The 60,948-nt window shown below is 39.5% G+C and overlaps 1 protein-coding gene across 1 annotated transcript; it reads right to left on the bottom strand.

The window, feature by feature from the left end:
* Nucleotides 1–1,584: 1,584 nt before the first annotated feature.
* msraa (methionine sulfoxide reductase Aa) lies at nucleotides 1,585–51,588 on the bottom strand. The gene is made up of 6 exons (XM_086143020.1): nucleotides 51,356–51,588; nucleotides 23,945–24,013; nucleotides 23,032–23,151; nucleotides 13,562–13,666; nucleotides 11,064–11,170; nucleotides 1,585–2,568 (listed from the first exon to the last, which is right to left on the bottom strand). The coding sequence occupies exons 1-6, from the start codon at nucleotides 51,492–51,494 to the stop codon at nucleotides 2,398–2,400; spliced, it is 711 nt and encodes a 236-aa protein (XP_085999146.1). The 5' UTR covers nucleotides 51,495–51,588; the 3' UTR covers nucleotides 1,585–2,397.
* Between the last annotated feature and the right edge of the window lie 9,360 nt (nucleotides 51,589–60,948).

The following is a 60,948-nucleotide window of genomic DNA, read 5'->3' as shown; positions in this document are numbered from 1 at the left end:
GCGACGAATGCAAGTTTGCTTCAGTGAAGAGAGCCTATCCCACCATCAGGACTGCAGGCTACCTTTTTAATTTTCAGAGAAAAAAATAAATATATATATATATATATATATATAAATGGTATCACTGACAGCTGTCACCACTAAGAATAGTCAAGGTACATTCTGTGAGTTGCTATACTAGGGGATCAATGGGTCTGAGGGGTGTACTTTGACTGAAAAGAAAAAAAGAATTCTCTTTGGTGGCTAATGTGAGCTAAGTTTGGAGAAACTGAAGCAGCACATACTTGCTAATTCTCCAGAATCCCTACTTGTCAAACTCAAAGATGGCATCATCATCATCCCAAACAGGTCATGACATCATCTGGGCGTTGTCCTTTGGCTAACAGAGCTAGGAAATAATCATATGATTGATGTATTGTTGATATACTTTCAAAATAAATATACACATCTTACAACTTTGGGAATAATATCTTTAGAGTTAGAAATTTGTGTTTCTTTTACTTACCATGGCTCAGCAGGTAGTGAACGGTGTATCATGATCAAAATCTTTAGTGATGAAATAAAAGACAGCCCTAAAATTATAATTCAAGAGCTTTTTGATTTGCTGAAATCATCTTCAGCCACTTTTAAGGCAGCCAGTGACATAATCTGTTAAATAACTAGAGTTTGAAACAAAATGCAAATTCAATCCGCAAGTGAAAAACCTACAGGCAAATCTGAATAATACTAACCTATTCTTAGGAGTTACCCCTTTTTTCCTGACCTTCGCTCCTCATAGCACCACAAACATTATGTTGGCATGTTTTTAATATTAAGAAAATAGGCTTTGTTGCATATGGACATGCTGTTCTGGGACCACTATTGAAAAAACTGTGTTAAAGCTAAAAAAATAATGACATAACCATCCTAAAATGCCTCTTTTCTCCTGATGACAAATACAAAATATGTAAATTCTGTTTAATTAAGGTTAATGGACCCTAATCACTGTAAATAGAAACATTTCAAAAGTAAAATACTTCACACTGTCCCTGGATAAAATCAAATCTTACTAAGTGCTGTGCCCATGAAGACAACGAACAAGCTATCTGCCACCTTTAGGCTTCTTTTAAAGACTTTGATACATCAGAGATTAAAGATTTGGAGTGTTTTATGGTTTAATCTTGATTAATTAAAAAATAATTGCAAATTGAGATTTATCTTCAATCAGAGGAGAGCATTCATGCAAAATTTAGCAAGCATGTTACTTCCAGGCATTAGCAATCAGACTGCTAGTTTGTCATTTGTATCTGTGCCTAGGGATATACATATGATAAAGAAGTTTCGTGTATATTTTGAATTTTCTCATTGAATGATTTGGCTGGTTTAGGAAGTAGTTCAAGTGTTGCTGTGGTTTATGAACATATGTAATAGATCCCTGCTAAATTTGTGTGCTAGTGTTGCTGTTGTTGGAGTTCCAGCAGGTTACCAGTGACAAAGAAGAGCTTGTTTTCATGCAGACGGTTAAGGGGAGAGGGCTTTTCCCTATATGGTAACTCAGAGCTGATCTCTCCCAATAAGGTGACTCATAATGTGCCTGAAAATTATGAAAAATGTGACAACTATTTTATTCAAAAATTTTTTTCATTCTAATGTGAAGTGTTTGTTGTCTATGCAGAGGCATTATAGTGCATGTCATGAAAATAATGAGGGTAATAATGTTGGATCCAGCCAAAGGGGGTTTGTTTTTCCATTTCTGGTCTTCAACCACAATAATAATGAGATAATGAGTAGATAATACTGACTCTATAATTCAAATCACAGAGTAAAAACCAACACATGTATTCATTTTTGACCAGGAATAACTTCATTTAAATAAGAGATATTTTTGGACATAGTGAGAGATTATATGAAGGTGGTTGGTGTGAGAGAGGAGAATACAGAGAATAGGGTTAGATGGAGAATATTGATTCGCTGTGGCGACCCCCTGAAGAGTAAAGCAGAGAGGAGGAGAAGATATACCAGTTTCTTAAAAAAATTGATCACAGGCAGCAAAAATAAATCATATTAAGGAAATATGTTTTGTTTGACAAAACATACACATATCAGATTGATTCAATAACAATCAAAGCATAGTTGATTGTGGTCATCACACAGATGTGTGTCTTGTTAGGATTGACAAAGACTGGCAGCCTCTAATGTACTACAATACTGACTTTGTCACTTTGTCGTATATATTATATTAATTTGCTCCCATGATGCAAACGAAAAAAGCTGCTGGGAAATTTTTAAGTCGGAATTATATCAACTTAACTGAAAGCTTTCCAGAGAAATGTAAAAAGAGTTCAGTGCAGCAGAAAATATATCAAAATCTGATATGAACTTTCCAAATGTAGATGATTTCTGACTGTTATTGGTTATCTAAGACGACTTCTTGATTCCTATCGGACAGGAGACTCCAGTCCCAGAGAGGCCGCAGTATCCGTTTGGGTTTTTGTGGAGATACTGCTGGTGGTAATCTTCAGCGTAGTAGAACTCCATGCCTTCAGCTATTTCTGTCGTGATGGAACCGAAACCTTCCTCTGTCAGAACCTGAGGAAAATCAGGATAAACATTAGATACAGACATGTTAGTCGGTTAGTAGGTTGAGTAGTGAAGTGGTGAGACTGAATTGTCTGTAAATGTGAGATGGAGAGATAAGATAAGAACAACTTTATTAATCCCGAAGGAAATTGTTGTGCCAGAGTTACAGATAATATAACAGTAATAAATAATAAAAAGAATAAGGCAGAATTAGAAATAAAAATAAACTATAAACTATAAAGTGTCTCAGTGAAACTATAAAGTATCTTAGTAAACAAGTGATAAAAACTATAAGTGTCTTAGTAACAAGTGAGGTAAGGAGTGCACAATAGTATGATAAAAGGAAAAATTGTAGTGCAGCTGTTATGAAATGAAATATTGCACAGTTCTGAATATAGCACAGTTGGTGTTAACAGTCCAGTCCAGTTTACTGTCCAAGAGTGAAGTTGTTGCACGTGTTTTTGGATGCCATGTGATTGACAGGAGATCAGTTTAGACTAAACCCTGTCCCTGCCAAGTGACAGCTGGGTTTGGCTCTAGTTACCCCACACACAAATCTGCAGAATAAATAACATAAATAATGTATAAATCAAAACTTTTGATATCCTTATGAAATCTAGCAAAACTAAACTTGAAGCTATTTAGTTTCGGATCAAAACAAATAAATTGTGCTTAAAAAAAAAAAAAAATCAAGAAAATGACATGAAAAAGGGTTCTGGACAAATCAAGAGAACATTAAATAAAAAAAAAATAACAGTGTTGAAGCCTGAGTCTGACTTCCTTCCCAAGTCTCTTCACTTCATGCACGGATTTCCTGCTGCATCAGAGAATGTGAGCACTTGAAAAGGAATCACTGAGTCTTTCACTTCCAGGACTTGAGCTTTTTCTTTCTGGTCGTAATTATAATGTAGGACTTGGGGCCGAGATCTGCTGACCAACTGCCGTGGTGACCTCAGTGTATCAGCTCATCAGTCTGTTACACATCTGGACAATCAAAGCTCTGAGATCTTTAATAGTGTCTATGATTCAGGAAAGTTAGACAGGTGTTCCGATGACAGGAAGCAAAAAAGATATGAATAATAATGTATTTTTTGGCGACTTAATAAAGGTAGAATTGAAAAGGCCAGACAGCCTCCTGCCACAGCCATTGGCAACGTCCAGGGGTAAAGAATGTGCATTCTGATACCAACATGATGGAATCGGCCGATAAAAAACAGGTCACTTCACACCGTGAGATAAAAACAAGCTGGGCCTGGAGGGAAAAGCACAAAAGAAACAGAAGTGGTGCAGAATGTTGGGCCGAGCTGTATAGGAACTCCAGCTGATGTTTAATTCAATGTTTTGAACCATCTAACAATAAAAGAAGCATCTTGCAAGGTTGAGAGAGAGCAGGCCCTCCTATGTTTGTGTTGCTGGGATCAGGATTGGAGCAGACGCATTAAATTGTTTAATATTTAATAAGGCAAGCCTTTAATTAACTGATTAAGTGAGCATGTTAAAAGGCGGCGTTGACATCATGTAGTGTGGCTCATCTTAACACAGTAATAAAAGTTAATAAAATAATCAGTTATTTTAATATATTTAAAAGATACTTCCAAGGGGGAAATTTTTTTAAATTCAATGTCAGTGATTATTGTGATTTGATTCGATCATCCATCCATCCATCCATTTTCTTCCGCTTATCCTGCACTCAGTCATTCATTCGGGGAAATTTTCCCAATTAATTTGCATGTTTTTAGAAACTGAAGAACCCGGAGGAATGCAAACAAGGGGAGAACATGCACACAAAGATCCCCTGGTTTTACATATTTACATTACCGTATTTTCACGGCTATAAGGCGCACATGAAAGGATTAGATTTTCTTCAAAATGTGCGGCGCGCCCTATAGTTCAGTGTGCCCTGTGTGCGGAGTAGAGAACACCATGAGAATGTTATATGGGAAAGTGTGGGCGTTGATTGTATATAAAAGAGGTATAAAGAGGTAAAAGGGGTATGTGCGTTATGCAGAACATCGTTGTTTTAACAACCCTGAAAACATGGCCGACAAACACATCCAGCCCAGCCACATCACCAACATGAACGAGGTGCCGCTCACTTTCGACATCCCGGTGAGTCACTGTGGCGAAGAAGGGGACCGGCACGGTAGCGATACGCACAACGGGGTACGAGAAGTCTTCTTGGAAACCACAGTTTCACTAAGAGTTGAAGGCAGCGCCGGGCGAGTTACGCCACAATTTGCGAATGGATTGCAGCTGCTCGGGCTAACGTGTCCGCTGGCACTGTTGTTCCAGCTTTTGCAAAAGCCGGCATCATTTCCGAGGAGCTGCAAGGCACGGAAAGCGACTCTGACAGCGAAGAAAGTGAACGTGGCATGTTTGATGGAGATTTAGCGCAGCTGTTCAAATCAGAAACAGAGGATGAGGACTTTGATGGGTTTGATTGATGATCATTACCGGTAAAAAAAAAAAAAAAAAAAAAAAAAAAAAAAAAAAAAATCGCTCTACCTGCTCTATTTCTAAATACGCGAACTTGTATACTTGAGTGTGTGTTGTTGTTGTAAGGCGGGCGTAGTAGAGGACACCATGAGAACGTTAAAGCGGGAAGTGTGGGCGTGGATTGTATATGAAGCCCGCGCCTTATAATCAGGTGCGCCTTATAATCAGGTGTGCCTTATGTGTGTGTTACAGTAATGGCACACATGACTGAGACTGCGCCTTTTAGCACGGTGCGCCTTATGGTCGTGAAAATACGGTAAATGTCGGAAAATTGTTTCTTGCATCTTAATGTTCTTCTTTATTATATACATTCAAGGACAGGAGTGTGTTTTGGTCCTCTAGAGCAGATCCACAAAACTTCAGGACCACTCTGTGATTTCTTGGTACTCATTTCAAATTTTCTTGCTGAAATTCACGTGTATTTTGGTGTTTTTTTTAATGATTATTAGTGAATTTTACAGATTTTCTGCCACTTTCCTGCTGACTTTCTATTGAATGACAATGAAAGTCTGATTAAATGTACATTTCATCTTTGAGCTTGTGCTTCTTATGCCCACAGCTCCCTCTAGTGGCATTTTGTTACATCTATTTGTAATGGCTGGGATGATAAAAAATTAAATGGCGCAGTTTGAAAAGCGAAGCCCTTTAAATAAAGGTCTGTGGCTCTCACCCAGCTTCCAACAGGCCCAAGAAGAACCCAGAGGAAACCCTGTCACATTTTCCCAATGTATGGAAAATTGAATGACATTAAATGCTCATTACAGACTAAAATATATAGTACACAGTCGGAATTATTCCTTGGTACTGTCAAAACATGGAAGATAATTTTGAATAGGTTTTGTTTTTCAGGCTGTTCTAGTGTAAGGCAGGGACTCTTGAGAAACACTAGAAAAGTTTTTTAGTCTGAAAAAAGAAAAACAAACAAAACCAATCAGACTTAAATGTAATTTCACACATTGTTGCCTCTGATCGTTAGTGAGAGGCAATTGTGAGAAAACCATTTGGACTTTTTTGACATCACAGCAGCCCGAAACTTTGAGAAACCTTTCTGCTTTTATGGCACAAAATAAAGACAAAAAAAAAGTGATGTTGGCAAGCTGAGAATTTTAATTTACAGGCTGCTTCCTGTCCCCTGATTAATTAACAATTCAATTTGGATAAGTGGGCTGGGGGAGCGACACATTGTCATAATACAGGTTGAAAAGACGGAGTTTTAAATACAGTGGTTCACATAAATCTGTGTGTATGTGTGTGTCTGTGTGTGTGTGTGTGTGTGTGGATATGTGGCCTCAGATTCACCCCCTGAGGAGAAATGTACTACTACTTCATGTGCACTGTGAAAACAAAAAAAAGACAGCAAAAATTAGACGCCAGAGCAAGTAAATAAATGGAGTTGAGAGAAAGAAGCAAAGCCACTTAATCCAGAAAAAAACATGTGTTTCATTAACTATTTCATCTTGCTAATTGTAAATTAAAGAATTTATTTCAAGATAAAAAAATACAATATTAAGTCTTTCAGTATTATTCTTTTCAGTATTGGCCAGTCAAACCAATTTTGAAAATACCTTTTTTTTTAGGTAATTTGTTGACACATTTTACGGTCATTTGTAGATTATTTTTTTGGGCTGAGCTGATTTTCAAGATAAGATTATTTTTGTGTCATTTAAAGACACATGGGATATATTTGTTCTATCTCATCTCCTCTTTTCCCCCAATTTCTCATGTTTACTTTCATTTGCAGGTCTTCCTTGAATCCCTTTTAAACCAACCTGTACGTACTTTGTTAGCTATTTTTTTGGTTAAATTTCAAATCACAAAACATGCGAAGCCCTATGTGGCTCCAGAGAAATTTTGAGCAACTTCTGCGTGGTAGTTGTTGCTAAATTTACTGGTAAAAGGAGTGGTTTGGAAAATCAAAATTGAGGCCCATCAAAGGTAGATAATCACAAATAAATGCAATTCCCATTTGCCGTTTACATTTACAAAGGTGAGAGAAAAAGATCCAGCCTTTCAATTTCTACTGTGACATTTAATAAGTAAAGAATCCTCAAAAAACTGCTCATGAATTGAAAATTAAAGCAAAGAATGTAAAAAAAAAAATCAGTCAAAGGAAGTGTGACTTTTCTGCTCAGGGCTTCTGTTAATATTCAAAAAAATATATATATATGTGACAGAAAAAGGGGTAAAACATTTCTTTTTCACAGCCTTTATCATGTGAACTATTCTTTACTGAGTTTGTGATTTGTAGTCAGTTCCAGCTCGCAAGAGGGGGACAGGCGGAATTTAAAAGGTATGAACAGAGGATATAAATTTGCTCCAGTAATATTTGTCAGCAGCCTCCTGGCGGCGATTTGGAGCTGAAAACACCGAGCAAAAACACCGACTGGCAACGAGGCTAAGTGCCTATTGAAATATTCTTAAATGTATTCATTTTTTCCTCGCTTCTTGTTTTACTCTTTTAACAATTTAGTTTCTTCCACTTTACATGCAGCGGTATTGGATCTTTAGGATTTTTTTTTTTCCAAAAATGTGTTTTTATTAATATCCTGATAAAAATTAAGTGGCTGTTACACCTTTGGAGTTATGATTCTCCTCCTGACTGTTTGAATTTGTTTGACTTAAGGTCTATCATACTAAAAATGTTTTAATAGCAGTTGACAACAACTGATAGCATAAAATATACTGCTCAAAAAAATAAAGGGAACACTTGAACAACACAATGTAACTCCAAGTCAATCACACTTGTGTGAAATCATAGTGTCCACTCAGGAAGCAACACAGATTCATTTTGACTTGTTTTAAGGACATTACATCAAAGTTGGATCAGCCTGGAGTTTGTTTTTACACTTTAATTTTGAGCGTGATTCCTAATCCAGACCTCCATGGGTTGATACAATTGATTTCCATTGATCATTTTTGTGTGATTTTGTTGTCAGCACATTCAACTGTGTAAAGAGCAAAGTATTTCATAAGAATATTTCATTCATTTCGATCTAGGATGTGTTTTTTAAGTGTTCCCTTTATTTTTTTGAACAGTGTATATACACACTTCTTCTTCTTCTTCTTTCGACTTTTCCCTTCAGGGGTCGTCACAGCGAATCAACCTTCTCCATCTAACCCTATTCTCTGTATCCCCCTCTCTCACACAGACGACCCATATACGCAAACACACACACACACACATATATATATATATATGTGTGTGTGTTTATTCCAGAGAGACTTGTAATGCCTGTGAGAAAATTTCACAAAATTGGCAGGGAATCGTCTTTCCCCCTAAACCTACTGGCTCCTTGCCTGAAGAACTCCGCCTGCTGGTGTGCGTCAAACGGCTTGGTCTCATCCTCTACATCCTCCCTGCCTCTCGCACCTTTTCACTGTGTGTTTGTTTGGGCTTCTCAGTGCCGCCTTCGCCAGCTGCTGTAAATGCATAATTCACAGCCATTAATTTGCATGTCAGAGAAGTTAGATTGCTCATTCGGAATGCAAATACCTTGATTGCTCTAGTAAAGCAGGGAAACGTGAACAACGCTGATAAGCGCCCGAGAGACGGGAGGGTGGAAGGAGGAGAGGTAAAGAAAGCTGGCGTGTTGGAATCACCCGAGAGGGGATTTCACAGACAAAGATGGGAAAGAGAGAAACTGAAAAGGATGAAAAAGCAGATGTTCTGATGTCTGAGAGTGTCCAAAAAGAAAAAAAAAAAAAAATGTGCCCACAAAGGTGCTTCAGGACAGAGAGACACCAGAACAATGACTACATGCTGCTTTAGCGCTCGTGTTCACACCCACTGAGGGAGCACACATTATTACATAAAGCCAGTTCACAAGTACACACACAGACAAGCACGCACACACACACAGTCACCACTTCCACCTGCCAATTTAGACGCAGTACACACCCTAATGATGGGTAGGAGGCAAGAGAAGAAAAGGGAGGCTCCTTTCATGCTGCAGACTACAGCAAGCCGCCTGCAAGGTAATTTTCTGCAGTATTGTTGTACCTTCTGCACACACACACACACACACACACGGACAATTCCCCAATCACTCACTGTGAGAACAATACAATCAAGCCAGGCAGCGAAGTGAACACAGTCAATAGCCTGACACCAAATTAACCACACAGCTCTCCCTCTTTATCCCCTCCTCACCCTCTGAACTTTTTTTTTTTTTTTTTCAATTATAAACACGCTGTCATTATTTTTAAGTTTTGTGCATTTGAGAGTGTCATTTTGGATGACCATGAAGAAAAAGGATGAAACCCTGAGCATTAGGCTGGATGTGAATAAGAATTCAGGAGGAGTCTGGTAGGCGTATCCTGGGGGGGAAAATAAAAAAAAAAGGTCTCTGCGAGCTGTAATGCATTTTTTATTTTCAGTTTGAATGAAAAGAACAAGAGGATAGAAGTGGAATAGAGAAGCATATCCCATGGCTACATAGACAAAGAGATGTGATCCATCTACAAAGACTTCATCAACTGGAAAGACTCCACCCAAGATTCTTCTTTTTTTAGGAAGCAAAATTGATTGATTAATATTTTATAGGCGGCACTGCACTAATGCAATGCAACATGCATGATAGGGAGAAGAGGAAGAAATGCACACAGGAGGAATATTGAATTATTGACATTGGTCTCATCTAAAATGCTGCAAAAAAAGGCTCAAATTTAACAAAAAAAAAAAAAAAGTGAAATCTTTGCTTAAAACATCAAGAAGAGATATATGCCGAAATTCGGGGAATCGATTCGGTTGGTTTTACTTTGCACGCACGTGTTAGTTTTGCAACTAAAGCGATTTTCGTGGAGGACAGATTTAAGACCCAGATGGTTTGGCATGGAGTCTGCTTGCTATACGCCAACTGCCCGTGCGCACACACACACACACACACACACACACACACACACACACATACAGATGGGAGAGGTAGGGGGAGACAATCTGGTGAGAAAAAAAAAAAAGAGAGACCTAACAGGATTTTGATAGAGAGATGTGTTTGCGGGATGAAGAGCATCAATCTATCTCTTCATCTGTCGACAGAAGGAAGGCATGAATGGACAAAAATTCTGCCCGTCATTGACTTGGAGGGAAGATACAGACGACGGTTGCGACGACAGTACAGATAGATATCGTACAGAGAAAGACAATACTGGATACTTCCTTCAATGACACAGCTAATGGAAGAAAACGGATTGTGGCGAGAATGGAATTATTTTCAGGCTCCATAAATTAACCTCGGCAACAAATTGACACAACATATAATTTTAGATATTCAATGAAGAATATATACCTTGATGGTTTTCTTCATTTTTTTTTTTTTTTAATTTTAATTTTTTTATGGAGACGTGAACAGTCCTGTCAAACATTCCTGATCATTCTGCTTACTCCACGTCGATCTAGTCAAGCAGGTTTTCGCATTTGTCTCACATTTGACAAAAAGTCTTAACCAGCCAGTCAATTTAAGTCTTTTACCACTAATGTGGATTCAATCGGTCAAGTTTTAATGAAACCTACACCATAATTTATGCTTTTGCCTTCTGAGGTCTGCTTGAAATAGAGCGATGAAAAGGCTTTCCTTGTGCGTGTTTTCATGTACATCATATATACTTAAAACTGTGAAAACCACCATTTGGAAAGTGATGCTTTGGAGAACTTTAAATTAGTCTTTGGACTCTTGGAAACAAAATCTCGCCAGAAAAAAAAAGAGGCTTCAAGAGTCAACAGACTTGAATAGTACAAAGTAGAACCCCCATCAGTTTCCATAGCAACAGAGCCTGTTGGCAGGATGATAGTGCAGAAGTCTCAGCCAGAGTGAGTTCGGGGAACTGTTGTTTATGGCGGCATTTACATGCACACAAATATTTTACAACAGTATTCATCTGCCGTGGCTAAAAAAAAACCCTGAGTGCTTGGGTGAGAAAGAGTTGGATGCTGGGATATGGAGTTAGCAAAGCTATTAGATAACAGCAAGCTTGAGATAGGATGTAAAAGGTATTAGTTGGGATGTGTGTACCTTCTGGTACTGATCTTTGGAAGTAGTTGCCTCTTCAAGCTGCTGCTTTGAGTAGGTGTAGATGGCAGAGCGGTACGTCGTCCCAATGTCATTCCCTTGACGCATCCCTGAACACACACACACACACACTCACATTAAGATAGGAACAGCTCTGAGTAAAATGTGATGAGCCTTCAGCTGTTGCTTCTTGAACATGGCGTCATCTGAAAACAACAGCTGATAGCATTTCCAAAAAGACACGGCATGTTTGTCTTGGCTGAGCTGGACTTGCTGACATCTATTCCTTGTGAAGCCTGCCAGCAGCCATGTTTGTTGAGCTTCAGAAATGGTTGTTGTTATGTGGCTGTTTGGTTTTTTTTTTTGTTTGTTTTTTTGAGATAGTTGAGAACAAAATGAAAATTAAAAATATAATATCGGATATATATGGCAGGACACGTATGGACACTTCAGTGGATACACTGGGTGTGAAAGCTGGCAAAAATGTTTAAGCAGCCCAACCTGGAGGGAGTTCAGCTGGAAGTTAAGAATAAGATATTTTTAAAACTCCCCTGATAATAGCTTCTTATGATAGTAAGTGTTCCCCCCTGTGTTGGAGGGGCTGTGGCATAACGGGGGACTCTTCCCACATTTTCTGGGACTGCCCTAAACTGATGACATTCTGGGAAGAGGTAAAAAAAAAAACAAACAAGTGAGATTTTAAAATTAAACAGACCAATTGATCCACAGTAATTTATTATGGGTACAGCATCAACAAGTGATGTAAGGAAAAACCAGGTGTTTTTGCTCAGAGTTCTTCTACTAATTGCACATAAAATGATCACAGTAAACTGGCTCAAACCTGCCCTGGACCAGCGGCGTCAAAGGCTTAAGGATGGAAACCGCATGGAACACATAACAGCAAACCTACGACTTCAGACAGACCTATATCTTGACAATCCATCAAAAAATATTTGGAGAGTTGAGGATATTAGCTCTTTTTGGCTGAGCTAGATGTTTTTTTTTCACTCTTTGTTGTATTTTAATTTTTTTTCCTTTTTTTTTTCTTTTCTTTTCTTTCGCTTAAATAAGTGAATTACTAAATGAATGGTAGAAATAATTATACCTATAAAGAATATTGTATAATATGTATCTTGTCATGAGGTTTTATAAGAATGTTTGTGACTCTGTCAAATAACCTGTTCTCATGAATGTTCAAAAACAGAAGAGTGTTTGTTTTTTTTTTGTTTTGGTTTTTTTGAGGGAAGATACTGGAGGTTCCAGGAAGTGAAAACATTTAAAGACATTTTTAAATTTGCATTCTTAGGGTACGCCTGGTTGTTTTACCTTTAGGAGCTAAAAACTTCCTTCAAAGTACTATATGAAGATTTTTTTGACTGTATATGATAGTATCCTAAGTGATAATCAATACGTCACATGTTGCCACAATAGGATTTTTCAGGATAGGCTTTTTCAGTTCAGGTGAAGAGCCCAGCAGTACAGTAATTTCTGAGTTCCAAATGATCACTGTTTTCTTATCCTTTTCTTTTTCCTGATTCATCCGCTTGAATTACTGCCTTGCTCCAGCATAATGCTCATCAACATTATCAGTTTCATTAATGTTTTTCTAAAAAAAAAAAAAGAGGGAGAAGCCGTTTTCAAGCAAAATATCAACCCTTCACACATTGACCATCAGACGTAATTTAATAATATGGATTGTGACACCAGCAGTACAACAGAGGCATCATAAATGTCAGAAAATGTCTTTAATTGCAGAAAGTATTTAATGGTGGAGGAAGAACCTTTAATGCAGCTTCAGTGGAAATAGAGTCTGAAAAAGTCTGAAAATATCACCAATAATAATTCATCCCTGTCTCAAGTCGAATTTTGGTGCTCGAATTGGTAAATTCATCTTTTTAGCCTTTATTTTTTCACCTTTGTCAATTATGGATGAAAGTAATAAAAAAAAAAAACATATCTGAAAATCTGAAATTAGTTCTGAAATCTGTAAAATGCTTACCCAAAATAAAAATGATGAAAAAAAAAATCTGAATATAAAAAAACGAAACAATTTCCTAAAAATCCAAAGAAGAATTGACAATACAAATAACTAGAAATCAGCAAGAATTTAAGTCACAGGTTGAGGAATTAAAACCTTCTCTGTTACATTTCACTCTCCCTTCAATTTTTTGCATTATATTCATACAGTTTATAGTATGAAGTAAATATCTGAGGTACATAAATTTGACAGAGGAGTTCCTGGACCGTTCAGCATAAGTGATATCTTCCTTATAGAAAATGACACACAGAAAACATAAACTTTCAGGCTGACATTTTAAGACTCTTTCATTTTTTCCTATTGAAAATAAGAGATGGGTTAGTTTTGAAACCTGGCAAGTGAACACAACAAACCATATTTTTCAGCTGCATCAGTTAACAGAATTAAATATCGATAAAATAATCTCCTAATATTTAAGAAGCTGGTAATTAGGTGTCTAGTTAATACTGAGGCAGGGTCATACCTTGAGTCGGGTCGTGGCTCTCCCAAAAAACCTTGAGCAGGTCGACGAAGCTGATCTGCTGAGGGTAGAAGACGAGTCTCACTACCTCAGTGTGACCCGTCATCCCTGGAGAATCAAAACAGCTGTCAGTCATACATGGACAGTATATGTGGTATACTGTCTCATGGATAAAGTAAATGTGATTCTCATTGTGATCAAAAAACAGAATTTCTTTTTTTTTTGCTGAGTGTCTTTCAGAAATGTAGAAAAATTCCCTGCAGTCTTTCAGGAAATTCCTTTCATAATCTTCAGGTGATCTCTTGAAACTAAGGGCAGCATGATTTGTGGGCAGTTTCTTTCTAATACAGTCATGTAATTTTCCTGTGATTGGGAAAAAAAAATCCTGTAGAGGGAAAAAAAAAAAAAAATGATGAAAAACAATTTTTTGAAACAAAACAAAATTATTTTTACCAGGTGATTTCAACTCAGTTTGTGTTGGGCTCAACAAAAAAGCTTGTGTTGTACTTGGGGACTGAAATGTGTTTTTATACAGCCCAAAACGGGGAAGACCATTACAAAAATTTTTTTTTTAATGAAGTTTAAAGCACATCTACCAATGAACAACTCCATCATAGGGAGGATCGCTTCTGGAAAAGCCCCAAAAAACGTCTAGAGCCTTATTTGAATGTTTAAACAGCAGCGTAGTAATGAGCGTGACCCATTATGCTGCACCTAATCTTCTTTCCGTTTCCCATTTCTGCGGCCACTGTTTATCTCCCTCTCTAGTCTTATTACTTTTTTAATATCAAGAGTTATGGATTCCTCCGGTAGATATTGGTGAACAGAGACAAAGCGGCAATATTAAATTAATGCTTCAGCGAGTCAATCTTGCAGGAATAAATTCATCTTGGACGAGAGGGAAGGGAGGAGGAGGCAGGGAGAATATAAAGCAGTGGTCGGCGTCATCCATGTGGGCCAATGTCCGTCTAACTGTACTATTACCTACTTTTCGCCCAAATCTGTCCCTATTTTTCATGACCAAACAACCAAGTATGTTATTTTGCACAGCCCACAAAGCAGCACCTGGCAGATAATGTCAACTGTAAATAATACCGGGACAACATGTGGCGTGTGTAATAATATTATGCAGCAATAAATCATCCGAGCGGCTTGCTGGATAAGGTTGGACAGAAATTTGAGCATGCAATTCTTCAGTGCTGCTGCTCACTGATGAAGGTTGGGTACTAGTTTCCAAAAGATACACATCTTTGAACAGAATAGTTTCACTGAGATTAGCAGTTATTTGTTGTTTGAATATAAAGACTAGATGATAAAAATACACAACATGAAATTGATAAATATTAAGATCAAAATGTCTATTAAATGTTTGAAAACCACACGTAGGACAGATTCAAAAAAAATGAATTCCCCAACATAGGAAAAGGTAGTTTAATTCCAGTGTCTTCTGGGAATTCAATTCCTTTAAACTGTTAAGGGTCTAGTTGATGAAAAGAGACTGTACATAAAATTATTAGAGACTCACAGGATTTTAAGATCAATGCCCATAGAGAGAATCTACATCAAAAATTATTTCATTTAAATGAGATAAGCTAAATGAGCAAAGATGGTCAAAGATGCCATTTTTTTTTTGACATATATTTTACACCGCTGGTCCATGACAGACTTCTTGGTTGTGTTTTGGGACTTGGAACCACATGCCCTCAACGTTTAGGTGAAGAGAGGGGCGGAGCTGTCAACAGATCCCCACCTGGTGGTGAGTTCGCTTGGATGGGAGGGTAGGATGCCAGTCAGGCCTGGAAGACCTGAGCGTGTTATGAAGGCCTCTTGGGAGTGTGAAAGAGTTTCAACTCCCAACTCCTGCAACTATGTTGCAAGGGAGGCGATGATACCCTATACCTGTTGCTAGACAACAAAGGTTGCTAGACACAAAAGGCAAGGGATACCATCAAGCTGCAAAAGAAGTCTCCAGACGCAACTGACAGGTATAGGAAGGCTAAGCAATATTGCGGCTTTGGTGGTAGCCAAGACAAAAACTTGTGAATGGGAGGAGTTTGGTGAGGCCATGGAGAATCTAGCAGAGGGGTGGGCAAACTTTTTGGCTCAGGGGCCGCATTGACTTTTAAAATTTGACAGACTGACTGAGTCACCACAAGATACAATACATATATAAAAAAAAAAAAAGAAAAAAAAAAGATGAATTTGTTAACATTACATATCAGACTCGTCTGACATTTGCTTTGAAAATAAAACCAGCTTGGTTTTGCTGACGTTTGCTTGCATTTCACAAACAAACCGCTTTTTTCCCCTCTTAGCTTCACGTCCAGCTCATTCATGTATGTCAGCATGTCCGCAGTAAAGGCTAAATCACTGGAATATTCTGTTCACAGGAAAAAACATTTGAGCTCACACATTCATTTATCCAATCATCCAATCATTCACATCACGTACGAATTCTGTGCCAATCTTTGGCGGGCCGGATTAAAAAGACCAACGGGCCAGATGTGGCCCGCGGGCCGTAGGCTGCCCAGCCCTGATCTAGCGGATACAAAATCTTTAAAACTAAGGGACAACCCTCATCCAGCAAGGTCGAGCGAGAGTGAGACTGGAACTTGTTTCATTTGGTATGCTGAACCGTGAAAAAGCATGTGCACGAATCAAAACACATTGAGCTGATTGTCTTAACAGTGTCTGTCTGGTACAACATTTCCTCCCCAATCCTTCCTGACTGAGCCTGATTGACAGCAGGTCCCTTATTTTTTTTTTATTTTCACCTGTGCAAACGGTGAAAGAAGTGAACAGCTTCATCACATTTCAGGCTGAAGTGACTAAATATTTATCTACATATGAATATTCATCTCAGCTTGTTGCTGTCTGCTCTTAGGGAGGTAGAATGATGTCAGCAGCACTTCTTTTATCCAGGTGCCATTGCTTCAAACTCCGCCATACACACACACACACACACACACATCTGTCACTTCTGAACAAATAATTGCGACAGAAACACACAGACGCACACACGGGGGTGTGTTGCCACCTGCAGGCTAAAAAAAAATTCACGAGGGCCATGCGATTATTACAGGTCTAGCACTTGTGATAAAAATCTTTTAAATCTGGTATTGTACCACATTTGTTTGACATTTTAATTATATAATATTACCATCTCAATACGATGTTTTGGAACAAGCCACTTAATAAAAAACATAGTTTTGGTAATTCATAAATGGCTTTTTCTGTCTTTAATTGATTGACCTGATTAGTTTTGATAAATGAGAATATTCTATTTGAGCCTGGGAGGAGGGGGAAGCAGTGTCTCCCTGAGCCGGTCCCAAGCCCAGATAAATGCAGAGGTGACAGGAGAAGGTAGAGAATTGGTCGACATGATGCAGGGAAGGAAAGTGGATATACTGTGTTTCCGACCAGGTAGAAAGGTAGCAAGGCTAGAAGCTTAGGAGCAGGCTTAGAGTTGTACTATTATGGTACTGACAAGAAGGGAAATGGGGTAAGAGTCATCTTGAAAGAGGAGTTTGTTAGGAATGTTCTGGAGGTGAAAAGAATGTCAGATAGACTTATGAGTCTGAAATTGGAAACTGAAGGTGTCATGCTCAATGTTGTTTTGGCTATGCCTTGCAGGTGGGGTGTGAGTTTGAGGAGAAGAAGTAGTTCTGGAATGAGTGAGATGAAGTGATGCAGAATATCCTCACAGATGAGAGAGTGGTCATTGGAGCAGACTTCAATGGGCATGTTGGTGCAGGCAATAGAGGGGATGAAGAAGTGATGGGTAGATTTGGTATACAGGATAGGAACGCAGAGGGACAGATGGTGGTAGATTTTGCAAAACGAATGGAAATGGCTGTAGTGAACACTTCTTTCCAGAAAAGATAAGAACATAGGGAAACTTACAAGAGCAGAGGTAGGAGCACCTGGGTAGACTACATCTTATATAGACAAGGTAACCTGAAAGAGATCAGTGACTGCAAAGTAGTTGTAGGTGAGAGTGCAGCCAGACAGCATAGGATGGTGGTTTGTAGGATGACTGGTGACAAGGAAGATCAAGAGGACAAAGGCGGAGCAGAGGACAAAGTGATGGAAGCTGAAAAGGGAGGAGTGTTGCATGGTTTTCAGGGATGAGTTGAGAAAGGGTCAGCTAATGATATCAGGGAGACAGGTAGAAGAGTACTTGGTGTGTCATCTGGAAGGAAAGTAGATAAGGAGACTTGGTGGTGGAATGAGGAAGTGCAGGAGTATTTACTGAGAAAGTGGTTATCAAAGAAGAAGTGGGATACTGAGAGGACTGAAGAGAACAGACAGGAGTACAGGGAGATACGACATAAGGTAAAGATAGAGGTAGCAAAGGCAAAACAAAGGGCATGCGATGACTTGTATGCTCGGTTGGATAGTAAGGAGGGTGAGAATGATCTATACAGGCTGGCGTAACAGAGATAATTATGGAAAGGATGTACAACAGGTCCGGGTGATCAAGGATAGAGAGGGAGATGTGTTGACAGATGCTAGAAGAGTGATGGGAAGAGTATGTTAAAAGAGCTGATGAATGTGGACAATGAAAGAGAGTCAAGGGTAGAAGAGGTGACTATTGTAGACCACAAAGTAGCAGAGATTAGTAAAAGTGAATTGGATGAGGAATGGAAAAGCAGTTGGTCCTGACGATATACCATGGAGGTGTGGAAGTGTCTAGGTGCCACAGGGTGGACTCGGGCAGGGAACCACACCTCAGAGGAGGAATCTGGATCGAAAGCGCTTTATTGCGTTGAAATGGCAGGTAGGGTGTCGCTGGTAAGCCCCTGGCCCCGAGACGGAGTTGCACAGGGCTGGGTCTCACCAGGACGGGTTGCAGGCGGGACGGGCCCCAGGCAGGGTGGCAGGCAAGGACGGGTTGCAGGCAGGACAGGTTGCAGGCAGGACAGGTTGGAGGCAGGGTCAGATGTTACACCGGCTGACTGGGTCCAGTCATAACGAGGTAGGGGTCAGAGGTTACACCGGCCAACTGGGTCCGGTCTTAACGGGGATGGGGTCCGGTCGTGGCAGGGCCCCCGCAGTGGTCTGAGAGCCACAATCCCCCGGCACCAGGCAGAGCGTGCCGCTGCCCTTTATAGGGATCTTGATTAGCGGCATCTGCTGCAGCTGGCGCCGATTACAAATTGGGATCAGGTGTGATACCCTGACACTAGGAGAGGCAGCAGTAGAGTTTCCACTCTATTATTCAACAGGATCTTTGAGAGTGAGAAGATGCCTGAAGAATGGAGATGAACTGTGATGGCGCTTATTTTTAAGAATAAAGGGGATGTGCAGAATTGCGGCAACTTTTAAGGGATAAAGTTGATGAGCCATACAATGAAGTTATGGGAAAGAGTCGTTGAAACTAGACTGGGAGCAGAAGTCAGCATTTGTGAACAGCGGTATGGCTTCATGCCTAGGAAGAGTACTACAGATGCAGTATTTGCTTTAAGAATGGTAACAGAGAAGTACAGTGAAGGCCAGAAAGAGCTGCATTGTATTTTTGTAGACCTAGAAAAAGCATATGACAGGGTGCCAAGAGAGGAGCTCTGGTATGTTGGCTAGCTGTGAGACAGTGGTGTGGTGTGCCGTCGGTATAACCGAGAAGTTCAAGGTGGAGGTGAGACTCCCTCAGGGATCAGCTCTGAGCCCCTTCTTGTTTACAGTAGTGATGGACAGGCTGACAAATGAGGTTAGACAGGAATCTCCAGGGACCATGATCTTTGCAGATGACATTGTGATCTGTAGTGAGAGTAGAAAACAGGTAGAGGAAGATCTAGAAAGGTGGAGGTATGCTCTGGAAAGGAGAGGAATGAAAGTTAGTCGTAGCAAGACAGAATATATGTGTGTGAATGAGAGGAACTCAGGAAGAACGGTGAGGCTACAGTGGGTGGAGATCAAGAAGTTGGAGGATTTCAGGTACTTGGGGTCAACAGTCCAGAGCAATAGAGAGTGTGGAAAAGAGGTTCAAGCAGGTTGGGATGGGTTGAGAAAAGTGTCAGGGGTACCATGTGATAGAAGACTTTCAGGTAGAATGAAAGGAAAGGTGTACAAGACAGTGGTGAGACCAGCAATGCTGTATGGACTAGAAACAGTTCCAATGACAAAAAGACTGGAGGCAGAACTAGACGTTGCAGAGATGAAAATGCTAAGGTTCTCTTTGGGAATGACCAGGATGGATAGGATCGGGAATGAGTCTATCATAGCGATGGCTCATGCTAGATGTTTTGGAGAGAAGGTCAGAGAAGCCAGACTGAGATGGTTCGATCATGTACAAAGGAGGGATAGAGAATATATTGGTAGACGGATGCTGGAATTGGAGCTGCCAGGCAGGAGGTCTTGATGAAGACCAAAGAGAAGCTTTATGGAGGTAGTGAGACACGATATGAAGGTAGTTGGTGTGAGAGAGGAGGATACAGAGAATAGAGTTAGATGGAGAAGGTTGATTTGCTGTGGCGACGCCTGAAGTAAAAATCTGAAAAGGAGAAGAAGAAGACGAAGTTCTGTTCCATTGATTTTCTTTTAATATTATTATGTGAAAAAAGTGTTTCACCTTGGTCAAATCTGAGTATCTTCCAATTTTTTCCCCTTTCTCCCAAGAGAGCCACAGACCTGTTCTTTTTTATTAAGTCCTCTAAATCCAAATAATTTTTGTTTAAATAAAAAATTTCTCTTCAAGAAATTAATGTATGCTTTCGGAACGCACAAAAAAGTAGACATTACCTGAGAATAAGTGACAAAAAAAAACACACCTTTAAATTAATGTCCACATTCATAATTTGAATGATTAATTTGATTTATTATTTCTGCGCAATTAACAATGCACAATGGCAGGAAGTCCAACAATCTCTTTCCTACTCACATCATGGATTAGTGCTCCATCGCTGTCTGGTGGTGGATGACAACATTCCTCTACAAGTACTTTACAGGCCTTTATGTCCTGTTTGTGCCAAAACCTCACTGAATATAAGGGCCTCAGCTAATACAAACCAGTTTGTCTGTCTCTGCAGTCGGCTTAGAAAAAAAACATGTGGATGGCCATTATGGTGTGTTTCCTGAGTATTTTGCAATGGATATTAATTGTGATTAATGTAAAATAATCCACAGTGACACTGCGATTAATTGGATTACAAGTTTTAATTGTTTGGCTGCTCTTCTTTAAATAAATCTAGAATTCTGCTGCTCTTCTCTACTCCTTTAAGACAGTTCAGTTATTCAGTTTTGTTTTCTAATGTACTGTTAGGATATTGCATCATGATTATAATGCACTATGTTTACATGCATTCATTGTATTTACAGTTTATTTCGATTGTAGTCCTTGTGTGACGTGAGGATACTCACGTCAAGAGAGGGACTTGCAAAATCCCCTACCTCAAATTGTAGAATCCCCTACCTCACACCAATATTTCAGCATAAATTGCAAAGACTGTTAAAATGTAACTGCGAGACCTCATCACGTGATGAGGACCCACAGCCCCGTACCCCAGGTGCTCAAATTTCAAGAGTGTGAAGCCAGGGGAAGAAGTCCTTAGAAGGACTTCCTCTGACCTTTTGATCAAGAAGTATGAAATGAGCCTGACCCTTTGGCTCAGGGCAAGAACTTCTTCATCGACACATTCGACCGGACGCGTCTCAGCGGGTGTCTAGAAGAGCCGAACGATCCTCGTGGGGTGACATTCATTCTGGCCCGGGATATCTCGTGAGTGAATTTTCCTGACTTTGAATAAACCATTTTTGCTTAATTTGTTCCTGGCCGTCGTGTTATTTTTCCCTGAATGATAATCTGAACACACCGGGACAACAAAGTCCGGTCCCATGGCGGGAGCCCCAAAAACGGACAATAAATAAATCCCCATCCTTTATTAGATTAAATTAGTGAACTGTTCAAGCCATCTCCAATTCAACTGCACCCTCGATGATTACAAGAGCCTGTCCATGTCCTCAATCTGCCTGGATTGTCCAGACACAAAAGTCGTGCAGCATTGTTTGCGAAACAAACTGCGGTGCTACTCCGGACAAAGATGACAAATTGACCCATGGCATTGTGCGAGCTGTGACAGCGTCTGCTGACAAACACTTCATAACACATCAATCACACCCTCACTTGTGTTCTCGAGCATTTCAAATGTATTCAGCTGTTATTCTGCCCGGATTCGACCAAGATGACGGGAAAGAGTGAGGTAAGGAAAACAGCCCCTTGGATACAAAGTGCTGGATTTAACGGCCGCTGTCTTCTATTTCAAACTCCAGAATAAAAAAAATGTTATTTGTAATGGATTATCTGATAGTCCAGTACATTTAAGTCACTCAATAATTGTTCCATTAACACTGTAAAAGTAATCTAAACTATTATATTTACCGATCCATGCCTAAAACCTGGATGTTTTTTATTTTGAAGTGGTTTAGTTGACTAATATTTGCAGTCTTTGTTTGGGTTGGCTTCTGTGTCAACTCAGATTCTCCAATTCCAACAGGCTTCTTCCCTAAAAAGAAGAAAGGTGCTAGCTTTTTGAGCAAAGATTATATGACACACTCTTAAAAATAACTTTAAAAGAATGATGACATTTTAACATTATCTGGGATATAATCTGACAAAAGATATTTGACATATGGGATACTTGCTATAAATCCACACAGTGTAAACCATGTGGATTCACACAAGGGTTGCTGTCACTGTGCCACAGATCTGATTAAAAACTGATGCGGCGGCCCTTCAATATGTGACATTTAGAGTATCCTCTGTGTGAGGGTGATGAGCCAGCACCTCTGTATCACACACAATCACTGCAACACACACATTTAGGTCTGCAATGACACACACTGATATTGTTACATGTGTCTAAATTCCAAGGTCTCTGCTCTCTGTTCATCTTGGATTAAGTTGATCCGACCCTCCTCGATTCAACTAAATGTCTAAATGATAATAAAACATGATCCTCCATATCTATAACTTTCTGCAGTCAAAACAGGGAGCAGAAAATATCTTGTCAGTGAATAGACCGGTGTTTAACTCATGAAACCACCCTGACGACCATTAGTTTACCACTCTTGTAAAAAAAAAGTCTCCATCAGTGAAGCTGAGGGAAGAAGCAGGCGGCAGCACAGAGCTAATGATGGCTTCACTCAGTAGATGCTGGCTGGAAGAATGGCTGGGCGGTCCTGTCAAAGTAGCGTGTGGGCACAAACACACACACACACACACACACACAATCACACGAGCGCAAGCATAAGCACACACAAACAGTTGCCGCTGAGAGCAGTCAGGCATCAATAGCAGTCCCAGTCTAATGGGGCCCAAGGGAAAGAATTCAGTCTTCTGTTAATGTGTGTCTAGTTTTTTCCACATTCTATTGATTGTCAGTGGATGCACACACTGTCCAGTACCCTAACTGTGTGTGTGTGTGTGTGTGTGTGTGTGTGTGTGTGTGTGTGTTGGTGTATCATTATGTAGAGGTTACCTGTGCAGACTTCCTTATAGGTGGGGTTGGGTGTGTATCCTCCAGAATAGCCCACTTGAGTGGAATAAACCCCCCTCTGTCTCCACATCTTCCTCTCAGCCCCCCAGAAACAGCCCATTCCTTTTAGATGATAGAAAAGCATGTTGGTCTTCTGAGGTGACGTCAGGAGATTGACATACAGTAAGTAGGTATAAAAATGAATTACATCATTGGACATGTGGTGGTTTGGGAAACAAAAACATCCAAAAATTGAAAGAGTGAATTTGTTATTGTATACAAAGTTCACACCTTGCTATTGGAAGTGTTTTTACTGTTACATCAACCCCTCCATTAGACTTCCAGAGCATCATGTACTATTCCACTGGGGGGCACTGGGGGACATGTGATTATTCTCGAAAGGAATTATTTCACTTTTTCCGCACATTTGCTTTTAAAAATGATTCATTTTGTGTTTGAAATTTGCATGCATGTCAAGTAGAAATTCTTAATAAAGATTCAAAAGGGGGCAGGGAGTTGGGATCTGCTGCACATACATGAGGATGACCAGTCTAAGTAGTATCATGTGTACAGAATTGTAATGTCCTCATATGAGGACTCTTTGAGCGAATAACAAATTCTCTAAGGAAAACGTGACAGCACACAAGGTCACAGAGTTAGAAAACCCACAATTATTGGCATGTACAGTATAACAGTTTTGCTAATATTAGCTTGCAGGCTAGTGAATTTTGATTCACTCAATAGACTTTCAGCCATAGGGCTACCCTTTCGTCTGGTTTTAGAGATTGACAACAAACGTCAGGCATCAATAGCAGATACTGACTGGAGTGCCATGTGATATTCAAATACCCAAATACCCAGAGCACATTCCAAACACCCTTTTAGAATCAAACTGCGAGAAGAACAGACCACTTACCAAACATGACCATTTCTGTCCCTTCTGGAAATGGTGGGATGGTTCTGTTGCCGTTTGCGTCATGTTTGGCTGAGAGACACAGAGAGAGGTTAAAGAGTATGATATTATAAAACCACAGAATTAATTAAATCTGACTTTACAAATAATTTCAGCAAAATGAATGTTATTTTAGTCATCTGACAAACTTCAGGCCTCTATTTCTACAACACCCAGTCCTCTGACGCTAACCAGACAATGCTATGATTCAAGCTTGAATTGTTTTCTGCTCCACTGATTGTCATTCTTTATACAAAACTCAATTAATCTGATATTCCTTTTGTACTCTGTCTTGCTGTCAGTTTTTTCAGTCATTTCACCTGAATAGCTGAATAGCCTACCTAAATGTCAGCAATTGGCCTCCTTAATTCACTAAGATTTAATCATCAGCCCCGTGAAAAAAAAAAAAACTATAATAAAACTTATATAGTCAAGAGGCAGCTTTTGAAGATATTGGCCCTGCCACATAGTGGGGTGAGGAGCAATACAGTAAACTCAAGAGTTAATCAAGTGTTATATCTAATAACACGTAATTGAAAGGTGAGTAAAAAGAGAAAACTTTAAAGACAACAGAAAATAAAAGTAGCAAACAGCCAAATGGAGCATCAAAACAAGACAACCACAATGATATGAAGCTATGTTGATATCTTAAAGAATTCAATATGTGTTGGTTATTTTGCTTGAATTATACTGGAACATTATATGTGCTTTTTTTCAAATCTTCCACAGCAAATCTAAAACTTTTATGATCACATAAGGCCATTGATTCATCGCCAGAGTCAACAGACCTGTTCCAGTGTTGGTCTTACATAACATTGCACCATGGAGAACAGCCCATAGTTGTAATATTTCCCCCCTTAGGCGCTGATGCGGTATCCCAATATTTAATTCAATGTAACCCTCCTCTTCCTGTCACTTTAAATTACATTCGCATCATGGCCACTGTCCTGTGAGTCCGCCACAACGAGAATCTCTTCATATTAACAGTGTGATAGGAATAAACAGTGTTTTTACTTCAGTTTCAGCACCAAGGAGCCAACAAAAAAAAAAAAAGTACCACAGTGACACTCAATGCTTAGTGCACACACATACATACACTCACATATACTTGCACGAACACACTCGGTGACCCACTTAAAACTGTGTGCTGAGCGGTTCTGCATAATTTCATAGCAGCTGCATTCACTCCAATCAGCACAGAGCCAAAGGTGCAGGAGGACCCATTTGAGGCCACCAAGCCACCTGGCTGAGCTAACAGGCATGTTAGCATGCCGTGGGCCGTGTGTGTGTGTGTGTGTGTGTGTGTGTGTGTCTACAGGTGGCTTGTTGCAAAATGCCATGTGGGAGGGAGTTGGATTAGGATAAATGGGATGAGGTAGATGAGAAGGAGAATGAACCCCACATCTGGAGATCCACCCCCTCTTCCGAGCGCGCACACAAACACACAGAGACATAGAGTCATGCGTGAAAGCATAATTTTTCGTCAGGGGCAGATGCCTGAAGACAAAAGCAGCCAGATGGATCGTGCGGACCAATCAGCAGCTCTTAGCACATACACAAACATATAGAGACACGCACACACTGACACACACACACACGCACACACACCAATGAATTGAACAGGCAGACTTCATCAGAATTAATTGCAATCATACAGAGCTGCATTTAACAATTACTTTCATTACTAATTTTAATCTACTGATTATTGTTGCAGTTAATGGATTCATCCTGGAAGCGGCAGTGGAAGGTGATGTCATCAGGTGTCTTCTTGATCCTGAACTAACACATCAAAACCTAAAGGGATTCAATTTACAATGTGATTAATTGTGGAAATAGTGTCCAATGCCCACCAGAAGTACCAGACAGCATATATTCAGTGATCCATGTTGGTGTATCTGCAGTTTCCTTATGACCTTACCATGTGAGCTTTAATATTTTTGTTGTTTCCATTTCAAAGTTGGACTGAAAGGGGGAGAAAAGATCATCAATTTTTCCCCACTCCCAGCTATATTTTCTTTTTTGGGACATTTTGTGTACAACAGATACTATTACCTTTAATATGTTCCTTCTTGGACTACAAAGATATCTACATGAATTATCCGGTCAAATTTTCCATCCATTTTTCAAGACTTCTTACAAGGTTGGATGTTATTTTATTGTAATTTTCATCACAGTTTTGAAAATATTTCTGTCTGATTACTTGATACTTTCTGTAATGTCTTGCTCATTTATCTGGAATTTTCACATTTGAAATTTTATTTTTCATTTTTGTTATATTTTATAGAATTTTCTTGTTTTGAATATTTTTTCCAATCTCTCTTATTTTTATTTATTCTATATTTTTCACACCAGACAGTTGTTCGGATTTTTACCAGGTATTATTCTTAAGAAAAAAATAGAAATGCAGCCTCAGGGCAGCACGGGCCAGTGTTTCCCTGTGCCAACCTCGAGGGGGCACAGGCCAGTGTCTCGATGAACTGGTCCCAAGCCTGGACAAATGCAGAGGGTTGCGTCAGGAAGGGCAAACATGCAAACCTGAAAAAGATCAGTGACTGCAAAGTAGTTGTAGGTGAGAGTGTAGCCAGACAGCACAGGATGGTGGTTTGTAGGATGACTCTGGTGACAAGGAAGATGAAGAGGACAAAGGCAGAGCAGAGGACAAAGTGGTGGAAGCTGAGAGGGGAGGAATGTTGTATGGTTTTCAGGGAGGAGTTGAGAAAAGGTCATGGTGGTTAGGGATACCTTCCAGATGATTGGACAACTACAGCTAGTGTTATCAGAGAGACAAGTAGGATGGTATTTGTTGTGTCATCTGGGAGGAAAGTAGATAAGGAGACTTAATGGTGGAACGATTAAGTGCAGGAGTATATAAAGAGAAAGCGGTAAGCAAAGAAGAAGTGGGATACTGAGAGGACTGAAGAGAACAGACTGGAGTACAGGGAGATGTGACATAAGGTAAAGATAGAGGTAGCAAAGGCAAAACGAAGGGCGTGTGATGACTTGTATGCTTGGTTGGATAGTACGGAGGGTGAGAATGATCTATACAGGGTGGCGAAACAGAAAAATAACAATGGAAAGGATGTACAACAGGTCCGGTTGATTAAGGATAGAAAGGGAAATGTGTTGACAGATGCTAGAAGAGTGATGGGAAGATGGAAAGAGTATGTTAAAGAGCTGATGACTGCGGACAATGAAAGAGAGGCAAGGGTAGAAGAGGTGACTTATAGACTACAAAGTAGCAGAAATTAGTAAAAGTGAAGTGAGGAAGGCATTGAAGAGGATGAAGAGTGGAAAAGCAGTTGGTCCTGATGATATACCTGTGGAGGTGTGGAAGTGTCTAGGAGAGGCAGCGGTAGTATTTCTGATCTTGAAGAGTGAGAAGATGCCTGAAGAATGGAGACGAAGTATGATGGAGCCTTTTTTTAAGAATAGGGGGTTGTGTAGAATTGAATGAAGCAGTATGGCTTCATGCCTGGAAGAGGTACAACAAATGCAGTATTTGCGTTGAGAATGCCAATAGAGAAGTACAGAGAAGGCCAGAAGGAGCTGCATCTGGTTTTTGTAGACCTAAAAAAAGCATATGACAGGGTGCCAAGAAAGGAGCTCTTGTATTGTATGAGGAAATCTGGAGTGGCAGAGAAGTATGCTAGGTGCAGGACATGTATGCTAGCTGTGAGACATTGGTACAGTGTGCTGTAGGGGTAACAGAGAAGTTCAAGGTGGAGGTGGGACTCCATCAGTGATCAGCTCTGAGCGCCTTCTTGTTTACAGCGGTGATGGAAAGGCTGACAGAGGAGGTTAGACAGGAATCACCAGGAACCATGATGTTTACCAATAACATTGTGATCTGCGGTGAGAGCCGTAAAGAGGTTGAGGAAAATCTAGAGAGGTGGAGGTATGCTCTGGAAAGGAGAGGAATGAAGGTTAGTTGCAGCAAGACAGATTATATGTGTGTGAATAAGAGGAACTTGGGTGGAACAGTGAGGCTACAGGGAGTGGAGATCAAGAAGTTGGAGGATTTTCAGGTAATTTGGCTCAACAGTCCAGAGCAACAGAGAGTGTGGAAAAAAGGTGAAGAGACGGGTTCAAGCAGGTTGGGATAGGTGGAGAAAGGTGTCAGGGGTACTATGTGATAGAAGACTATTGTCCAGAATGAAAGGAAAGGTGTACAAGATAGCGGTGAGACCAGCGATGATGTATGGACTAGAAACAACCACATTGACGAAAAGACAAGAGGCAGAGCTAGAGGTTGCAGAGATGAAGATGCTAAGGTTCTCTTTGGGAGTGACCAGGATGGATAGGATCAGGAATGAATCTATCAGAGGAACAGCACATGTTAGATGGTTTGGAGAGAAGGTCAGAGAAGCCAGACTGGGATGTTTGGTTCATGCACAGAGGAGGGATAGAGAATATATTGGTAGACGGATGCTGGAATTGGAGCTGCCAGGCAAGAGGTCTCAAGGAAGACCAAAGAGAAGATTTATGGACATAGTGAGAGAGGATATGAAGGTAGTTGGCGTGAGAGAGGAGGATACAGACAATAGGGTTAGATGGAGAAGGTTGATTCGCTGTGGCGACCCCTGGGGTTAAAGCCAAAAGGAGAAGAAGAAGATTCATTAAAAAAATAGAGAGAAGTGACAGATTAGAGAAAAGGTTGATGAAAGGGAGAAAAACATATGCATGATTCAGTTCCAGTTCTCTTATCACATGAATATTGTTTCATGTTTCACACATTTAACCGGTTAAACAGCTTCAGACCGCAAAAAAATACAATTCATTCCTGTGATTTTTTTCCTTTTTTTTTAACCTGCAAAGTTAAAAGCTGCCCTTCAGCACCACCAAGTACAAGCTGTCAGCAGCATCTTGATAGCAGTTCAGATAAGCTGCATCCACCTCCTCCTCCTTCGGCATTATCTTCAAAGTTTGTTAGTAATGGCTACCTTCAAGGACCAGCAAAGGCATGTTCATTACACACATGCCCACACGCACGCACACATGCACATACACGCAGACACACACACACACATACACGCGCGCAAACATATAGAAACACACAGCGGGAGATAAACAATTTAAATGTAAATGTCAGTGGGTAAAGACAATAAATCCAGTCAGAATACTGATGAGTCTAAACAGCTAAGAGGAGCGCAGGTATGTGGGAAGCAGTGGGAAGCAGAATCAAGAAAAACACAGCAGAGCTGCAGAATGTTGAAGGAGATGAGGTTCTCTGTCACAGCTTTCATAAAACACAGACTATACATATTCTGTGACGCTGATGCAGGTTTCTCAGATGACCAGGTTTAATGGTCTCCTTTTGCCTCCATGTTTGTGACACTGCTGCATGAAGAGATTACCGTGCTTAAAAGAGATGAAAAAAGGAACCAGACAGTACAGTATACCTTTGTTTTTCGCGGGGGTTACGTTCAAAAAAGCACCCGTGATAGGCAAAATCCGTGAAGTAGAAACCTTTATTTTTTTTTACAATTATAATACAATTAAATACCCTATTATACACTGCTGCTGTCGTCCTTATGTTTTTCTCTTTCTTCTTTAAGGAACGAAAGGAAGATTCATTGATTCCGTAATGCCGACCTACAGCCTCATAGCTTTTACCTTCCCTTAGCATGTCCAGAAGTTTAACTTTTTCTGCGATAGATAGCATCTTCCGCTGGCTTTTGGGCCCTGCCGCAGGGGCTTTTGTCGGTCCAGAGCGTTTTGTCAACATTATGGGTTTTAGAGAAACTGGAAATTGCAAGAGAATTTGCACGTATGTAATGTAAATTTGGCAAGCTGTTTTACGTACGTGTACATATTAAACTGCAACGTTATTGACGCAAAGGTAGAGAAGAAGCGGAGTGACTTTTTAGCCAATCAGAATGCAGAACACAATGCATGATGCAAATCCGTGAAGTAGTGAAACCGTGAAAAGTAAACCGCGTTATAGCGAGGGATCACTGTATCACTACTATTGCCTGGAGTACCCTGCAGACCTTACGACATCACACTGATGGTGATCTTTTGGATATGAAATTATCACTTCATGACTTATCACTACTCAACTTTTCTCTGGAACTAAGTGGTTGCTAAAATCCTGTTTTCCTTGGCCACCACAGCGACCTTTCATTTACCAAAATGTTTTTATCTCAGACAGTGTTGGAGTTGACATTATGTTTCCAAGGACAATAACTTGTTCACAGACTAAATGCTGCTCTAATAACCAAATTTAAAAAAACTGCTTTCTAGAACTGGAACAATGCACAAACACACAAACAAATTAAAGTGTATCACAGGCGCAGCTCAATCCTCAGTGGTTGTGTGTATTTGAGATTTGGAAGTTTTTCCAGAGGAACATTTTTTGTTGTCATCAATGCATAGCTTCCCATCCAGGTGTGATCAGATAGCATTTGTTCCAGGCTCATCCAAATCAAACACATACAATTGCCTAGTTATAGGTCCAATCCAGAGATGTTGTGATGTGTGTATGGGAGGATCAGGTGACCTGGGCAGCAGTCAAAGGACGTCCTGGATCTTTGCGACACACTGGACAGTCTATTGGGGTGGATTTATTCTGCGGTGCAGAGAGATGCCGTTAAACCTCCTCGCCTTCACCTGAGATGCCAGGCCGCCTCCGAACAGAGCAGCCTCTCTGCACCACACAGGGGGCACTACCACCTTTTGATCACCCAGACATTTATACACAGTGATCCCTCGCTATAACGCGGTTTACTTTTCACGGTTTCGCTATTTCACGGATTTGCATCGAGCATTGTGTTCTGCATTCTGATTGGCTAAAAAGTCACTCCGCTTCTTCTCTACCTTTGCGTCAATAACATTGCAGTTTAATATGTACACGTACGTAAAACAGCTTGCTAAATTTACATTACGTACGTGCAAAGTCTCTTGCAATTTCGAGTTTCTCTAAAACCCGTAATGTTGACAAAACGCTCTGGACCGACAAAAGCACCTGCGGCAGGGCCCAAAAGCCAGCGGAAGATGCTATCTATCGCAGAAAAAGTTAAACTTCTGGACATGCTAAGGGAAGGTAAAAGCTATGCGGCTGTAGGTCGGCATTACGGAATTAATCAATCTTCCGTTCGTTCCTTAAAGAAGGAGGAAAAAAACATAAGGACGACAGCAGCAATGTATAATAGAGTATTTAATTGTATAATAATTGTAAAAAAAACATAAAGGTTTCTACTTGATTGATTTCTATAGTGACAACCGCTGAAAGTTGATATAGTTTTGTTTTTAAGTTGTGTTGTCAGCTCGTCTGAGCAAATGTTAACTAGCACACAATATGATGTGTTTGTCTTTTAACCTTGAAATTTTTTTTTGTTTTCTTAACAGTCACACTTGATCTCAAAGGCAATGTCTCTTTGTCTTTGTGACAAAGCCTCGCTGTGTTCCTCATCAGACTCCCACAGTCTGACTTTAAGAATAAGAATAAGAAAAACTTTAAAGATTAATATTTCCGTCTTATTTAAAGTCCAGGATGGCCTGTAGTTTGGGGCCCTCTGCTCTGAAAGTAAAATCTATCCTCTTTTTAATTCTGAACCTCCACCTCAGGTAAAAAAGAGTGACCAGATGGCAGATCTGAGGACTCAGTGGCAGCAGACCAGGTGACATTTCATAATAATTTCATAATAAACTGTTTGTTCTCTTATCCCAATGCCATAAATGACATAAAAAATTATGTCAAACTGTTTCTAAATACAGCCTGTTTTGTCGAGGATGATGCGGCAGTAGCAGTAACTCAAAGATGAACAGCTACATTTAGGAGATGTTTAAAAAAACACAGATGTCTGTGTTAACATAGCCCAATGTGATGGTTTTTGACGGGGAAAACAACAAAAATATGATGACACCAAAAAATGAATAAATTAAGTAATTAATTAACAGACAAACAAACAAACAAAGTCCTTCACTGATCTCCTCCTGCTTTAACATGGCCAGAAGAGCTGGCTATATACTACTACTACTACTACTACTACTACTACTACTAGGCCTTGGAGGTAAAGATCTTTGCATCTTAATATCTGATTAAGGTGTATTAAAACTCAAACTCAAAGCCCTTTTTCATTTCAAAGCCTCCATCTACAGTTTTGTCTTTAGTATGTCCAGAGCAACATAAGAGTATGTCCGGAGCTGGTAAATAAAGAATAAAAAAAAAAGTGAAATAACATGACCAAGAGGCCAAGACTGGGGAATAAATAAGTTCCCAAACAAAGAAGACAGAAAATGGGTTCTCCTTCAAAAACATTCATTAATATGCCACATTTATCTATTTTGTTGAATCACATATTCAGAGACGTTTTTCTGGAGAGTAAATTATGCTCTGCAGCACTCCTTTGAAATGCCTGTTCTCTTGGTCGCCTTTATCTTTCTGGGAATGATAACAACGCTTCTTGTTGATTAATTGAATTCATATTCATGTGTGAGGTCGACTGTAAGCCTTTGTGTGTGTGTGTGTGTGTGTGTGTGTGTGTGCGTGTGTGAGAGAGAGAGAGAGAGAAGAGAAATACAGGTATCCTTTTATTGCAATACTTCTCAACCTTAGCATGTGAAACTTGAAAAATCCACAAAACCCTTTTCACACAGACATAAGCACAGATAAACGTGCACACACACACACAAACACACACACACACACACTCAAACACACATATTAAGCCCTAAGATAAAACCCTGTGTGATTAGTATCGCCATTAAATCAAGGTAGAACTGTTATTGTTGCTTGTTTTCTATGTCTTTTGTTTTTATTTGGTTTTGAAGTCCAATATCAGATTTCTGTGTTTGAACAGCAGGAGGGTGAGACGCTATTTTGGTGGGCAAATGTTCTTTTATTTGATGGTAAAGAGGTCAGAATCCACTTCAGGACACTTCACATCAAATAGTGAACCACTTCATCGTCATGCGTGCGCATGTGTCTGTGCACAGTGTGTGACTATCATTCTGTATGTGAGTGTGTGTGAGAGAGAGAGAGAGAGAGAGAGGCTTTATGAGGGCTCAGATGTTCGGTAAATGACTGTCAATTTAGAGTGGAGTGTTTAGGTTTGTTTTACTACACTGTTGTTGTTAGTTTGTCTCCGGTGAAACCAAGACACATTCAGAAACTTGCGACGCTCTCTCTTGCGTTCTAGGGTTTTCAGAGTTTAAATGAATCTCCAACTAATGGCCCTAATCACTCGGCACTGATGTTTAGATGAATGCAGGTTGTGACGTAAATGTCAGGATACCGAACACCAACAGCTGGTTATGGAAGTCATACCAGCGTTACTATCAAATTGCTTTTAAGTTTGACAATCCAAAATCGAATATCAGGCCAATCTTTGATGTCCATTGAGACTTCTATCAATAATTAATCATTTATGCTTTATTAATACCCACGGGGAAATTCGTTCTCTGCAATTAACCAATCATGGATGAACCATGAGCGGTAGGCTGCCGTCGACCAGTGCCAGGGGAGCAGTTTGGGGTTCAGTGACTTGCTCAACAACACTGCGACACTTGAGGAGAAACCGGGTATTGGATGTATTTCCAAGTATATTACTGGAAATTAACATTAGCCCGATTTATTAACAAAACAGGTTTCATTTCAAATATTCAAATCTTTGTACTTAAGACCATAAAACACTTTATAGCCTTGACTTTGACACTTTATAGTTCTATTTGTATTTCTTATTCTCCCTCCTTTTTTTTTTTTTTTTTTTTTTTTTCCTGTTTATACAATTTCCTACAATTATTTATTATTGTTATGTTTAGCTTGAAACTCTGGCACAACAATTTCCTTCGGGATAAATAAAGTTGTTCTTATTCTTACTCTTATTTCTGATAAAGAGGGCAGCTTTTTTTCCATCGCAGCTGGCTGTTGAGATGTTTCATAAAACATTTAACACCACATATTCCACTATAACAAAGTGGCTGCTAAACACCACTACATTATTATATGCTGACATGTTTACATGCCATACAAGAAATATCTAAGGAATACATTTATTTTCTAATAACTTCATAATAGCTATGAATACATCATGTCACAAATGAAAATCATCACTGACCATTGTTATAAAGTTAGCCCTTCTGTGGCAATTATGAAGTATATCTATTAAACATACCAGTAAATAAAACTATCTGGTTTATCTGGCTCCACCAAGAAACTGATGCATATCTTTTATTCACTTCCAAATATCAACATCCATTCTGAAGAGTATGTTAAAAAATGTTTCTTGAATTTGCATGGTTGAACTTGAATGGTTGAAGCTGTACTTCTCAGTGTGAAGACAAATTCTCATAACCAACAAGGCAAATTATGCTAACAGAATAAAACATGCTGAAATTACCACTGTCTATTAGAAGAATTGCTTTTGTACACCTCATATCTGTTAAAGACGGATCATCTGTGGATTGGGGTGGCAGAAAACTGGATTGACGCTACAAATAGTTTCAACAGTGGCGGGCCGTGCATTTTACACCCAGGCCTTCAGTGGTGCTCCGAATCAATCCACCCCCCAAAAATTAGTTTATGGCTATAAGAAAAAATTATTATGCAGAAATGCAGTATAAAGAGGGGTGCATCGCAGATAGGTAACTCGTGTAATGTTAAAATTCCCCCGCAGGAGCGCATCATGTGATGACAAAGGGATGCCCGACTCCGCACTCGTCCACTCCGGGACGCGGCCTGGCACCCCAAGTGCCCAAATTCCGAGAATGCGTAAAACAAGTCCTTATTAGGAAATAAACCCGACCGTTGAGGCGATGGTATAAAATGACCATTTTAGTGTATTTCCTGACTTTGAATAAACCATTCTTGCTTGATAAGATCCTCACCATTATGACGTTTTTCCCTGAATGAAATCTGACCACACCGAGACAAAGTCCGGTCCCGTGGCAGGAGCCACAAAAATGGACAGAAGCCACAATAAATGCCTTTCTAGCAAACAGCTGCGACACATAAGAAACACCAATAACAACCTTATAAACTTTAAGTATTATTTAGGAAAATAGCAGAAATTCACTCACAAAAATTCTGATCATCTGTAGACAAAATCCATCCTCCTTCCTTTCCTCAAATAGAGTTCTATTATTCTGTTATACAGATTATCCGTGCGCTTCGTCTCCAAGCACTACCAGAAATACAATTTATAGTGTACCTTGGAGCCTGTGAGCCAGGGGTACCGGTTGTAGTTCGTGAATTGAAAATGTCAGACAAATCCTTTTCCTGGTTGTGACAGGTTCGCTAGCTTAGGAGTTGCCCGACATTTCTTTACTATGTCCAGCTTTTCTTCAAAACTCCATCTAGAAAACGGCTTTAACAATATATTAGCAACTAAATCTGTTTCTTCTCCTCCTGCAGCCATTGTGGCTTGACAATACCGATATTAAACAAACACAACTATATTTCTGTTCGCAGCTCGCTAGTAATCTAGTACGCTTCTCCTAGCTCATACACTTGTCCACTCTGACTACATGTAATCAGAGGGTGTGAATACGCTGATATTGCTGTAGCCTGCTAGAAGGCTTTCAAGTCACCAATTCAAAATCTGATTGGTTGAAGCAACAGCGTCATCGACACTTATTATTTGCGAAAAGGGCTAGCAGAACTGATTGTGCAGCCCACCCCCCACACACACACAGGCAGATTCCTTTGACTTTGACCCTGCCTGGCAACAGATTATGGCTGAAATGTGATTGGTTAACATGAAAATGTATGTCTGGAAGCAGCACAACCAGGAGAAAAGCTATGAAAGGAAGTGAACAGACCATTTGGAATTATTTACTAAGTATTCATGGACAAAATACAATTAACGTTTGTGATTCAGATATTTTTTTAGGCCAGCAGAGGAGGCCTTGCAGGCTCTGACGGGCCCACCACTGAGTTTCAATGTGAGTCAACTTAAAAAAATAAAGGGAAAAAAAGCTACCTCTATGTGTCTTCATGTTTCAAGGACATATATCTGCTTACACAATCACATTATAATGACATCTAGGAACAAAAAATACGAAATAAGTAACATAAACCATTCAATTTTAAGGTGTAGGCATGATTTTAAGTGTTTATGTGTATGTGCATGTGTGTGTGTATGTGCTCGTGTGTGTGTGTTTATGCACATGTGTGTAGTCCCTATTTGACTTCTCCAGCTTCCCAAATCCTGCCACAATGATAAGCCTGATCAAAGAACAGTCCTATATCCATAATGACATCTGTGGCACACACACACACATGCATTAGTGCTGCTCTATTTAAATTCCTGTGTGTGTGTGTGTGTGTAGGCAGGCAGAACTGTACTCTGCACTGTTCTATCTTCACATTGTCCATGATGTTTTCAGTGGAGCCACAGAAACAGAGACGAAACTAAAAATAAAGGAATGGATATCTACGTTGGTCTGAAGGAGCTGAAGGTGCTTAAATGGAACAGAAAACTGGACAAATTTTGAAACATTTCAATAAGGATTAACTTGGGAAAGCACCATGAAAAGACTTCTTTATGAAGTTGCCCTACACACACCAAGCTGATTGAAGGCAAAGCACTGCTTCAAAGTCTTCTGTCACTCTTTCTTTGTCTTCTCTCTCTCTTTCTTTCTTTCTTTTCTTCATACAACGACAGATTAAACATTTCTGCGGGACAAGTGGATAATTCAAGGTTTAAATTGGACAAACACAACTATGGTCAAGCCATGACTCAACACTACAAGTGTCTTCCTTATTCTGGGATTCATTTGTTACATCTGTTACACTAATATGTTACTGGGATTGTTTCTATATTCTTATGTTCATGTTGAAGGAGATAACATTTGTTTTAAATGATGGCCTGTCCTCAAAAAACATTGAGAAAAATTAAAAAAGATTGTACTCTAAATTGTTTGCCTTTTAATTAATTTTCTACTTATTCAAGAAAAATGCCAGACAGCAAAAAAAAAAAAAAAAAAAGGGTGACCTGGTAAGAGTTCTCATATTTAGCAGAATGAGAAAGATGGTGTGTGAAATTATAATCATATTTATTTTGTGTGATTTTGCAGGTTCTGCACAAAATTATTGAGACTATTCTGATTCTCAAACATCACAACATGTCCGACGAGCAGCTATGCCAACCATTACTTTTTTAAATAAACATGTTATTTGTAATTATATTAATTAGCTGAAGCTGCAAGGAGGAGGAGCCAGTGTTTTATCCTCTCCTTCATATTGTGAAGTAGGAGGTGAAATTTGTTTTTTCTTTTTATAAATTTCTGTTAACTGTCCTTCATGGGGTCAGGTATAGTTTTTTGAATGAAAAAAAAATAAAAAAATTTGTGAGAACATTACTTACATTACAAAGAATTATGCTGCAGCTGATTGGATCAACACTTTTCCAAACCGTCAATTCAGATTCCAAGCAAAAGCCAAAATGGCATCAACACAGGAAACTTCCGCTCAAACAAGTCAGTTTGATCCATGAAATTAGTTTCTAAAGAAATTTTAAGCACAAATTATTCCACAACGCCGCACATACTCTACAAAACTATAGATTCCAGACAATGAGTCAAACAAATAAAATGTTACTATCACCATGACAATTCATTTTACACCTGAATGGTGTTGGAGGGCCAAACCAACAATAACTTAAACATAATTCTGCTCAATAATCTGCACCATTGTAAAGGGCACTGATTACATATTTTGATTAGCTGCTGGTAATCAGAATAATACGCATATTCTGTAAATATTTATAAAATATATAAAATATGTTGTAGATCAAACAAGAAAATACTAACTTTTGAATAAAAACAAAAACAATCATTACATTAGTGTTCTGACCCTTTTATTTTTAACTTATAAGATAAACTTTAGGATAAGCTGTATTGATCCCCATAGGGAAACTTTCTTTGTCACAAGCATAACAGTTATAATGTCAAGATAGCGACATCCACAAATGAATAGACAGCAGATAATGGACAACATAATGGAATGGTAATGGTGAAAAATACACAACCAGTGCTAAACGACAATATAAATAAGAGTGACAATAGCAATGACAAGAAATGAAATGTACAAATATAGGCAAGATGTGTGCGGGCTGGGACCAACAAGGATTAGAAAAACAGCAGAGTTAAGGCATCGGACCTCGGGCCGGTCAGAGCTGTGTGCCGTCCAGACAGCTGTCACACAGTCTGATGGCCGCGGGCACAAAGGAGCGTCTGAGTCTGAAACGTTCGGTTCTGCACCGAGGTGGGATGAACCGTTGGCTGAAGGAGCTGCCCATCAGCCACAGCTCGTCATGTAGGGGGTGGAAAGGATTGTCCAGGATACCTCCTAGTTTGTCCCTCACCCTCCCCACTGCCACCAACTGAAGATGGTCAAGGTTCAATCTTGTTGAGCCTATTGACCTTACCAGTCTTGGCACTGCCCCACCAGAACACCAAACCGAAGAAGAGTGCGCTGGCTACCATAGACTGGTAGAAGGTCTTTAGGAGCCTACGACAGACACCAAACAACCACAGTCTCCTCAGGAAGAACATCCTGGTCAGGAAGGATCAGAGGAGGATGTTCTTCCTGAGGGGACTGAGGTCATTTGGCATTTGTAGGGGGCTTCATGACCTTCATGACCTTCATAACCTGTAAAACGCCTAAAGCAGGGGTGTCAAACTCATTTTAGCTCAGGGGCGGATCAGTAAAATCATGACATATGAACTACCGTTACGTAGCTATTGTTCAATTCACTCCTCAAACCTGGTATTTTTTGGCTTTGCGAGCCGGATAAAACCTGTTCACGGTCCTAATCCGGCCAACAGGCCTTGAGTTTAACACCCCTGCCCTAAAGGGTTTTGCAGAATGTTAATGACATGCAATTGATCAACTTTATACAAAAACCAAAAAGTGCTTTTGATTTTTTTCCAGTTCATTTTACTTGTTCAGTAAGAGAAATCCAGTCTGACTTGAACAAGTGCATCAAAATTTGGCTGAAAATCTAAAGTGGATGTGCAGAGGAGATCTGAGATGTGGTTAGTAGTAGAGCCTCTGTATCTGGAGATGTTGAACTTCATCACTGAGAATATCTGTTCACATGCGTGATTTTAGAGTCTGCATAGTGCTGCGGTCACATAGTGACCATTCACATTGTAAGCCTTATCCACCGTGATCTGTGTAACACAAACTAAGCAACGCACTTTTCCTTTGACTTCTATACATAAATATTTAGCGGTCAATGTCTTGTGAAAAACAATGCGAAACACACAGCATTCGACATCGGCTTTTCTTTTTTTGCCGTGAGCTGACATTTCAAGGGTTAACTGACAAGCATCCCTGGTCTCAGTTCACACACGTCAAGGATGTACGCATGTGCGTCCTCAAATACAAAAGGGCACTGTTTTCTAAATTATAAAAACACACTTATATAACATGAACAAAGTAAATGTTATTTCATTCATGTTCTGATTGACCTCATGCAGGTCAGACAGGGACGCCCAAAGGGGCGGATGTGGTCCACGGGCCATAAAATGCCCAGGTTGAGAGTGAGGATGGTAGTGGTGAAGTGAAAACTTCCATAAATCCTGTAACCTTGGATAACCTGAAGAGCTTGACGATCCCTCATTTTTGTCACCTATTTTCCCTTCTTGGTAGAATCACAGGCAGGGCCATGCAGGACTGCCCAGCCAGGTGAGGAGTCAGTCAGCCCCGATCCTACAGGGATACCCTGCTCCTCTCTCTGGAGCTCCACACCTGACAATGATAAATGAGACACTGCAGCTAATGCCTAGCAAGAGGAGATTGGAGCGCGTGCCTGCGCGCCGCGACTGCACTGCAATTAAATCTACAAAGTAAGCTCCCCCACCCCCTCTTCTCTCTCTCTGATTTCTTGGGTTCTTCATCTTCCTCCTGCTCCCCTATTCTTACAGTCCTCCCTTAAGAACTCCCTCCCCAACGCATATCTCTGTGCTGGTATGTCTCCATCCCAATTTCCCAACCTCTCACTCAACTGCTGATTGCCATCTTGGTTTTTATTGTTGCCCATCATTACAACCTTCCACATTAGCCATTCTGTTCTGCTACTGGCAGTCTGAGATACAGTTCAATTTCATGGAAACACAGGCATACAAAAAAAAAGAAAGAAAGAAAATGCAGGACAGTGAGGTATTCGGTGAAATCGTGCAAGTACATGAAGCTCGGTTTGCTGAGTGGATAAAGCAAACACGTCAACCTTCAGGGTAAGGAGCTTCATTCCAGGTCAGATGGTCATTGCCTCAAAAGGAAGGAACATGCTTACATGCTTTCTTTTTCTTGAAGAGGAAGTCTGGAACAGTATCATCCACCTTCTACAATGCTGACTTGGGTTGTCAAAGCAAATGATACTTCAGTGCTTCTTCAGTTCTTCTTCTTTCAGCTTTTCCCTTCAGGGGTCGCCACAGCGAATCACCTTTCTCCATCTAACCCTATTCTCTGTATCCTCCTCTCTCACACCAACTACCTTTGTATCCTCTCTCACTACGTCAATAAATCTTCTCTTTGGTCTTCCTTGAGACCTCTTGCCTTGCAGCTCCAATTCCAGCATCCGTTCACCATATATTCTCTATCCCTCCTCTGTACATGACCGAACCATCTCAGTCTGGCTTCTCTGACCTTCTCTCCAAAACATCTAACATGTGCTGTTCCTCTGATAGACTCATTCCTGATCCTATCCATCCTGGTCACTCCCAAAGAGAACCTCAACATCTTCACCTCTGCAACCTCGAGTTCTGCCTGCTGTCTTTTCGTCATTGTAACTGTTTCTGGTCTCACCACTGTCTTGTACACCTTTCCTTTTATTCTGGCCGATATTCTTCTATCACATAGTACCCCTGACACTTTTCTCCACCCATTCCAACCTGCTTGGACTCTCAGTAAATACTCCTGCACTTCCTCATTCCACCACCAAGTCTTGTTATCTACTTTCCTTCCAGATGACACACCAAGTACTCCAAGTACACCAAGTACAGGTACTACACCAAGTACCTGTCTCCCTGAAAGCACTAGCTGTCCATTCATCTGGAAGCTCTCCCTGACCACCCAGACCCTCTCTCAACTCCTCCCTGAAAACCATACAACACTCCTCCCTTTTCAGCTTCCAACACTTTGTCCTCTGCTCTGCCTTTATCCTCTTGATCTTCTTTGTCACCAGAGTCATCCTACAAACCACCACCCTATGCTGTCTGGCTACACTCTCACCTACAACTACTTTGCAGTCACTGATCTCTTTCAGGTTACCTCCTCTGTACAAGATGTAATCTATCTATGTGCTCCTACCTACGCTCTTATAAATTACCCTATGTTCCTGTTCTTTTCGGAAAAAGGTGTTCACTACAGTAATTTCCATCCTTTTTGCAAAATCTACCACCATCTGTCCCTCTGTGTTATATCCTGTATACCAAATCTGCCCATCACTTCTTCATCCCCTCTATTGCCTTCACCAACATGTCCATTGAAGTCTGCACCAATTACCATTGTTTCATTACTGGGAATATTCTGTATCACTTCATCTAACTCATTCCAGAACTTCTCTTTCTCTTCAAATTCACATCCCACTTGCGGGGCATAGCCACTAACAACATTGAGCATCACACCTTCAATTTCCAGTTTCAGACTCATAAGTCTATCTGACATTCTTTTCACCTCCAGAATGTTACTCACAAACTCCTCTTTCAAGGTAACTCCTACTCCATTTCTCTTCTTGTCAGTACCATAATAGTACAACTTAAAGCCTGTTCCTAAGCCTCTAGCCTTACTACCTTTCCACCTGGTCTCTTGGTCACACAGTATATCCACCTTCCTTCTCGCCATCAATTCAACCAACTCTCTACCGCCCTCCTCCTCTTCTGCTTGTTCTTATTCTTCGACCCACAGTAGCCCAATTTCCACTGGTACCTGTAGGTCATCAGTACTAATGGCGGTTGTTGTTAACCCGGTCCTCGACCAATTCAGTATGATATGGTTATGGTTGACATGTTTGGTATTGGCAAAAGTTTTACGCCGGATGCCCTTCGTGACGCAACCCTCTGCATTTATCCGGGCTTGGGACCGGCTCAGGGAGACACTGGTCTGTGCCCCCCCAGGGCAGACTTGGGGAGACACAGGCCAGTGCTTCTTCAGTTGCGGATGTTAAAAATGATCAAATTGATTTATTTATTTGGTGTCAACCGGTACCACTAGTAGTAAAATATTAATTACAGCAAAAGAGGAGAACTTAAGAAAAAACTGACTCTTTGTCAATGGTGTTTCAAGCTGCTATAGCTTGTCCAATGTTTTTCCATCTGACTGAGATCAGTCCTGGTCACCGCTCTTGTGGTAACCAGCCAGCGCACAGAGTAGACTTTTCAACTTTTTTTGGTGTTGTCTACATTTTTAGCTTAATTTTTCATGATTTATTTCATATATATCCCCCTTAACACTTTCCCCATCTCCTCCTCATCTCCGGACATCTCCTTTTCACCTCACCACCCGCTGCAGCAGATATTTTTCTCAGATTGACTAACAATAAGCTGACCATAACAAAGACCTTGTTAGCCGCCCGCAGCCAACACAACCAGCGAAATGAGCTAACCCCGTACCCCCAATTTCCCTTCGGGGACGAATAAAGTTTTTCTGATTCCGATTCTGTGTTTCAGTTTGATCCTGAATATTCCCCTATTGTTTCTTGATCATACCAAGAGTTAATTCTGAGCTTCAGCTCAGAGTCTTAGTCACCTCTTACACCTGTGATTATGTTTCAGAACAAACTGGAGAATCAGATGTAAACATCAGTGGACTATTCCTATGGGCCAACTGTCATAAAAGAAACTTACATTGCAGTTAGATCATCGAATAAAGGATCGTGTCGACTGTGGTATCATACAGCAATACATTGCAGAGGTGTGATGTTGCCAACTGTGAACCATGTGCAAGGGTCCTAGCAACTCCTGGCTTCTTTTAACTGACCCTAGTCTGAGTTTTGGCACACACTCCTGTCACACACACTCTCATGTCCTAAAGTGCTTTTCAGCAATGGATATTTGAGATCAGAAACCTGAGACAACACAATCTACCCTAATAGCTCTTTTAAACAGTTTCACCACTTCACTCATTTATATATCAAATCAAATGATATAAATACTAGACCATACACCAGATACCCCTGATCTTCATCTTCTCATCATTTGAAGTGAACTGCAGAAAAATGTATAATGTGTGTGTCATCTCAATCCTGTTTATTCATGAAAAAAAGGACATTTGACTGGTTATTGGACAAAGAAAAGTGGGTACATGTTCAAAATTCATCCACAAAATCCACATAAATAACAGTCCATATAAATAATGCAAAGCTACAGATGTTTGCAGCTTTAAATGATTATCAGAATTATTAAGCAGAAAGTAGCATAAAACATCAGTTAATCTTAATGAACAGTTACGGTTATATCAAGGGGCTAAGGAAGGACTTTTGTCAACGGACGTCCTCACAAAGATAGGAGTAAAAACTATGTTTGTAAGCCTCCCTGAGAGTTTAACTCGATCAATAACTCTGAGCCATTAGGACCGAGATAGCCAGCGGTGGGTGGGTTTGAGCAGGAAATAGTACTTAATGTGCTTTTGCACTTAAAAGACGTTGGACTGAATAGAAACTTTCAGACATAAAATTAAAAACTCACCTCAAAAAAAAAAAAAAGAGTCATAAAGAAGGGAGCATGTGACTCATTAATGAAGTATGAATCACCAGAAGTTGTCATTTAGGTTTTCACGTCCATCCATCCGACAGCCAAACCCTTCTCTGATGTAAAACCATGATCACCTCCACGGTCACCTGACTTTACTCCGAACCTGGTTTTAAATAGATTGAGCAGCAGAGGCTTGGATTTCTATTCACTAGTCTGTTTCTACCAGGAACATCTTCAGGCCAGAGCTGATTCCTCCCCACTCAAACAGATACAAACCAGTATTCATTTAAATTCATGCAAAACCTCCTAAAATGCAAGCTGTGGCCGTTCAGTGTTTGTGATAAAGGTGATCCTCACTCAAGAGTTATTTCTACACAAGTGTTTTTTCCCTTCGGGTAAAACTGCCAACTGTTCATTTGAATAGCTCTGGCACCCCAGAGAATTTTGGATATGAAATATCTGCAAAGGTGAAAGTAGTAAAGTAGCTGCTCTGATCAACAAACCAAAATAAATAAGGCTAAATGGCACAAGGAGAGAGGACAATCCATCGGTCTGTTTGGGTTTAAAATGTAAACATCTGGTGATTGTCTTCATTTGGTCAAGGGCACGAGAGCAGACTGTGACAGTGGGTCTTTGCCAAGGTTGAACAGATTTTTTAAACTCACAGTAGTATGAAAAAAAAACAAAAAAACAAAACAAACAAAAAAAAAATATTCTGGCATTCTTGAAGGATAAAAAAGTTTATCCTGAATATTATAGCCAGAATATTATATATAAGACTGACCTCATCTGGTAAAAGCAGCCTTTTCCAGGATCTGACCTTTACTTGTTCTTCTGGAAACACTCCCTTCATTGGTACAATTGCTTACGAGCAGTTTTATTCTTCTTATATGTATATACATACACACATATATATGTATATATATGACCTATGTATGAGTAGAACTACAGGGGAGGTGCCTCTTGCTGGATAGCTGTAATTGTGATAATGAGAGCATTTGACCAAATCTAAACCACTGAGGGCATCATCTTTGACTCTTCTTCCATTATTTTTGTATATCGGGACGTCTCGTGTCAGATCACACTTAAGTGTCATGTCATGTTCTAGTCATGCACTTGCCATTTATCTCTTCTGTATGAGCTTCAGGTTCATCTGCCTCCCCATCGATGGCAATCAAATTCTGACAGGTTCAGACAACTGGATCATAACCGTCAAACACTTCTTGCATACTAACGTCTTTCCAGCAGGCTTTATCTGATGTCTCTGTGTATCTTATTAGCTGACACAATATTAACATTCAGACAAGAGTGAAAACATCCCTCCCTCTCTCTCAATTCCTCTCTCTGTCTTTCACCCTCCACTTCTTCAAAATGTCTACCTTTACATTTCCTAATTTGTTAAGTCTCTCCCTACATGGTGCTTCATTTCTGCCTTTCAAGGTTATCAGACCATTGTGTGAACCACAAAGAGCGCCACTGATGGAGTCACACAGAAACACATGCCCAAACACCTTCATCCATTCTTTGGAATCCCTCTATGTTGTCTTGGTAACAGCTGTGACAGAAGGTAGTCGAATGTGTGGTGTTGGCCTGAACCCGTCAAAGACACGCATTTAAACAGAATCTAGTGGAGAGTGGAAGAAAAAAGATCATGTGATTATTTTGTCCATATCTACCAGGGACTTTTACCCATCGAGTCACAGGAACAAAGATGAGTGTAGAGATTGTTTGGTAGATTTGGTGATGAAGCCTGGCTTCCAACGAGTGTTCCAGTTCATCCCAAATGTACAGGAGGAGTTGGGGGGTCAAAGCTCTGCAGGCCATCAGATCCTCCTAAAACCAAAGTTTATTTTTAAATACTTTGAGCCAAATGGACTTACAACTACCACCAGTAAGTTGAACGTACAGCATTAAAAGGGACTGCTTTGGTAATGAGGCATGATCGGGTCCAAAAAATGGATGTGCAACTTTTCTGGATGTTGTGCCAAGATACAGCTCAGGCAAAACTGAAAACGTGCCATTCAATCATTTGGTGAAAAGATTCTTTGATAATTGAGCTGACAAGAGGGACTATAGCTTAACTATACTATGAATAAGGAAATATGTGGCCTTGCACAAAAATGAAAACAATCCAACACACAAATGCATTCATAAATGTAAACAAACCTCTGTGTCTGTTACTTTGTATGCTGGATTGGTGAGATCTGGTGTGATAGATAGAAATGGTATTGCCCAATTTTTACCGACACACTTATTCTCTTACATGGTATACGTCGTCACATTGCCGAACTCAACAGACACCTAGGCCAGGGTTTCTTAACAGGGAATAAGCCCTAAATTCTAGACTATATCAAATTCCAACCAGGACTTGCTGAAACGGCTTTCTCAGACATGGATTAAAATAGTCTCAGACTTGTCCTAGTATTGAGGTTTTCTTCTTTTCCTTTTGGCTTTGGCCAAAGCGAATCTTGAGGTATATAATCTTAAGTTCTTGATGGAAGACAAGTACTAATCTAGGTCTAAATGAGGACTTAAATTCAACCTGACAAGGCGCAACTTTAACTGAATAACATTGACTATAAAACGACCACTGATACAAGAAAGCTTACTTCAGTGAGAGTAACCCACTGAATGAATTTGACAATATAGATTTTTGTCAACGTTTGTGTGAGTGACAAGATAATGAAACTGAAGTATTTTGTTTGCTTCGGACAAAGCTTTCATAGGTCTCAATGGTGTGTTGTAAGTGAATCAGTGGTGTGCAAAATAATGCACAAAGACTGCAAAGCAATACATGAACTGAGAAAGGATTACATCTAATTACTGATGCTGCTGATCAGACCACCTTCAATATACAGTTCTATGAAAAAGGGAAACTCCCTGGAGTCATTGGCGGTGTTGATTGATGTCACAGTTCAACTATATGTCCTTCAACAGGAATTGGAAATGCATTGCAATTGTGGCAAGCGTGAGGTTAACAGGGACCTTGTTACAAAAACCATTGGTGCAATGTTGCTGCCCCATGTCTCCACCCCCCTCCTAAATATGCAACTCAACATGAAGAATTATTATCTTGACTTCATGTTCCTAAATATGGTAATTTACACTATTCACACAAAACTATTCCAACAATTTTAAAAATTGTAGTCCATGTATTCGTTTTTGGAGGTTCCTATTTATTTCCATGAATATGTACTTTGAAATAATTTCCTTAAAAATTGTTTCCTCATTTTAATTAAAGATTTTTGAACACTTTCTTTTTTCTTTCCAGATCTTAGGTCACAGTCCAGTTACACACACACACACACACACACACACACACACACACACACACACACACACACACACACACACACACACACACACACACACACACACACACACACACACACACAGACAAGCTTCTGATGTTTATACTGAAAAATTCCACCCACGGTTTTCAGAGCACCTTCCTCTTTGAACCATCTGAACATTGTTTCTCTGATTTGGCCTCCACCTAATGCTCGATTACCACAGTCTGGACCTAGTTCATCTGGTTTTAAGGATAATTTCAGCGATGAGTTTGAATTAATACTAATATTGGATGAGTGTGGATTAATATGAGCCAGATTATCCTAGTCCTGGTTTTCAGAGATGAAGATGCTAAGGTTCTCTTTGGGAGTGACCAGGATGGATAGGATCAGGAATGAGTCTATCATAGCGACGGCTCATGCTAGATGTTTTGGAGAGAAGGTCAGAGAAGCCAGACTGAGATGGTCCGGTCATGTACAGAGGAGAGAAAGTAGATATAGTGGTAGACGGATGCTGGAATCGGAGCTGCCAAGCAGGAGGTCTTGAGGAAGACCAAAGAGAAGATTTATGGACGTAGTGAGAGAAGATATGAAGGTAGTTGGTGTGAAAGAGGAGGATACAGAGAATATGGTTAGATGGAGAAAGTTGATTTAAACATAAATATGCTGCATGATAGTGAGATTTCATATGAACTCATAAAATGAATCAATACAATGTACGGTTCGTTCGGTTTTATGAAATATGGCACCATCACCATTGTTCGCTGCTACTGTGGAGGCTGGCATAATAAGCCTTGTGAATAGCGTGAAGAGTAGGAATAAAAGGAAAATGCATTTCTAATGTTGCATCGCATTCCTTCATCTTCTGTTCTGCCAGTAACCCTACCTTTCCGACTATAACTCACCTGCAAACAATACTCAGGTGTGACTTATATATCAAAATATATAATTTCACGTTTGTTATTTTCACACTGACAGCTCTGAAAGTGCTCTCTAGGCTTGTGTGCTGCTACTCCCATTACTCCTGTTCCACTGAAAATTTAAAAATTTTAACATCAGCTTATAAAGACAACTGAGAAATACTGAACGCAATTGCCGCCAAAAGGAAAATCATACTCTGCAAATTACAAGGTGCAAGTAGTGAAATATGCAGCTGAAAATGGTAATCAAGCAGCAAGAAGAAAGTTTGGAGTGAACAAGAAACTAGTGAGGGACTGGCGAAAAGCAGAGGATACTGAAAGTGCAATGAAGAAAACAAAAAAAAGCTAACTGCAGGCTAAAAGCTAGATGGTCCCAGCTAGAGGACACACATTTACAAAAGGGTGCTTGAACAACATGCTGCCAGGAGAGGCTTTTGCTGTTTCTTGATGTTTCCGCTTCATGCAACGCAATCGTCTCTCTATCTTAGCACAAACAGCGATGTCCCAAAAACACCCATTCAGAAGAAATGGCACGCTGTCTACCTCCGAGGTTGGCGGAGTTGCTCAGAAGGGACAAAAAAGGATGAAAAATTCACTAGATATAGCGATATGGAGTGAGATCAAGTTTGGTAAACTTTCTATGCTATGTTGTTTATGCTATATTTATCTGAATAACTGTCAATATGTTACATTAACATACCAGAATCCACTTCAGCCTGTTGTTCTCTTTTGTTATTACTTATTATTATTATTACTTACTTATTATTTGTAACAACCCTGGGGTACTGTTAAGAGGACTGTTCAGAGTTCTGTGATCGCCTTCTGGTTGTGAATGTTTTGGGATAAGAGGGAGTGAGGGGCAGGGTGGGAGGAGAGAGTGCTGAGACTAAGAAGACTGCTTAATTATTACTAATTGTTCTAATAAAGATAAGGTTTAACCAGAAAATCGTCATCGTAAGGCACGTTCGCTCGGACATTACAATATAACTTGCCTTTCATGGTGAAATGTCAGTCATTGGTCTCTTTGGGGGGGAAATTTATTTTATTAAGTAAATTTCCCCACAAAAAAATGCAACTTACAGTCCAGTGCAACTTATAGTCCAGAGAATATGGTAAGTTGCTAAATAATTGTTTTTCATTCGGGTACGAAGAACAGATGGTTCCCATCCACCATTTCTACCGCCACGCATGGACATTTCTTGAGTTCCTCTGACGCTGTAGCTCTCAGACAGACAGACAAAGGAGGCAATGCCTTGCCAGGAGTCTCCACTGCAATGGCTTTTCCTTCCGTCTTTGCTTCCTCACTCTTTCTCCGTCTCACAATTGTGGCAATGTTCCCGAGGTGTTTTGGCCACACCTCCGGTCTGTCTGCCACTACAGCTGAACCTTCGCATCTCGATCGTTCTTCTGCTGTGGACCCCTGCACTCCTAATCCCTCTACTACCACGTTCTCCTTCGCCCATTTCCAACGACTTCAGTCCCACCCACGCTGAATATTTAGCACTTTTGTTCAATCAGTCAGAACTGAACCCAAAACTACTTATGTTGAGGCTGTACTGTGCGCCCTGAAACAACCCCCTAAGCCTCTGAACACACAAAAGAGAGACAGAAAGATAGGAAGAAAGATAGACACAAAGTTGTGTATTGAAGTTGTAAACTGAATGTATATACTTGCTAATTATTTTAGTTCAATTTTGTATGTGTGTGTGTGTGTGTGTGTGTGTGTGTGTGTGTTTGAGGTCTTTTCTTCACTGCCAGTCCAGCTCTATTCATCTTGTGCCAAGGACTCACCACCCTCACTTGTAGAGAAGAGGGGGGCAGGTTGGTGCCAACTGCCCTGACTGCCAACTTAAAGCTGCCATCAGTCTGTTTATACACATGGATGTCCGAGTATCTGTCTCTCTCACTGTCAAGCACACATATTTTATGTCAATTTAAAAAAAACAAACAAAAAAGAAAAAACAAGTCATCCCCTTACACTGCTCCACAACCTGAATAGATCCCAAATAAATCATTCGGATTATTTTCATTTGTACTGCAACATGGCACTTTCAATATTTTGATATGCTTTCAGATTTACTATCTGGCATGTTTTAACAAGTACTAATCTGAATTCCAAGTTTGACAGGTAGTACTTTTGAATGTTTGTGATGCAAAATCTCAAGTGGTTTTATTGTCATAATTAACCATTGTGTCGCTTGTCTAAACATTGTGTCAGTTATTGACACTGAACCAATGAGTTTTATTATGCAGGCCAAACACCTTCAATTCTAAAAAAATAGATATATAATAGTACACAGTAGATAAACTGTTATGTGTCAGAAGTGTCAATTCATCCTTTTAACTAGTGCCAAATTGAGAACCTGATTCGTAGATTTTCTCTGTGATGTTGGCTGAGAAAATGTGATGGGTGAGTCTCATTTCAACAAAGCATACAAGTAAAGTTTGAAACCTTGATTTAATATCTCATCCATTTTTTCCATTCATCAGGATTGGAGGAATGTGATTAGTAATAAAATTACAGTTTTACAAGAACCTCTTCCATAAAACCAGCCTATACCAACAAGTTATACTTCTTTATATTTCCTGGTTGTTTTTTTTTTAAAGATAAAGTGATTTAATATATTCATAATGAATATGTACATATATATATGAATATATATGTTCTGTATATAAAGAGAGAAAGATGTGTGTGTATGAATACACACAAAGTGTATTTACAGATGTTTTATGTCATATAATAATCAATCAATTTAATATAAAAAATAAATTAAGAATTTTTATTTTTCTGAAAATCTGCTGACGTAGCATTACGTTGCATTACTATATTTTTCAAAACCAATTACCAATATTATAGTTTTGTGCCTTTGTTCGATCAGTGGGATCAGTTGCAGTGCATACATGTGAATGATAAAGTAAATTACACGTTTGTCTTGGGAAATATGAGATGTTCCATGAAATGTTTTATAAAAGGATCGTTCATTAAATTCCAAGATTTTCCAAATGTCCTTGTATTTCTTTACACCAAAACAAGAAAGACATGATATTTTGGTTGTTCATTGCTGAGAATGCTATCATTTTAATGATCCGGCCCCCCGCGATAAGAAATAAGTTTGACACCCCTGATTTAAGAGAAACCCATGGGCGATTTCAAATGTTTTCACATGTGTTTGTTTTGGGAAGTTTTTTTGTTTGTTTGTTTGTTTGTTTGTTTGTTTGTTTTTAAAAGTCGATTGTGACGTTCCTGGAAGCAGCGCATGCGCGGAAGCATTTCCCAGTGAACACGGCAGCAGCAGGTGCTAATATCGACATTAGTACTTATCCTATAACATTTCCTTTCTGAAAAACTTTGAACTTGTCTCTATTTCTCGATCGACGGAAAGTTAAAGGCGAACAATTTAGCCCAAAACAAATCAGCTAACAACGCACCTAGGACACTGTTTGCCGTGCGGATGATGTGTTTAAATCATACTTTTCCTGCAGAACCTAGCTTACGATGTTCCGTCCCAAAGGTAGCTTTTACTTACCGGTCACTTTCATGCTCTCAGTCCGACCAGGCAGCGCTGTCTCTGGGGTTGGCATCATAGCTTTGGACGCCATATCTCCCATCCTATTTGTAATAAAATCACGCAAAAACAACCGGAGCCTGGAGGAGGAGGAGATCATCGAGCTGGAACGCGTAACCAGCCAGCTACTGCCTGCTGCCAACTGACAGTTATCTTAGCCGCATTAGCCTAGCAGCACAACTCTATTATCTAACGTTGAAATGACGCTTGCGTAATGCTGGGGTGTTTCACAACATAACCTCGCAGCGTCAAAGATGCCGCCTCCAAACACTTTGCAAAACTCCCCTCAGGTATCTTGCTAAATAAACTAAAAAACTAAATACGTCTTTCTCTTTAACTGCGAAGTAGAAAAGTTTTCAACCTATTTTTTCAACCTATTATCACCCATTTTTCGCCATCATCAAATAATTAAGCTAACGTCACATACGCCGAATTTCATTTACAACCTTACTGTTTTTTTCAATAATAGCAATATCTGTGTATTTTGTACTTGTACCTTTACAAAGGACTAAACAAAAAAGTCAAGACTTTTTCAATGGAGTTCAATAGCGGCTAGCTTACAATCACATGGGTTTAGTTTTACAGTACAGTTTGAAAAAAATCCACTCCTTCGAAACTGCCCCAAAAAGTGATTAAACTCGGCTTTTATATACTTCATTACTAATTTAGTTGTGAAAATACTGTTTTTTTTTTTTTAAGAAATCAAATTGTTGTGTTTGAAGGGAGACAAATTATCAACATTGGGGACATTAGAGTTAAAGAGCTGCCAAAAAGAAAACAATGTTTTTTTTTTGTTTTTTTTTTTAGATAATTTGTGAACAATCAAGTAAAATGATTTCAATTAATTAATAGAAAAACTGACCGCAGGTCAGATTAGTTTTGCTGGATCACCACTCACAGCAATGCACTGAAATGATTTAAAAGATATTTCATTTCTGAGGAGAATCACCAACAATGGGGGTGCCAGGGTCCAGAAAAATTAGCTTTTCAGTGAAATGCGCCAAGTAAAAAAATGAATAAAGCACACACGCACACACAAAGATAATTGTTTAAAAATTCTGCGGAATAGTTAAGCAATTTACTGATCCCCAATTCATCTCTTTTTGTCAAGTAATGCCTGAGTCACCTCCCAAACACACAGAAGGCAAATGGGAAAACGGGATATACCAAGAAGCCTACGAAACATGTAGACAAGAGCTTTTTTTCTTTGTCAACAATTCAGATGAGAGACAAGAAAGATTAATATTCATAAAACACCCTCCGAGCTTCAGTTCACTGACTTGGAAAAGTCAACGAGCCTCGTCTGCTTTTAATTTCTTCTAAATGGATGTGGGACACAAATTAATCCGCGTCTTAACAGCTGAATCATTTCCGCCCACCGGCATGTAACCCAAGTGTGACGGAGCAGAAACGCAGAGGCTGTGCTGTACTTTTGATATTCACCTTTTCATATGAAATACAAAGTATGCGTACAAGATTGTGAGGTAACTACAATGTAATTAAATCAGTCGTCAGGTGAAAGAAGTTGGAAAAATGTCCTTTTTTTCCATCTTTCAAATATCAAATAATGAAACTCTAAATATAAAAAGTTTAATCACTCATTTTTTTTCTTTTTATATTCTACTTTTTTTTTTTTTTTAATAAAATGTAGATGCGTGCAATGGGCTCGACCTGCCTTTGAAAAAAGCGATAAAAGGATCAGACAGAATTGACCGAAGATTTTTGGTTGGATATTCTTTTCTAAGGTTCAAGAAATTATGGAAAAAATCTCAATGGAGTCTTAACTACATCTAGTTTCATTCTATGACGTAATTTAAAAACAAACACAAAGACTCAAAGACACAAAGACTTAATCTCAATAATGATGAGAATAATCTGTTTTTTCCCAGTAATGGGATTATTGGTCTGCCTGAGAATGACGTCACTGATTTACTGCAGGATTGGGCTCTGAACAGGTTAACTTTTGCGTGAATGGATGTTTAATTGTTAGGCAAAATAAATATCTGATCAGCCAATCAGATTCCAGAAAACTCCTTTGATTCAGGTTCTAGAGTGGCGATGATCTGATGAAGGTCAAAGTTGGATTTTTCCAAATATTTCAGACCGTGAGCCTCAAATCCACAGCTTTCTCTGATGCTGATGATAATCAAAATATTTATATTAACAGTATTAATCATATCTTAAAATAATAATTAACGTGATGTGCAAAAGACTTTACAGATAAAATGGACCAAACTCAAACTGACAAGGAGAAGCCAGTGGCTTACACCCACACAGTTATTCGACTCAGTCAATTTAATGGAAAGCATTTTGAAAATGCTTTATTTTAAATTTAACAACTTTTTATCATCTTTTGTTATAACTGTTCTATATATGTCCCTGTTTCATCTGATTTTTTTCATATCTTCATTTTTTGCCTGCCTCCAACCGACTTCTGATTTTTTTCATATCTTCATTTTTTGCCTGCCTCCGACCGACTGATGGGCATGAATGATCCCGAACTGCTGCTTGTCTTAAGTTATTTGCCTTTCCGGAAGCAGAGGAAGTGAATAAATGTTGAAAAAATACAATTTTTAATTTGAAGAATAAAACTGAAACATCAGGAATAAACACTTTCATATTTTGTTTATTGGCAGAAAAAGAAAATAAATTCAGGGGGGGAAGTGTCAGATTGGTTATCCTGTCCAGAAGTGTTAAATATAGAGGTCAAATAGGCTTGAAAAATTATTCAGGGTGCAGTGAAATGCGTTGATCAAATTCTAAGATCAAATCCATCGATTTTAACCCCAAACTTTATCCTCACCATCCAAATATAGGTTAGAATAGCTAACCTCTCTTTGTTGTGTTTGGTGCTCAGTACAGAAGGTTAAACTTTGTTCTCAGTTCTTTAATCTCACTCAGAACATTAAAACTTACAATTCTGGCAGACACAGTTGTGATTCCTTTTGTTTTTCATCCATCCCATTCTCATCCCCTTCTATTCTCCAAACGTAATATAAAATTAAACATTTCACGTCCCCTCATATGGCACTGATCTGCATCAGACAAATCCAGCTTCTATTTGCCCACAAAAACAAATGCATGCTCAGAATTCAAATGAAGTGATAAAACAATTTCAATAACTTTTCCCATCGGCATGTGTTTGCCTGTATGTTGGCAACTCTCTCCTCACATTACCTGGAACTCACAGAAAATCTTCCATAAAAAGAAGAAGAGTCAAATAATTTGTGTTTAAAGTTCAAGTTGTGGTTCTTTTATGACATTGGACAAAGATAATTTATTGTGGAAGTGGTGTTTGGAGCAAAAGTCAGTGATTCATCCATTCTTTCATTATATACCGCTTATCCTACACTCATGCTCACACTAACAATGCCAGACGGGTATTTTGGCCCCAGATGACCAAAGTAATAATATCACAACAATGTCACAACAATAGCACTTTCAACTTGCAAAAGACATATTCTATTGCCTGTCTTTATATTGTATAGTTATTTTATTGCCTATCTGTATATTTTATATATATTGTCTAATTTGTACAGTTTTATATTTGTATTGTCCAGGACTACAGATGGAAATTAGCTATGAGATACAATCTGGTACAAACATCTCTGCCTCTGTGCTTAATTTAATTGCACACTGTCCTAATAACTTCTTTTTTTTTTTCCTCAGTTTAGGTGTCTGACCACTTTTTATATGAATTTTGCATCCAAGTCTCTTGCTCTTCATTCATTTTGTGGGAAATTTCTCTCTGATTTAAATGTAACTTCTGTATGCAATACAGTTTATCCTATTTTCTTTTATTTTGAACATGTTCAGTCATTTACAAAATCTACATTTCATTCTCCTGAAATGCTCAAAATGGAGTAAGCAGAAGTATACACTAATGTATACCTACCCCTTCTTCTTCTTCTCTTTTCAGCTTTTCCCTTCAGGTGTCGCCACAGCGAATCAACTTTCTCCTTCTAACCCTATTCTCCACATCCTCCTCTCTCACACCAACTACCTTCATATCTTCTCTCGCTACGTCCATAAATCTTCTCTTTGGTCTTCCTCAAGACTTCCTGCCTGGAAGCTCTAAATCCAGCATCCGTTTACCAATATATTGATTATCCCTCCTCTGTACATGACCCAACCATCTCAGTCTGGCTTCTCTGACCTTCTCTCCAAAACATCTAACACGTGCTGTTCCTCTGATAGACTCATTCCTGATCCTCTCCATCCTGGTCACTCCCAAAGAGAACCTCAACATCTTCATCTCTGCGACCTCTAGTTCTGCCTCCTGTCTTTTGGTCATTGTAACTGTTGATGTATACCTACCCCATTAGGTCTAAATTTTACAAATTTGCTATTACATTTTTGTAGAGTTTCGAAAAAACATTTAGTCACAACATTGTATACAAAAAAAAAGCAAACAGAACCCAATTAACCCTCATATTATGTTAAGGGTCAATTTGACCCATTGGGTCAATGGGTGAAATGGGTCAAATTAACCCTTAACATAATAAGAGGGTTAAAAAAACAAATGCACAAATGCTTACAACAACATTTGTTCCTTGTGACATTTACATAACAATCCTGGATTAAACAGCGACTATCTTCATTCCTATATTTATTTAAAATGTGTTTTTTGTCTACTCTGATTTATTTGTATTTTGCTTTAATGAAGCAATCATTAAAAAATACATTTTTTTTCTTTGTTTGCTTTCTTTTCAATGTAACTGAGTGTTACAGACTTTGTCAGTTATGGTGATGAAGCTCAAGATAAAGAGTTTTAAAACTCTCGCTTGAACATTTAAGGTCCAAAATCCCAAGACTCTTACATGAGTAAAAACAATACACAGGCTGGACATGTAAACAGTGGAAGCCACTCAGCTGTTCAAACTATGTGAAACACATTAGCCGCCGAATGAGAAGTGTGTGGAAGTGAGTTATAAATTAGTAATAAGCACATATTAATGAGCATGGCGTGATAATATTCCTTTGTAAAGCTCTCAGGCGGCTGGATGGTAAAGGGGGAGTAAGGATGAAAGCTGCTGATTATTTCATGGTCTGTGGTCGCGACAGTGTGGGAGACCCCCTCCCCAAACACAGACCTACTAGTTTCCAGTGGTGTGTGTGTGTGTGTGTGTGTGTGTGTGTGTTTTTTGGGGGATGGTTTTGCTCTCAGTTGCATCACTCTCTCTCTCTCAGGCTCTCAGATCCTCTGCTTGTTTAATAAAAGATTCTTCAAACTCAGAAACAAAGGAAAACCATCCAGCTCGTGTGGTGAAACGCTTTGAACCAGCCGTGAATTGGTTAAATAAGCCCCTTCGGGTGAAATGTTTTTAAAAAAATATTTTCAACGGGCGGCACGGTGGTTGCAGTGGTTAGCATGTTCTGCATGTTCTGTGTGGGTTTCTTCCCGGTTTCCTCCATAGTCCAAAAATATACAGGTTAATTGGGAAAAATTGTGTACTCCACCTCTCGCCCGATGATACGCTCCAGTGAGGATATGAAGATGGATGGGTAGATTTTCAAATAACACTTTTTTTTTTTTAAATGGAGCTCAAATTTTCTGAATTCTGTCAGCTGAAGTTTTTATGAACTGCAGCCCTTTTCATCCCTTTTTCCTGCAGTCGGACTTTCACCCCTTAAAGCTTAGAGAAGTTGCGATTAGGCTGCATCACAAGAGGAAATACAGGGACGATAATCCTGGCTCACAGATCTGATTATGACAGCGTAAGTCAAAGCTGACAGGATGTGTCCAGTTGTTTACTGCTGGTCAAATACGACACACATGGAGGTGAAAATCCTCCCATCCCTGCACAACACAGGCTTTCAACCAAAAAGCTGTAACCCCTATGAATACAGGGCTACTAAAATGTAGTTATATAGGGATTACATATAGATGGCGCACTAGGGTGCCTGGAAAATTGTGATCAACAAGGTTCCTCTTCTACTTTTTTTTTTCCCCTCTTCAGCCCCCGCTTTGAATGTGAGTTAATGAGCTCCCTGCTCTTGAGAAAAGATAAAGAATACTTCAAAACTGATTATTTTCCATCCACGTCGTCTTTTAAGTTACCTTTATACCCAAACAGAGGTTGTTGCAAGAAAGCAAGATCGTGACATCGAGTTTAATCGAATTGAGAACTCTGGTGGGTCGAGCATGTTTTCGTCCTTTTCTAAATCCGATTAGCTTACTGACAAGAAGGAGTTCTATAAAATCAGTCGGAGATGATATTGAGAATTGTGTTATGAGTTATTAAAGTTACACTTAGCGTTAATTTTAATGTTTTACCCACCTTGGTATATCCTATATCATCAGGAGAATACAGAGAATAGGGTTAGATGGAGATAGTTGATTCGCTGTGGTGAACCTGAAGGGAAAAACCAAAAGGAGAAGAAGAAGAAGAAGAAGAAGATGATGAAGGTATATCCTATATCATTGAGTTTTTCTAATTAGAGATAGCAAATGCTCGAGTTGCTGGTGCTGCATAATAGCGTGGCCAGCAGAGTCGCCTACTGAACTATGTCTGAGCAATAAAGAGGTACATGACGCTTATTTTGTTTGTTTGTTATTTTGTTTAAGCCAGTTTGCGAGTGGTAATGTTTTTCACAAAGCTCTTTGTTCCTTCAGTTTTAAAAGTATATTTTATCATGTGATTTTTGCAATATTTTCTTTCCACTGAGGAGTAAGTTCATAATTGCAAATGCTTATGATAATATGGGTTGATGTGATGAGTACTTCACCTCATTGTTAAAAAAAGTGGTGTATCTTTAGTTATTGGTTGCACAAAGGTATAAGAATATCATTAAAATGGAATTATTCATTAGTCTGCACTCTGTAGAGTGGTTTCACGGCGAGCGACAGATCCGATCCAAGATGCCGAGCCAAGTCCAGTGAGACCGAGGAGGGTCAAGAAAACGATGCAGCAAACCGTGGGGTTTCCTCAGAGGAACCTGATATCCGATCACTTTGACAACAGATAATAGGCCAAATAAAAGTACTCCCACTGACTCAGTCATTGCATAATACACATTTTTTTTTTGGGGGGGGGGGATACTCTTTGGAATTTGTTTTTGGACTAAGGACTGAGTTATTTTGGTTTTTGCGTTGAAGAGTTCTTCTTTTTCTTGTTCATTAGGTCCATACATTTGTTAACTGTTCAACTCACTTTTAAGAATAAGAATAAGAATAAGAATAAGAATAAGAATAAGAATAAGAATAAGAATAAGAATAAGAATAAGAATAAGAATAAGAATAAGAATAACTTTATTTATCCCGAAGGAAATTGTTATGCCCAGAGTTTCAAGTAAAACGTAACAATAATAAATAATAGTAGGAAGGAGGGAGAATAAGAAATACTTATTCTAATATTTACTGGTCTTTATTACTTTTGTGAGACACCGAAGCCATACCGCTCTTGAGCCTCGGTAGATGTATAGTGCTTACAGGTTTAAGTGTACAAGTGCATAGAAAAAGGAAAGGGACATTGTTTTTATCGGAGCTTATCGTGACTCATCATTCAGTAGCGGGATCATCTGTTCTAACGTTGTAAACATTTATAGTCCTACAGGTATAAAGAATCTGGGGTACAAATTATCTTGGGTCATGGAGACGTCATTTTAAAATTGGAATCAGAGTCCAGAATCTGAATTACCATCAGGAATATATAACTCCTTTAAGTTCTCTGTAAGAAGTTGTTTTGTACTTTGTTGTACAAAAGTACAAAAGTACAAAATTTGTTTTGTACTTTGCACCATGGGTCTGAGAGTAACGCTATTCAGGACTCTGCAGTGGCGTGCGGTGATGTTCGTGGCTGGCGAGGCACTGACGTCATCACACTCAGATTTACAAACATATCAACCCTACAGAGTAGCTTATTCACCATTTTATTGGCAGCAGCTAATGTGTTTTGTTCAAAACATCATATCAGCATTCTTTACATATACAAACTGTAGCATAGAAAAAAGTGCATTTAAAAGATTTTTTTATTATCTCTTACCTTTACTTATAAATGAAATCAATGCGCGGCTCCTTCTGAAGAAAATCATCGGTAACTTGCTTGTAGAAATCGTCCTTGTCTTTCTCCAGTTTTAAAAGTCTGTCCGTCTCAATAGAAATCTCTGCCGTCCTTGATCGGTCCTGTTCCGACTGTATGTTTTTAGTCTTCTCAGTGCGGAGAATGAATGTAACAAGGTTTTCCTTTAGCTTAGCATTGTGGATGCTGATGTTGGGTCTTTGCTGTTCATTCAAAGCCAAGTCTATCCTGGACATCCTGAATATTTTTAGCACAATTTGACTTTGAATGTGAGTGGCGACCGCTCATGTTTGATTAGGCTTCTTTGCAGAGTCTTCATTTCACAATATCCCATTACACTCCAGACATTGTCAGAAGTTGAGAAAAGAATGCAGGAAAAGCAGAAAAGGCGCTTTCGAGTCTTCTGTTTCGTAGTCTGAAGCAAATCTTCGTCGGACTTGCCAACTGTTTAGAGCAGCTTGCTATTGCAAATTCTATTATTCTTTAGCCGAGTAGTAAAAAGGCTCCCTGGGATCAGCGGTGCCCCCTATCGTGAGGCACCGTCACTGCGTGCCTCACTTAGTGTGTCTTCGCTGCCGCTTTACGATCGCTCGGCACGAGAAACACGTTACAGTTGTTGACGAAAAAAATTATACACGTCAGCTAAAGTATGGAAATTTAGTTCATATATTGGTGATTGAAGTGTTTGAAAATTTTAAAAGTGACATCCACAGAGACAGCAATACAGTCTCAGCTGCATAGCATGGCAGCGCAGTTAGCAGATTCATTGTGCAATGGCTGCCGAGTCACCTCACGTCTCTTCTTCATAATAAATGTTTTTTTTTTCAGCAATTTAAAAAAAAAAAAAAACGACTAAAAATGGTGAAGTTAGGTGGAAAATAACTTTATAGTGCAAATATCTGTATAAATATAACCATTTAATTAATCTATTTATTTCTAATTTTTTTTACTTTCCATGATGCCGGGTGAGGTCTGGCCTCACCTGCCTCTACTTGCTGCATATCATTGATACTCTGTGACTTTATCTTCTGACAGGCCTGAAATTCACTAGGAAACACAAAGTATTCTGAAAAATGACCCCATGTTCAGAAATAAAGAACTCTTTTTAAATGAAGAAGAAACAGTTTTGTTCATAGTTCTTCATTGTTCTTCTTCCCTCAGCCGCAGGGAATCTTCAAATCTTTGCACTTAAGACCTTAAAACACTTAATAGCCTTAACCTTGACAATTTATATTTTATTGTATTTCTTATTCTCCCTCCTTCCTACTATTATCTATTACTGTTATGTTTTTGCTTGAAACTCTGGGACAACAATTTCCTTCGGGATAAATAAAGTTGTTCTCATCTCATCTCATCTCATCTCATCTCATCTCATAGGTAAGTTTAACATCAGTTAGACTGATAATATTTCGGACAACAACGGGCACAACAAAAACTTCCTCTTCCTTTCCGCTCATGTTCGTCACTCCTCCTCTTCACTTCCCTGTGGCCGGGGGAAAGAGGTCTCTCGCTGTGGATGCTCTCTGGCCTCCT

Source organism: Fistularia commersonii, chromosome 36 (genome assembly GCF_037954325.1).
Source record: "Fistularia commersonii isolate RoL2024-O1a breed Wild chromosome 36, RoL_Fcom_v1.0, whole genome shotgun sequence".
Lineage (NCBI taxonomy): Eukaryota > Metazoa > Chordata > Actinopteri > Syngnathiformes > Fistulariidae > Fistularia > Fistularia commersonii.
Note: the sequence above shows the minus strand (reverse complement) of the source record. Positions and strands in the feature narration are given on the sequence as shown.

Bases quoted from the DNA above. Each gene is read 5' to 3' on its own strand.
- msraa (XM_086143020.1), bottom strand. From the start codon at position 51,494: ATGATCTCCTCCTCCTCCAGGCTCCGGTTGTTTTTGCGTGATTTTATT. The intron at 24,014-51,355 runs GTAAGTAAAAGC...TGTGTCTCTCAG, and splicing joins TGAGAGCATGAAAGTGACCG to CCAAACATGACGCAAACGGC. The intron at 23,152-23,944 runs GTAAGTGGTCTG...ATCATCTAAAAG, and splicing joins GACAGAAATGGTCATGTTTG to GAATGGGCTGTTTCTGGGGG.